Below are 69,082 nucleotides of genomic sequence, written 5' to 3'. Positions count from 1 at the left end.
GCTCTTAACATTCCTTTAAGGTGGAAGTAAAGAGAGAGTGCAAAATAATTACTGATTCTTTCTTCCAAGTTACTATAACTTATAATATTTTTTAATTTTCTGTGGTTTTCAAAATTAGACTAATAAACTTCAGAAATTTTAATTTGATTTTTAAATATTTTCTTAACAACCACACAGGGTATTCCTTACAGCAATTTTTTTTTTCCTTTTGATTAGTTCAAATCATGTCTAAGTCAAAAGTCTCCATCAGAGGGTGCTGTTTACTTAGATTACTGCTGAACATTAATTGCACAGGGATCTATTTAGACTACATAACTATATTTCTTAATTCATAGGGATATTTAACATAATTTTATTTTTCACACTGTAGTAGTTTTGATGTAGAAGAAAAATTTTCTATTTAGGAAGTAGAATTTGTAAGAAGCCTTTCCCCTGAGGACCGTGTGTCTTCTCTGTGCTTTGCCATGAAAGTTTAGATTGTGTAGAAAATTTATGATATATAGAGCATGCTCTCAGAGACAACGCATTTCTTCTAAAAGTGGGTCATTGCTATGATAGACAATATCCACAATAGTTAATCTTCAGATTACTGTACTTCTCTTCACATTGTACATATCAGGTTGGGGGATTTGCTAAGGCACATTTCTGAGTCTTAATGTCCAGAAATGTAATTGCTCATTGCCTTTACACACAGCATTTCCGTACTTTTGATCTGTTCACAATTTCAAACTGTGGCAGGGATTGAGTCAAGGCAGGAGAAGCTCGTGAACATGGCCACTTGTTTAGGACGGGGGGCAGAAGTGAACACACTGGTTGTATAAGCCATGGATTGGCAGGCCGTCTTGCTGCTTCTCCATTTTTACACAGGGTCTACCTAAGAGAAACACAATCAGGCTGAGAACTGACATAGTCAGTCAGTTCTTGATACTTGGTACCTTCCATTTGAAGATTTATTGTCTATACTCAGACTTTGTTTGACATAAGGAGCCAGGGATGGTACAAAGATGTCCTTGAAGAGAGCTTAATTTCTCTTTTTTAAAATCACAAGCAGCTGTGGATTTTCCTAGGGGTATTTCTAACCTCGATTCATACAATTATTAATTGTCTCTTAACTTTGGTTCTTTTTCCAAAATGCAGATTCATGAATTTCCCTTTTCTTACTTAATTTAGTGAGTCTACTGGTTTAAAAATCATATGCAACATATTGGGAAGAGTACAAATAAGAGATGGCTAGCAAAGAAGCAGCTTCAAACTCTAACCTAAAATTAAAATTTCAAAACACATAATCTTAATTTTGATGCATCAGAAATGTAGTGCTTAAGTGGTCTGCTCTATCTCTCTCTTTGGCAAGTTGCCATGCCAAAAAATAAAAATAAAAAAAATTTTTTTAATCTCATGATAGTGATAGTGTAAGCTTATGTTCTGTGTTTGTAGGCACTTTATTTTGAGGAGTTTGACTGCTTTTTGACTAATAAGGAACACTCTGTACATAGGCATACTCTCGATGGTGCCCCCACCAAGGCTGCTGAGCACCTGCTGTGACGCGGGCACCATGGGCATTCTATGCTCTGGTGACCCTCCCTGGCTGTGGAAATAAGCAAGCAGAGATTTTTGCAGTAAAAACTGCCTTTCCAGCTGGATGTGTTGGCCCCTTTATGATTTCTATTTATGGCAATGAGTATTATATATGATCTGAGACCCTTTCTTCTCTTGGCCTTACCCTGCAGAGAATGAAGGAGCAGGACAAGATATTCTCTGAGCAAATAAAGAAAATTGATTTTGAAGTGAGCTGCACTTTCACCAACCATGTAATGTTTCAGGACCGCTATGGCATCAAGTCAGCCACTTGGCAGGGCGGGGTGTGGGGGTCGGGGGTCCCATTGAGACGAGGAAATTCAGAGGAGCACAGAGAGGTCCCAGGTGAGAGGCAGGGGTCCCAGAGGACGGAGGTGACACAGCTGCCAAGGGGTGTCCTGGCACAGAGAGCAGACAGCACCATGTACTGAGCACCTACTGGGCACCAAGTCCTGGACCAGAGGCTGAGGCACATGGGGCCAGGACCCAGCTGGCTCCCGAGAATGATGACAGCAAACAATAATGCTACGTGGTGAAAAGTGTTCTCCATAACCCAGGAGGACCTGGAGTAGAGACCTACGGGAGGGTGACAGGATCAGGGACTCCTGGTCTTTTGCATGCGATCTGAGACCTAAAGGTTGACAGGGAGCTGGCAGAGTGAACAGTGAGGGGACGAAACGAGTGTGGAGGTGCAGAGACAGGGGGCAAGAAAGGAGCCACCTAGATGCAGCTTGAGTGAGGCAGAAGGTAAGTGCCTCAGCAAGGCTGAGCGGCTGACTGTGCCCTTGCCCTTAACAGACCCCCAGAGGAGGGAGGAACAGGGCCCCGGGAGAGGGAAGCCTAGGAAGGGCGCGTTTCATTTCAGGGCTTGTTAGGCAAAATTAAACAGCAGCAGCACTAAACCATCAGAACCCTCCATTTGCCCTTTCCTAGACAGCAGGATTTATTCCATGTGCTGGTGGCCTTTTCTGTGTATGACACAGTAAGTATTCCTGGCCAATAACATTCTAGGCCTCATTCCCATAGTCACCAGCTTGGGTGTCCCACAGGGTGTGGTTGCTTCTTGAAAATTCAGGATTCATGAGCACCCAGAACATCATAGTTAGGACACAAGGTCACTGCTCTCACAGAGGTCCAAGCAAGGAGAGGAAGGTCTCTAAAACTAAGACTGAGATCGAGAGGGTGGGGTCCAGGCTCCTGTTCTTAAGCGGACCTGACCACCACTCTTCAGAAGAACAGACACCTTCCTACAGGGGTTGCCCCCAAACTCCAAGAGCTTGGCAGGATGCTCGTGTCAGGAGTGATCTTCTCCAAGGAAGTGAAGTGCCTTGTGGACATTCACAACATGAGTTTGGATTTTGCAAGTGCCGTATGGTTAATCCAAAACTTGGCAGAGATAAAAGTTCCCATTCATCTGTACCCCATAAGAGTGCAGCAGACAGAGAGGTGGCTCCTGAAGTGGCTGCTCGTCACTCTGCCCCCAATTTTCAAGAGTAAGCAGCTGAGAGGACTCTCCAGGCTGCCCCATGGAGTCTGAACTTAGCTGACCTCCTGAGCCAGGCAGTCTGTGGGGCATCTCAGGACCCTGTGTGTGGGGTGCTCAGTGACAGCCATCCCTCATGGTGAATCCAGACAGTGGGTGCCACTCTGAGCCAGGCACATAGGCATTCCTGGTCTGGCATCTGGGGAGGGGCCCATGCCAGTTCTTGATTTGACCTTTTTGGCCAGATAAGCTTGGCCACTGCACTGCAGGGGTCCTCCAGGAGCTGTTGTGCCCTTTGTGTGAAGTTGCTTGGCAATTGCAGGGGAGATGAGGGCCTTGGTGGACCTCAGGCCAGCAATATAATTGACGGGATTCCTGGGGACCCACATAGGAATGAGGTGACACAGACAACTGTAAATAGGAGCCACTCAGAGGCCAGTGAGTAATTGCAAGGGACCAGCACAAATGGCCCAGACCATGGGAAATGTTTGGAGTGTGAGGGAGATGGGCCCACTGGGGGAATAATGAGGCACAGCAGGGACAGCTGATCTGCCCTCCAATTAGCACAGGACCACTCAGTGGAGACTAGACTGGTCAGGAGTGTAGATCTGCAAGGGGGGAAATTGCTGAAAAGACTCAGGCCCAGACCAGAGTTTCCACACAACCCAGGTGTACCAGACCTCACAAGACCCGGAAGTACTTTAAAAGATCAACAATTAAAACCTGAGCTGCACAAAAAGCCTTCCCCAGGGAATCAGCAGCAATTTAGCCCAACCACAGAGTTCAAGTGCTGGTCCCCACAGGAAGTTCCTCATTTTAGAAGTAAGGAAAGGACAGCAAATTAGTTCCAGTGCAGAGTTTAAGTGGTGGCAATAGTGAATAGTTCAACTCAGAACTGAAAGAAAAAACAAAAAACTCACAGATCAGAGACAGAGTTCTGATATTAACCAGGAAAGGTCTAACTAACACTACCAAAGAACACCTATAAAACCTAAAAGAAGCCCCCTGGACTCCCAAGCTGGGGTGAGGGGAGCCCAAGGGCCTCAGCCATACCCCTCTGATGTCTGCATCCAGCCCAGCTATGACCAAGCCACCGCCAGAAGCTCCTGGGCTCCTAAGCTAGGGTGGTGGGGGTGCAAGGGCCTCAGCCCTACCACTGACATCCACATCCAACCCAGCAACAACCAAGCTGCTGCAGAAAGTCCCCCAGGCTCTTGAGCTGGGGTTAGGGGGCCAAGGGCCTCAGCTACGCCTCCCTGATGACCGCATCCATCCCAGCCACATCTGAGCCTCCATTGAAGCCCCCCAGGCTCCTGAGCTGGGGTGACGGGGTCTGAGGGCCTCAACCATGTCCCCCTGACATCTACATCCAGTCCAGAAATGACTATGCTGTTGCCAGAAGCCCCCCGGGCCCCTGAGCCGGAGTTGGAGGTGGGCTGAGGACCTCAGCCACATCCCCCTGACATCCACATCCAACCTGGTGATGACCATGCCACCACTGGAAGCCCTCCAGGCTCCTGAGCCAGGGCAGGGAGGAAGCTGAGAGCCTCAGCCATGCCCCCCCACATCTGCATCCAACCTGGCAACAATTGACCCACCTCCAGAAACCCCTGGGTTCCCAAGCGGGGGGGGAGCCAAGAGCCTCAGCCATGGCCCCATCCTCTGTAACCAGGCCAGCAAAGGAGCTGGCTGTGGGCCAGCCCTGCTCCCTAACCTCCACCTTCGTTTCCCTACCCCCTCCCATCTGCTCTACCCACTGCTCCAATGTAAAAAAATTTTTAAATTTTTTTAAAAAGAAAATGAAAAGATAACATGCAGAATTGGAAAAAATATTTTCAAGTCATACCTAAAGAATAAAAATATAGAAAGAGCTCTTACAACTGAACAATCAAGAAAGTCAACTAGCCCAATTAAAAAATGGTCAGAAGAAGAGCTTGCCAGTTAGCTCAGTTAGTAGAGTGTGATGTTATAACACCAAGGTCAAGGGTTAGGATTCCCACACAGGCCAGCAGCCAAAAACAAACAAACAAAATTGGTCAGATAATTCAAATAAACATTTCTCTAAGTGAGGTACACAAAAGGCCAATAAGCACCTATAAAGATGTTCATCATCACCACTGAGGAAATATAGGTCAAGACCACAGTGAGATAATATTTCACACACATTAGAATGGCTGTAATCAAAGATACAGTCAATAAAAAGTGTTGGCAAGAATATAGAGATATCGGAACCCTCATATGTTGCTGGTGGGATCATAATATGGTACAGACTGTTAGAAAAACAGTTTGGCAGTTTTTCAAAATGTGAAATGTAAAGTTACTATGTGGCCCAGCAATTCTACTGCTGGGTACATACCCATGAGAACTGAAAACACATCCACACAAAAGTCTGTCTGTGAATGCTCAGATAAGCATCACTTGTACTAGTCAGAGTCCAAACCACACACATCGCCATTTCATGATGAATGGACAAGCAAGGTGTGGTATATACATATAATGGAATATTATGTCACAATAAAAAGAATGAAGTGCTGAGATATGTCACATTATTAATGAACCTGAAACATGCTAAGCGAAAGAGCCAGGCAGAAAAGACCACATGTTGTATGATTCCACATACACGTAGTGTCCAGACTAGGCTAATTCATAGAGATAGAAAGTAGCTCAGTGTCTGCCAGGGGTTGTGGGATGACACTGCTAATGGGTGCCGGGCTTTCTGTAGGGTGGTGATGAAAATTAGAAACGTGATAGTTACACAATTCCAGGAATAGTCTAAAAAACACTCAATTGTACATGTGAAAAGGGGAAACTTTATAGTATGTTACATTTCAATGAAGGTGTTAAAAAATTAAAACAACGACAACAAAATAATGATGACAACATCTGACCATACAAAACATTCCATCAAAACCTGCTAATTTTTTATATCAAACTAAAAAGCTTCTGCACAGCAAAAGAAACAATTAAAAGAGTTAAAAGACAACCAACAGAGTGGGAGAAAATATTTGCAAAATATACATCTGACAAAGGATTAATATCCAGAATATATAAGGAACTCAAACAACTTTACAAGAAGAAAACAAGCAACCCAATTAAAAAATGGGCAAAAGAGCTAAGTAGGCATTTCTCTAAGGAAGATATACAAATGGCCAACAGACATATGAAAAAATGCTCAACATCACTCAGCATCCGGGAAATGCAAATCAAAACCACATTGAGATACCATCTAAACCCAGTTAGGATGGCTAAAATCCAAAAGACTATGAACGATAAATGCTGGCGAGGCTGCGGAGAAAAAGGAACTCTCATACATTGTTGGTGGGACTGCAAAATGGTGCAGCCTCTATGGAAAATGGTATGGAGGTTCCTCAAACAATTGCAGCTAGATCTACCATACGAACCAGCTATCCCACTGTTGGGAATATACCCAGAGGAATGGAAATCATCAAGTCGAAGGTATACCTGTTTCCCAATGTTTATCGCAGCACTCTTTACAATAGCCAAGAGTTGGAACCAGCCCAAATGCCCATCATCGGATGAGTGGATACGGAAAATGTGGTACATCTACACAATGGAATACTACTCAGCTATAAAAACGAATGAAATACTGCCATTTGCAACAACATGGATGGACCTTAAGAGAATTATATTAAGTGAAACAAGTCAGGCACAGAAAGAGAAATACCACATGTTCTCACTTATTGGTGGGAGCTAAAAATTAATATATAAATTCACACACACACACACACACACACACACACACACACACAAACCGGGGGGGGGGGAAGAAGATATAACAACTACAATTATTTGAAGTTGATACGACAAGCAAACAGAAAGGACATTGTTGGGGGGGAGGGGGGGAGGGAGAAGGGAGGGAGGTTTTGGTGATGGGGAGCAATAATCAGCCACAATGTATATCGACAAAATAAAATTAAAAAAAAAAAAAAAAAACCTGCTAATTTGCTGCCATCGTTTGTGCCTTTACCATCTAGGCTATGCCTGGTGTATGCTTCTTTATTTATGGCAAACCCATTGAGTTTTGCTCCAAACAATGTTGTATTTGTCTCTCCCCCACATGCACACACAAAAATTGTGCTATATTGACTCAAAAATTGTAACTATTTACTATCTATTACTATCATAGTTTTTCTCTCTAATTAATAAACAAGAAAATTAACATTTCTAACAATTAATTATTAAGTTACAGACATAAAGCAGACACATTCTCAATTTAAAATATTTCTTCTATTCTTTTGTTGATAATAATCAACAAACACAAAAAGAGATATAAACATACTTAAGGAGGACTGAAATTACAATATATTGAAGAGATTGTCAGAAAATATCCAGCAGATTTAAGTGAGGTGCTGAGTAATTTGCTTCCTGGTGTCTGCTTTGTTCCAACTCCCCAGTTTTCCCTCTCTGCAGAGGCTAACCATCCCCAGCTCCAGTTCAACTCTATACTTCACTGGAAAAGTTTAAGGATGTATAAGTACAAAATTACCAGCTCATGCACAAGCCAAACTGTTGCTGATTTGTGAACGCAGAAGTGATAATTTCCCAGTTGTCTTTTATAAAATCCCAGTTATTGATTTAATTTTATTTTTTTAATTTTAATTTTTTATTATTAGCATATTCATTATTACAAATCGTGATTTTTCTTTATGCCCTTTACCCTACCAATCACTCTCCAAACCCCCGCTTTCTCTCCCCCCAATCTCTAGTATCCTTAGGTTTGTTCTCTCCTTCTGAAAGTTCAATGTATTGTTGTGGTCTTTTGTTTTTCTTTCTTGCTTCCTTGCTTGCTTGCTTGCATGCTTTCTTGCTTTCCTTAGCACCCAGTTATGAGTGAGAACATACAATATTTCTCTTTCCTTGTCTGGTTTATTTCACTTAACATAATTTTCTCCAGGCTCATCCATGGCAGAATTTCTTTTTTTTTTTTTTTTTATGGCTGAGTAGTATTCCATTGTGTATGTATACCACATTTTCCTTATCCAGCCATCCATCGACGGGCATTTAGGTTGGCTCCATATTTTGGCAATTGTAAATAAAGCTGCAATGAACATGGGAGTGCATGATGATTTTCATTCCTCTGGATATATACCCAGTAGTGGGACTGCTGGATCATATGGTAGTTCTATCTGTGGTTGTTTGAGGAACCTCCATACTGTTTTCCATAGTGGCTATGCTAATTTACAGTCCCACCAACAGTGTAGAAGTGTTCCCTTTTCCCTGCATCCTTGCTAGCATTTGTTATTCTAGATCTTTTTAATAATGGCCAGTCTAACTGGTGTGAGATGTTGTCTCAATGTGGTTTTGATTTGCATTTCCCTGATGATTAGTGACGCTGAGCATTTTTTCATGTACCTATTGGCCATTTGTATGCCTTCCTTTGAAAACTGTCTATTCATCCCCTTTGTCCATTTTATAATTGGATTATTTGTTCTTTTACTGCATAGTCATTTGAGTTCCCTATATATTCTGGATATTAATCCTTTGTTAGATGTATAGCTTACAAATATTTTCTCCCACTCCGAAAAAATAAATAAATGAAAGCATCCATTTATCTTCTAGTTTCTTCTAATATTCTTTCAAGTCATGCTTTCTGTTAATATCTGATTATAATCTTTAAAATGTCGGGACAGAAAAACTCCTTTATGTTTTAGTTGTTCTAGTTATTTCAAAAGAAACAAGTCCATAAGTACCTCGCTATGTCTTAATTTATATTTCTTCTTACCTTGAGGAAAAGGGGTTTATATAGCAACCGCTATCACTCCAATATCTTAAGTCAATCATCTATATGTGTAAATGTACACATATATGTGAAAGAATAAATATACTTATATGTGTATATTTATACACATAAATATGTGTATATCGTAAGCTGAACAAGTCAATTATATATGTATGTATATACTCATAAATGCATATTTATTCTTTCACATATATGTGTATATATGAAAGAAAAGCTAAGTGTGGAAATTCACAGGAGCTTCCTTTCTCCTGTGCAGAGCCCTCCCCCCACCAGCCAATCTAATACACACCAGTTCATCTCACACACACCAGAGATAATACACACTATCTTATACACACCCATCTATACAATTCTAGCCCAAAAATTCTCAAAAAGAACAAACTTTTTAAATTTAATAAATATTTAAGATTTTCTTCAACAACAAAAACAAAAATAAGTTTCAATTATTTATTTCATCAGTAGTTTATTTTATCTTATTACAGTATGCTAATATTAATTAATGTTTGCTGAGAGGAACACGTGGCATAAGTTCTGACAGCAGACAGTGCAAAACATGAAGCTTGGCCTAGAAACACGCAGTCATGGTGACTCCATCTCTGGTTTTCACGTCAGCTCCTCCAACATAATGGATCATGGAAGAGCAGAAAGTGGGCAGTTCAGAGCCCTCCTCACAAATGCACATGTGAGGTCTTCCTCTACGTAGTAATGTGTCTACATCATCTAAAATCTTATTTCAAATGCAAATTATCCTAGAAGGAAAGAAATGAGATAATTGCCTAAGAACAAAAGGTCTCAGCTAATGTGACAGAGATGAGGGTAACAGGAAGGCAGAGGAGAAGACACCAAAGACAAATTTTGCTCTGTATTTCAGTTTGGTCAAAGACTAAACTGTTATGGAACAGGAGACCTTGCTGGAACCAGTCAGTTTACCGGCTACTTTGTTCCAGGCATAATTCTTTGTTAATTTTACAAAAACAACTTAGCCATGGTCTTTGACCTTTAGGAGTTCACCAGTCAAAGCAAGAACCAGACATATATAGAATCATTCATAATAAAATGTGATAATAGGAGTAGCAAACACTTACTATGTGCTTAGTAGGTGCCAGGCATTAGTTGGAGTACATATATTTATTAACTCATTTAATCCTCCTAACTATATTATATGGTAGTATTTATATTGTCTTTTTTACATATGAGGAAACTGAGACATGAAGAGGTTATATAACTTCTCAAATGTCATGCAGATAGGAAAAGACAAGTCCAGGATTAGAGCCCAAGCAGTCTGACCTCAGTGAACGTTCCCTCAACCATTCTGCGGTACACCTCTACAACTGTGACATTAGCACCGATCAGTGAGCTATGAATTCTGCTTAGGGAGCTCTAGAAAACTCTTGCAGGAAAGATTACATGAGAGTCAGACCTTTAATAATGAACAAAATACATAATCAAACAAAGGAAATGAAAGGATGGGTGAATGCTGGGCAAAGGGGTTAGAGGAAGTATCTTCAGAGGGAAGTGAATGATGCCACATGGTCACGAGTAACAGGAAGACAGCAGGGATTGCCAGAAAGAACACTAGGCAGGAGAATTGACTTTCATAAATAAAGGACACTTTGTAAAGCCAAAGAGTCTTAAGTGTGCAAGCTGTGGGAAATGGCAATGCATTCAAGGTGTAAGAGCAGAGCAATGTCAGGTAAGACGAGTCTGCACTGAGAGCACCTGTCCAGCCAGACATCACAGTTGCATGGCTTTAGAAGCAGAGACAGCTCTGCTCTCCACACTTCCTATCCACTGCACTTTGCATGTGGGCCCAGCTCAGTCATCCTCAGAGGCTGCCCCTGCCCTGCAATTTACCTCCTAGATCCTTTCTCTCCCATTTGCTGAGCTCATGCAGCAAGCATGATGAAGCTGGGGCAAAATCATATGATGTCTGATTTCTTTGTTTTAATCCTTTCCACTATATTAATATTTTCACCTCAGTTCTGTTCTGTTTTGTTATATACTACCATGTTGATGGATACACCTCTAGAGTTCTTTAATTTTCTGAGGTTACACTGTATAAGCACAAGCCCCTGTGCATGCTAATCTACATATAAGACGGAAAGTGACACAGTAAAGAGGTAAGCTTCGGGAGAAACAGAGAACCTCCTTTAGAAAAAGATCCCTAGTCTGAGTGAACAACAAAACAACTCCATCCTGGAAGAACAAATTAAGAGGTATTTTATCTTATGGAGTGGGGAACTTCCTGGTTAGCGGGATGTGCCTGACGCTCATGCACATAAACCACGGGACCGTTGAACTCAGGATGAGTAAGACACTGAGAATCTCAATGTCATCTGTTCACAGACCCAAGTGGTCATTACACTAAGCTTTCTTCAGCCGCCAATCTCTCCAGCTAGCGGTTTGCCGTCTACACAACCACTTATTTTGTGTTTAATACCAATGCTAGTAAAGCGTTCTTTATAGTGACCCCAAGGAAACAAATACAAATGAGCACACAGAGGGTCTTCTCCTGCCTACGCTCCACAGCACGACCTCATGCAAGTTGCCCTCTCCTCTCTTCCAAATCACCCCTTCGTTGAATCTTTAATTATTCTTTCAAGGATACCATATTTTTGAACTTTTTAAAAGAGGATTAAAAAATGAGTTTGAGATGATGTACATGGAGTGCCTTTTAATGAGGTAAAAGTGTGTAGTCAGAGAACATTATACACCATGCTTTGTGCTCATCTCCCCTGTTTTGTTTTACTAAATGGCATGTTTTATAATAAATAACAATCATCTGACATACTATAATTAATCCAGATATAATCCATAATTATATTAATCCATAATATAATCCAGATTTAGTAACGTCTTGCATTCCTCTCAGTTTTAGGTCTTCTTAATAGTATTCTTTTATTTCTTAAGGCTGGGTGATACTTAGGTAACCCTAGAGCTTGCCTTATTTTTCATATGTGGTTGCAGTATATTCTAGAAAACAAGTGTGGATCTTTTCCGCATTTTTAACACCAAGATACTGGGAAAACCATGCTCTAAATGGAAATTATGTTAATGGATAGAGTAAGCCAGATATGCTCAATGTGCACAGTTGAAGTTGTTATTATTATCAGCAGATAAGACCCCTAAAGAGGAGCATTAAAACCCCTCATTCTATTTAACTTGAAAATAGCCCCAATTGCTTTTTTATTTAATAGACTATTTTTTACAGCAGTTTTAGGTTCTCAACAAAACTGAGCGAAAGGTACAAGGATTTCACATGTGCCCTCTGCCCCCTCCCTCCTTATCAATACCCCCACCAGCGTGGTACAGAGGTTGCAACTGATGGACCAGTGTTGACATATCATAATTAGCCAACGTCTGTAGTTTACGTTAGGGTTTACTCTTGGTATTGTACATTCTATGGATTAGGAGAGATGTATAATGACATGAATCACCCACTATAGTATTATTCAGAGTAGTTTCACTGACCTAAAAATCCTCTGTGCTCCAACTATTTATCATCTCTCTTGCCCAATTCCTGGAAACCACTGATCTTTTTACTGTCTCCATAATTTTCTCTTTTCCAGAATGTCTTAGATGTGGAATTACATGATATGTTGCACTTTCAAATTGGCCTATTTCACTTAGTCATATGCATTTAACTTCCGTCTGTGTTTTTTCATAGCTTCACAGCTCATTTTATTGTCAGTGCTAAATAATATTCCATTCTGCGGATGTACCATAGTTTATTTATCCATTAGTCTACTCAAGGACGTCTTAGTTGCTTCCAAGTTTTGGCTATTATGAAAAAAAGCAGCTATAAGCATCCATGTGCAGGTTTTGATATGGACATAGGTTATCAGCTTCTTTGGGTAAATACCAAGAAGTGTGATTGCTGGATCATACGGTGAGAATGTGTACTTTTGTAAGAAGCTGCCAGACTGTCTTGCAAAGTGGTTGCATCATTTTGCATTCACACCAGCAATGAATGAGACTTCCTGTTGCTCCACATCCTTGCCAGTGGTTGGTGCTGTTAACTTTCTGGATTTTGGCTATTCTGATATATGTATAGAGGTATTTCATTGTTAAGTTTTAATGTGCTTTTCCCTAATGATACATGACGTTAACGTCTTTTCATAATCTTACTTGCCATCTGCATGTCTTCTTTGGTGAGGTGTCTGCTCAAGTCTTTTGCCCATCTTTTAGTCTGATTGCTTTCTTATTTGAGTTTAAGAGTTCTTTGTATATTTTGGGTATCAGTTCATTATCAATATGTCATTTGCAAATAATTGGAGTCTGGCTACTACTTTAATTCTGTTGATGGTGTGTTTCATAGAGCAGAAATTTTTAGTTTAATGAAGTTCAGCTTATCAATTCTTTCTATCATGAATAATGAATTTGGTGTTTTATCTAAGGACACATTGCCAAGGTCACCAAATTTTCTCCGACATTTTTCTAGCTCTTTTATATTAATATTTAGGTCTGTAATACAGTTTTGAATTAATTTTTGTGAAGGGTGTAAACTTTATGTTTAGTTTTTTGGGGATCTTCTTTTTTTTTTTTTGCATGGGCACGTCCAGTTGTTCTAGCACCATTTGTAGAAAAGACTATCTTTGTGCCATTTCATTGCCTTTGCTTCTTTGTCAAAGATCAGTTAACTTTATTTATGTGGGTCTATTTCTGGGCTCTCTATTCTAGTCCATCAATCTATGTGTCTATTGTTTCACTAATATCACATTGCCTTGATGACTGTGGCTTTATATTAATTTTTTATCTTAAAACAACTAACATCTTTAATTAGAAAGCAACAAACATGCAAATAGCAAGTGTAGAAATGTATTTGAACCAACATTTTCACTATAATGAAATACCCTTCCACATTGATCCAAGTGCCCACATCTGAAGGTTAGGGAAAATATCGTACTTTGCATTTTACAGCACTCCTTATACACAGCAAAAACTTTAAAAAACATTTTGCTAGTTTTGTTTTACCCACTCTCCCAAATTCATGCACATAATCATTCCAAACCAAAATTAGGCTGTCCCTCCAAAAGAGAGAAACTCAAAAACATCACAACCTTAAAATTGCCCTAAACCTCTCTAAAGAAGAAAATATAATAAATGTCGTATACAAATTTCAGAACATCTAAGTGCTTGCCATAAAGGGCTGATATTCCTCATCCTGTATTTTCATTCCCCTGTCCAGAGCCTTCTGATCTGTCACCCTTCAACTGGTCATCTCAGATGTGATTCAGTGAAGCCAACATCCTCAGCGTGAAAGAGGCTGGAACTGTAATGGTGTTTCTAGGCTCTTCAAGCATGAGTTCGTTTCGAGTTATAACTTTGTCAGCAAGTTTTCAGTTAAAAATCCTTGACCTTTGTAGTGGTGACCAGATAATCTATGCCAGATGAAGCTAGAATTGGGTCAGATGGATGTGGCTGCAGGCAGTTTACCACATGATTATCAGCTTCCAGAAGCATTAAGTGTTCAGCAGTGTGCCAATCCCAGATGAAGATATGGCCACAGTCAGAACCACTCACTGCAAAAGTTAGCACCCCAAAATTGGCTTCTTTTATGATTGTCTCAGAGTTGTGATGGCCCTTATAAACCATCTTTACTAGTGGCCTTCTAATGTTCAAAGTATCCCATTCTTCCCTTTCTTTCCTTTCTTTTCTCTGCCTGAAGAAATCCTAAATGTGGGCAACAGCAGAGCATCTATCACCAGGTCCTACTCAAGACCTTGAACCTGGGACCAGGACAGGGTCATCACCACTGCATCTGTGTCCTAGAGAGTAGAGTCCCTGGTTGATGTTTCTTCATGAGCTGAAGGCCCGATGGCTTCTGTTTGGGAATGAGGCTCGTGAGGAGTTATTTTGATTGGTAGCCCTCTCAGTGCTAATATGTTCTGAAGTTTCTGGCTCCTTGTCTTTTTCAGACAAAGTGAATTCTTCTGGACCCCCACAAAGGCTATCAAGATTGAGGTCATTCCATTCTCCTGAGTTGGAATCCGATGGCTCAGCTGTGCACTTATCTGATTGTGCTATATCTATAGGGTTCTGAACTGCAGATGTACTTTCCTGATATTTTGTCACATCCTCTGATGATTCTTCAAGAGCTTTTGTTTCACTCTCTTCTTCTGGTGGCTGCACTGAGCTTGTGGGACCAAAGATTCCTCCTGACACTCACATTTGCAATAGCTCCCATTTCCTCTAGAACTCGAGGCTGTACTGCTCCATACATCTGTACAGCTTGGTTTTATTGTGCTTGTAGTTGTTCCTTCTGTGCTGTAGTGCAGACTTAAAGCTGGGTCACCTGCCCCTGCTTTAGGGCTCAGATTTTCATTATTGTCATCAGACTGATGATGTGTGGAGTGCCCAGATGCCTCAACAGACTTCCTTTGTTCAGTGTGTGGGGAAGATAGCAAAGGAACAGAATAAGGGCTTTCTGTGGCAGATGAAGATGATGGCTAATGAACCCGAGCTGATAACGTAGAGGATGTAGAAGGGGGAAGAAGTTGTTTGGCTGGAGTATCTACTTCCCTTGCAGTTTCACCTGCTTTCAAATCAGGACTTGACGGGACCATGGGAAGAGCTGAAACATCTGACTGACACGTCCCACCTCTGGGTCGAGATCTTCCTTGCCCCCTCTTGCTTTGTGCCACTTCACCTGCTTCTTCAAGCCATCTTGATAACACATCAGACATTCTCTGCATCAGTGACACATTGGGACTTTGCTCTCCATCTCGTTCTTGTTCACTCTCAGGCCTTGCTCTGGGTCCAGTATCTGACCAATCAGCACGAAGTCTCAAATGCTTAACTGGAGGCTGTCATAACTCTCCCCTCTTCTGCAGAAGGAGTTTGAAGTTCTTGTGCTGTATCATCTTTTGGGTCAAAAAGATATATATATAGAATCTGAAGAGTAACAAGAATCTTTTAACTATCTTCATGGTAACACAGAGAAGTCACTCTGCAGGACTTATTAAGATGGGAAGGGATAAAATGAGCAGCCATCCCAGCAGTCCCTCCACTTGCATAATTCCCTGTAGCTCTTTCGCCCAGCATTCGCCGATCATATATTCATACTGAGCTGTCAGAACAACCAACGGCAAATATGGCATTGGTAGACAAACAGCTACAGATGTGGCACTTAATTAAAATATCATCTTTACAATCTTCTTTTGGGCAGCTAGTTTTGATGCATGTGTCAAACCATGTAACAGCTCCATCTTCACCACAGGAGAGAAAAGTGTGAGGATCATTTGGTACAGTTATAATCTCATAGGTAGTTCCAGAATGGCACGCAATTTGGCATTGTCTCTTGGTTTCTGCGTCTTGGTCAACATTGGTATAAAATGTCACTCCATCTCCAGAGCAGGATGCAATCTGCTTATCATTTGTACATGGTAAGAACTTTGCACTAAACATATTTGCTTGGTGTCCTGAACAATTGTCAAAACCTTTCCACTGTAAGGATTGCTAATTACTAACTTAGTGTCACCGGAGCCAGATAAAATCTACTCTCCAGTGTCTTTCCAACAGATCGTATTAACACAGCCATCATGCACATTTAGGGTTATTTCAAGTTTTCATCTTTGGGTAAATTTTCTTCTTCCTAGGTAGCGGCTCCGCAGCTGACATGGGTCCTCCAGACCAAGGGACTTTTTCTCACGTCCCACTACAGGTGTGGGTGGGAGCCACTGGGTAGATGAGACCACCGCGTGGGTGAAGGGACATGGGCAGGGTGCGGGCGGATCAACACCTACTGTTCTGGGTCTCTTGCTTGTCCATATAAGGTTTAGAATCAGTTTGTCAGTACTCAGAAAATACATGTAACTTGGTGGTATTTTTACTGGGATTGCATTGAATCTATAGATCAAATTGGGGAGAACTAACATCTTGACGGTGTTGAGTCTTATTATCCACAAACGTGGACTATCTGTCCATTCATTGAGTTCTTTGATTTCCTTCATCAGAGTTCTATAATTTATCTCATAGAGATCTTCAACATATTTTATTATATTGTACTCATACCTAAGTCTCTATCTTTTGGGGGTGTGGGGCTCATGTAAATGGTATCATGTTTTTAATTTCAAATTACACTTGCTCATTGCTGGTACATAGGAAAGTGATTGGATTTAACCATGAATCCTGCAACCTTGCTATAAGCGCTTATTTCAAGAAGCTTTCTTTTTGTCTACTTTTTCAGAATTTCTACATAGATAATTGTCACCTGTGAACAAAGACAGTTATATATTTTTTCCTTTCTAATCAGTCAGTATCCCTTTTCTTTGCTTTTATTGTCTTATTGATGTTAATCAGTTTTTGAAATGTTTAAGCGGGACTAGTTCAAGTACAATAGGCATAAAACTGTAGTCTGAACTGCAGATTTCTGAGCAATGTCCATAACATAGGCCTGGTTGGGTGGATGTTAGCGTTGTTTGATTTAAGAACCCTGGGACTGCATCTTTTTTTTCAGGCCCATTGAGGGGATGGCTCATGAGTGTAAAACATCTTCAGATGAGATCAAAATGCTGATTGATATTTCTACTGGGAGGACTACTTGACTGTCAACTTCTAGAAGCCAAAGTTTACCTGGTTTAAGGTCCATGGTAGGAATCACGTATGAATCCATGTTTAAGTCTTCATAGTCCATGCATTCATAACTTCAGTATCGTTGCTGGCCTGTGGTTTTAACAGTTAGATAGGGGTTGTTGACTTCCTCTATTATGCATAGAATTTGTAATGACGGTAAGGCATTAGTATGGTGGCGGGTAAGATGGTTCATACTGTCTCTACTTCTAGAGCATCTATAGTGCTTGTGTGGGTTAACTTGGTTGTTAATATTAGAGAAATAATACAGAGGACTAAAGAGCTGATTAGGAATATGATTATTAGAGTATGATCGTGAAAGTGCAGGCGGTCTTTTATAATAGGTGATGTAGCATCTTGGAAACCTAGCTGAAATGGGTATGCCATAAAGATGTAAAGGACTTCAACCTATAAATAATGAACTTTGACAAAGTTGTGTAATATTTTCACTAATATCTTATTTCTTGAGAAAGTAATAGTGGTTATGGGATTGGCTTGAAACCAGTCTTAGGGGGTTCGATTCCTTCCTTTCTTGTTCTAAGCTTTCACATAAGTGGGGTCTTCAAATGTGTGCTATGGTGGTGGGCAGCTGTACAGTCAGTCTAGGTTTGTAGTTGGGAGTTCTACTGCTGAGACTTCTCATTTTGAGGCAAAGTCCTCTCAGATTATAAAAATTGTTAGTATTATTGCTGTTAATGAGATGAATGATGTCAGGCTGGGTCACAGACCCCTCATATGCAGACTGGGTCACAGACCCCTCATATGCAGACTGGGTCACAGACCCCTCATATGCGGGTCGTGAGCTAGGTAATTGGAAAAAGATCCTGGGAGCTGTTGGCAAGGTTGACATGCTTTATTCAGATGCGAGCTCAGCTCCCAGTGGATCAGAGTTGTCTTTTATACTAGAGTCAGATAGCCAAGGAACACCTGGGTGCACATGCGCAGTTAACATATTTACATCAGACGGGCTGAGTCATGCTCAGCCAGATATGGGGTGAGGGAGCCTGACCAGTCAGTCTCCGTTTTCGTCACAATAATCCCATACTGTATTTCATGTACTATGTGAATCAGGGTAATCAGAGTATCACTGTGGCATCCCTGATAGTCCAAGGAAATGTCGTGGGAAGAATATTAAATTCATGCCTATGAATATAATTGTGAAATGAATATTGGCTCAGGTTGGGTCAAGGGTATAACCTGAGACTAAAGGGAACCAATGGACAAAATCCCCTGTAATAGCAAAGACGACTTCTATTGATAACACACAGTGAAAATGTGCTACAACATAGTATGTGTTTTGTAGGACAATGTCTAGTGATGAGTTAGCTAATACAATCCCTGTAAGACCTCCTACCGTAAATAGGAACATAAACTCTAGGGCCCATAGCATGGCTGGGGCCCATAGCATGGCTGGGGACCATGTGATATTACCACCTTGTAGTGTGGCAGCCACTCAGCTAAATACTTTTACGCCTGTGGGGATGGCAATAATTATAGTAGCTGATGTAAAATATGCTCATGTGTATACATCCATTCTTACTGTAAATATGTAATGTGCCCATACAATAAAACCTAGAAACCAATTGACGTGGCTCAAACTATTCCTGTATAACCAAATGGCTCCATGTTGCTTAAGTAATAAGTCACAATAGATGAGATTATTCCAGTGCTCACCAGGATTAGGCTATAGACTTCTGGGTGACCAAAGAATCAAAACAGGTGTTGGTATAGAATGGGATCTTCTCCTCCTGCTGGATCACAAAATGTGGCATTAATGTCACAATCTGTTAATAGTATAGTAATACCAGCTGCTAGTAAGGAAGGGAGAGAAGTAGGAGTAGAGCTGTAATTAATACTGATCATACAAACGGGGGGGGTGGTATTGAGATATAGCAGGAGGCTTCATATTAATTGTAGTAATGACGCTAATAATTCCTAAGATAGAAGAGACACCTGTTAGGTGTAGGGAGATAATTGTGATATCCACAGAGGCCCTGGTGTGAGCTAAGTTTCTGGCCAGAGGTGGGTCCACAGTTCATCCTGTTCCGGCACTGACTTCTACTATCGAGGAAGCAAACAGGAGCAGAAATGATGGGGGAAGGAGTCAGAAGCTTATGTTATTTATTCGAGGGAATGCCACGTCTGGGGATCAAATTATCAGTGGAACTAGTCAGTTACCAAATGCTCCGATCATAGTAGGCATTACCATAAGAAAGATGATCACAACTGCATGGGCAATTACAAAGACATTATAAGTTTGATCATCACCTAAGAGAGCATCAAGTTGGCTGAGTTCTGCTCGGTTTAGAAGGCTCAAGGCAGTTCCCACTATCCCAACTCAAGCACCAGCCAATGGGTGTAATATGCCAATATCTTTACGGTTTGTTGAGGATAGTCAATGATTAATAAACATAAATACGAGGTGAAAAAAAGGTAAGATGGCCGAGCAAGCATTAGACTGTAAATCTAAATATAGGGGTTGAGCCCTCTTTTTGCAAAGCCTCGAGGAGATTAATCATACTGGATTACAAATTCAAAGCAGCAGCTTCCATTCTGTCAGGGCTTCTTTTTCCCCAACCTTTTCCCCCAATGGTGGGAGAGGTAGATTGAAGCCAGTTGACTAGGGTGTTTAGCTGTTAATTAATTTTTCATGGAGTTGGAGCCCACTAGTCTAGTGAAGACTTAGCTTAATTAAAGAGGCTGATGTGCATTCAGTTGATATGAGATAGAGTCTCGCAGTCCTTAAAGTCAGAAATTAAGTGAGAGGCACTTAAATCCTTAGGGCTTTGAAGGCCCTTGGTCTATTTAACCTAAATTTCTCGTTTAGGGCCAATGATATTGGTGTGAGAGGGAGTAGGAGTGTTGACAGCACTGTGAGTATTGGTAGACATAAAGTTTGTTTTACGTTTTCAAGCTGTCATTTTGCTTTTGTGTTATTAGTTGTTGGAAATATCATGAGTGATGTGGAATAAATTAGACGTACCTGAAAATATAAGTTGGATTATGCTGCTATGGTTATAAATGCTGGCATAATAGTGTTATTATTTTTTGTTAGTTCTTGAATAATAATTTATTTAGGTTAGGTGTAAATCCTGTAAGTGGGGGTAGCCCTCCTAGTGATAGCAAGGTTAGGAGGATTGCGGGGTCAATTAGTGGCATTTTATTTCATAAGAATACTAGTGATGATATGGCGAAGTCTGTGTTTAGATTAAATATTATGAATACAGTGACTGTTATTATGATATAGCCTACTAAGTTGAGGATTATGGTTGAAGGGTTAGAGATAAAAATGGCTATTGTTCAACCTATGTGTGTGATTGATGAGTAGGCTATAATTTTTTGTAGCTGTGTTTGATTAACTCCTCCTCACCCCCCTGCTAAGCTAGATAGAATAGCAGTCATTAGGATAATACAGGGGTCAAATAATGGTGATATTTGAGATATGATCGAGACGGGGGCTAATTTTTGTCATGTTAATAGAATTATGCCTGATATTAATGGGACTCCTGTGTTACTTCTGGGAGAGGGAGAGTCCTAGTTTTATGACAAGTGCTATTGCAAATAGTAGTATTGCTGTAAAGTTATTTATGTTTGTAATTTTCCATTGTCCTGAATTTATTATATTAATTATAATAGCTATTATTAAGAGTATGGATCCGTTGCTTGTGTGAGGATATGCTTGGTAGCTTCTGCTGATGGTGGGTTTGCCTTTTTGATTGAAATAGTTATGACTAAAAGCTAGCATATTTATTTCTAGTCCTATTCAAATTATCAGTCGAGGTGAGCCAAATATTGCAAGTACAGTCCCTGTGAATAGGGTGGATAGAATTATGAGGGAGATTATGGGGTTAATTAGTATGGGAAGGCTATGAACCAACATTTTGGGGTATAGGCTCAATAGCTTATTTAGCTAACCTTACTGTAGGATATAGTGTAACAGGTAGCATGGAGATTTTTTAATTCTTTGGAGTATGTTTGATTCTTATGTTTCTAGAAATAAGAGGGCTTACACCTCTAATTATTTACTCTCTCAAAGTAACTCTTATCAGACATATTTCTTAAGTTTGTCGTGGGATGCCTGGTAGTAGAATGGGTGTTGAAATGTATCGTATGCACAGAGCTAGTGTTAGTGAGAGGAAATTTTTTCATAGAAGATGCGTGAGTTAGTCATATTGGAATCAGCGCTAGGATGCTCAGATCCATAGAAACAGAGCTGTTAGAAGAAGTGCCTTAATAAAAAAAAAACCATTTGGAAACATTTCTGGTGCAGAGGTGTTGTGGAGCGCTCCTAGAAAAAGAATAGTAGTTAAAGCATCTATTATAATGATTTTGGTGTATTCAGCTATGAAGAAAAGGGCAAATGGGCCTACAGCATATTCAACAGTAAACCCTGATACAAGTTCTGATTCTCTATCTGTTAAATTGAATGAGGCTCAGTTGGTTTCTGCTAATGTTGAGATAAATCACATCATAGCTAAGGGTCATGATGGGAAAATTAGTCATATATATTCTTGAGTAACAGTTAAAATTGACAGGGTATAGGATCCATTCATTAATAATACTGACACTAAAATAATAGCCAGGGTCGTGACTTCATATGAAATTGTTTGGGCTGCTGCCTGTAGAGCACCAATTAATGCATATTTTGAGTTTGAGGCTCATTCTGATCAGAGAAGTGAGTATACAGCTAGACTTGAGTTAGCTAAGATGAGCACTATTCCTATATTTGTGTTAATTAATGGGTGGGGTATTGATAGAGGTACTCATATGGTAAGTGCTAGGGCAAGGGCAAGAGTGGATGCAATATCATATAAGAGAACGGATGATGTCAGTGGTCATAGTGGCTCTTTAATGAAAAGTTTTATTGCATCAGCAAAGGGTTGGAGGAGGCATAGACATCAACAGTATTAGGCCCTTTGTGGAGTTGCATGTGGCCTAGTATTTTCTATTCTATGAGGGTGAGGAATGCTATTGAAAGGATAATGTGGATGATGTGTAGAAGGAGGTTAAGTACATGCACGATAAGAAGAGGAGTTGAACCTCTGATTTCATAAAGTTTTAAGTTTTATGCAATTACTGAGCTCTGCCATCCTGACAAGCCCTGCTCCTGGTCAGGGCACATGTAATAAGATACTGGGTTAATATTACATCGCCCATTAAATTAAAGGTGCTTTTTAGAAGTGGGCTTTGTTTCTCTTGTCTTTTCATACAGGGAGAAATATAAAGATAGATAGAAACCGACCTGGGTTTCTCTGGTCTGAACTCAGATCACGTAGGACTTTAATCTTTGAACAAACAAACCTTCAATAGCAGTTACACCATTGGGATGTCCTGATCCAACATCAAGATTGTAAACTCTATTGTCAGTATGGATTCTAAAATAGAATTGCACTGTTTTCCCTAGGGTAACTTGTTCGGTTGATAAGTGGTTTGGGTCAATTGATGATAGCATCACTTGGACTGGTTTAGTCTAAGTTTTAATCATTCAGAAATTGTGTTGTGCTCTGTGGTCACCCCAACCGAAATTTTTAGCTCATTAAGGTTGTTTATTATTCCCTGAAGTTGGGTTCAAATTATTTTGCTTGAGCTAATTAATTAAAGCTCCATAGGATCTTCTTATTTTGATATCCCCACCTCTTCATGGGGGGAGGGGGTGTCAATTTCACTGATTAAAAATAAGAGACAGTTAAACTCTCTGTGGCCTTTCATGCAAGCCCCTGCTTAAGGAACAAATGATTATGCTGCCTTTGCACTGTCAGGATACCATGGCCGTTGAACAGTGTCACTGGGCAGGCAGTGCCTCTAATACTTGTAATGCTAAAGGTGATGTTTTTTGTAAATGGGCGGAGTTTGAATTTGCCGAGTTCCCTTTGCTTTTTTAAATCTTTCCTTATAGGCGTTCTTGTGTCAGATTAACAATTAGGGGTATAAGCAGTTCTTTGATTAGGTCTATTTTATTTTATTGTTAGTTATCACTGGGCATCCAGTCTGATATAGGCTTATGCAAGGAGAATTGACTTCTTATCACTTATATTAACAGTATTTCTTCTATTTATAAATAGATTAATCCAGTTAAATGTTAGGAGTCTGTATTGATGGTGTTTGTGGTTGTTGAGCTTAAATGCTTTCTTAATTGGTGGCTGCTTTTAAGCCAGTGGTGGACAATTAATAATTTACTCTCTGCAAAAGGTTGTTTCCTGTGTCTAAAGAGCTGTACCTCTTGATATTAACACTTAAATTTATATTTAGAGTAGAATGCTCTTTAGGCAGATTTAAAGTTGAACTGAAATTCTATACTGGATAAGCAGCTACCACCAGGTTCGATTAGCCCTACTCATGAGTCTTCTCACTATTTTGCCACATACAAGAGTTTGTTCTTGTAACTGCCTATAAGTAGCTAGTCTGATTTTGGCTTTTTTGGCAAAGTTCTCTTCGTTAAAATTGTTCTAGTTAATTCATTATGCAAAAGGTACAAGGGGGAAGCTTTGCTGTATAGTACTTGAATTTGCTCTTTCGTCTTTCTCTTATGGCATTTTCTCTATAGTACCTGAAAATATTTTCTATCTCCCATATTTTTTATTAAGGGCTAAGTGGTTTTATTTAAGTTTTTTTTTTAAGTTTGTTGTTAAGTTTGGGCTAGATTTGTTCAAAGTGGTCAGTTGATATGAAACCTTCTGGGTGTAGACCCGATGCATGAGTTAAGCTGTACTTTGAAATTATCCAAGCACACTTTCCAGTACACTTACCTTGTTTCGACTTGCCTCCTCTATACATCGATAATTACTTTGGTAAAATTTTTGGTTTGCTGTGATAGTTGAGGAGGCTGATGGGTGGTGTGTGTGTGTGCCTTATGACCTTTTTAAATTAAGCTCTCTATTCTTCATTTACTGCTAAATCCTCCTTTAATTCAGTTTTCATAAGGGCTGTTTTGAGTGGGGTATTCTAAGCTAGAAGACATAGCTCATTTCTTCCCATCACGTGAGCTACACCTTGACCTAGTGTTTTTATGTAAGTACTTGTGCTTACTTTTATCCCTTTTTTTAGGGTTTGCTGAAGATCGTGATATATAGGCTGAGTTGGCAAGAGATGGTGAGGTATATCAGGGTTTATCAATTACAGAACAGTCTCCTCTAGAGGGATATAAAGCACCACCAAATCCTTTGAGTTTTAAGCTGTTGCTGGTAGTACTCTGGTGAACAACTTTGTTTATTTACTTATTTAGGTTTATGGCTGAGCATAATGGGGTATCTAATTCTAATATGAGTCTTAGCTGTTGTGTATTCAGAGTATATAAAAGTCACTTTTGTAGTTTATTTTATCCTTGGCTATGGCTTTTTACAGCTTATACAAGGGTTAGCTTAATTTTACTGTTTATATTCTTAAACTCGCTTTATGCCAGATTTTATTGATTTGGGTTAATCAGATGACTGTGGTAGCTGGCAAGAAATTTACCAGCCCTGGGTTAATATGGCTTAGTCTAACTTTCATTCATTGCTTAATTCTTGTCATTGCTGTCCTGTGGAAGTGCAGTTGAGGAAGGCATTAAGAGCTACTGGTTAGTGAGCTTGATGCCTGCTCCTTTTGATTATTATAACCTAGGGGCATTCTTACTGGGGGTGCAGATACTTGCATGTGAAATCCTATTAACGATCAATGAAATGGCTAGGACCAAACCTATGTGTTCATGGAGCCTTAAGGACCCATCTAGGCATTTTCAGCAGCTTGGTTTAGTTGTTCAAGATACATTAACTTTGGTTTATTTCTTCAGCTCTGCCCTGCAGAGCCACGTTTGCTACACTTAAGTGCTATGTAAGTATTGGAGCAAAATTTAGTAAACTTAGTAAGAAATGGAAAGTAATTTCAGCCCAGTAAGCCTAAATTTTGGCAAAATTTGGGGCAAAAAAGTTGCTTTACTTAGGAGTTGGGCTGAAACTTGGTTCTAGATGAATTTATTAATTAAATTGAAGAGTGGTATTATGATATTCTAGCTGACCATAAGTATAAGGTCTTGGTTTGGGGGGTTTGGCAGGAGACCATTTATATTTATCATATGATGATGCTAGAAAGGGGGTGGGGGTGTGGATTTAATCACTACATATACAATAGTATATACATATGTGTACATATATGTATGCATGGATATGGACATATACAGTGTGTCTTATTGCTAATGTCCAACAAACATGAATCAATTAGTACCTTATGGTTGGTATGAGAGTAAAGAATATTGATTTATAAGTCTAGCTACGATAGACTTGACTGCGTCAAGGCCCTCTCTGGCCATGTTGAGTGACAGCATCCCCCCAAATTAAAAAATACCAAATGGCATGACACCACAGTTATGTGTGATCATAGCCAGCAGTCCATGGAGATGTCTTATTTAAGGGGAAGAGGTGGGCAGTCTTCATTATATGGCCCTGAAGTAAGAACCAGATGCCAGGTATAGTTTCATGCTAGAAACCCTCAAGTTTCATGGGCCTGGGGTGAAGAGGGGAACACTTCCTAGGTGGGTTGCTGATTTCTCAAAGCTTACTAACAAAGGTACCACTATTGGAGGAGATATGCATGTTGTCTAGAAATGATTTGATTTAATGCTCTATGTATGATCAATAATGATATGTCCTATGTCCATTAACGATTAATGTAGGTCAAGGATATCCACATTATACGTGTGTTGTACTCTACAGTGAACCATTGTATGTACTATGTACCGGGTATAATATAATGTGCCTGCTTCTATGCATAGGGCAAACAATTTCTTTTTTTTTTTTTTTTTAATTTTATTATGTCGATATACATTGTAGCTGATTATTGCTCCCCATCACCAAAACCTCCCTCCCTTCTCCCTCCCCCCCTCCCCCCCAACAATGTCCTTTCTGTTTGCTTGTTGTATCAACTTCAAATAATTGTGGTTGTTATATCTTCTCCCCCCCCCCCGGTTTGTGTGTGTGTGTGTGTGTATGTGTGTGTGTGAATTTATATATTAAATTTTAGCTCCCTCCAATAAGTGAGAACATGTGGTATTTCTCTTTCTGTGCCTGACTTGTTTCACTTAATATAATTCTCTCAAGGTCCATCCATGTTGTTGCAAATGGCAGTATTTCATTCGTTTTTATAGCTGAGTAGTATTCCATTGTGTAGATGTACCACATTTTCCGTATCCACTCATCTGATGATGGGCATTTGGGCTGGTTCCAACTCTTGGCTATTGTAAAGAGTGCTGCGATGAACATTGGGGAACAGGTATACCTTCGACTTGATGATTTCCATTCCTCTGGGTATATTCCCAACAGTGGGATGGCTGGGTCGTATGGTAGATCTATTTGCAATTGTTTAAGGAACCTCCATACCATTTTCCATAGAGGCTGCACCATTTTGCAGTCCCACCAACAATGTATGAGAGTTCCTTTTTCTCCGCAGCCTCGCCAGCATTTATCGTTCATAGTCTTTTGGATTTTAGCCATCCTAACTGGGGTTAGATGGTATCTCAATGTGGTTTTGATTTGCATTTCCTGGATGCTGAGTGATGGTGAGCATTTTTTCATATGTCTGTTGGCCATTTGGATATCTTCCTTAGAGAAATGCCTACTTAGCTCTTTTGCCCATTTTTTAATTGGGTTGCTTGTTTTCTTCTTGTAAAGTTGTTTGAGTTCCTTATATATGCTGGATATTAATCCTTTGTCAGATGTATATTTTGCAAATATTTTCTCCCACTCTGTTGGTTGTCTTTTAACTCTTTTAATTGTTTCTTTTGCTGTGCAGAAGCTTTTTAGTTTGATATAATCCCATTTGTTTATTTTTCCTTTGGTTGCCCGTGCTTTTGGGGTCGTATTCATGAAGTCTGTGCCCAGTCCTATTTCCTGAAGTGTTTCTCCTATGTTTTCTTTAAGAAGTTTTATTGTCTCAGGGTGTATATTTAAATCCTTAATCCATTTTGAGTTGATTTTAGTATACGGTGAGAGGTATGGATCTAGTTTCATTCTCCTGCATATGGATATCCAGTTATCCCAGCACCACTTGCTGAAGAGGCAGTCCCTTCCCCAGTGAATAGGCTTGGTGCCTTTGTCAAAGATCAGATGGCAGAAAGTGTGTGGGTTGATTTCTGGATTCTCTATTCTATTCCATTGATCAGTGTGTTTTTATGCCAGTACCATACTGTTTTGGTTATTATAGCTTTGTAGTATAGCTTAAAGTCAGGTAGTGTTATGCCTCCAGCTTTATTTTTTTTGCTGAGCATTGCTTTGGCTATTCGTGGTCTTTTATTGTTCCATATAAATGTCTGAATAGTTTTTTCCATTTCTGAGAAAAATGTCTTTGGAATTTTGATGGGGATTGCATTGAATTTGTATATCACTTTGGGTAGTATGGACATTTTCACTATGTTGATTCTTCCAATCCAAGAGCATGGAATATCTTTCCATCTTCTTGTATCCTCTCTAATTTCTCTCAGCAGTGGTTTGTAGTTCTCATTATAGAGATTTTTCACCTCCTTGGTTAACTCTATTCCTAAGTATTTTATTTTTTTGGTGGCTATTGTAAATGGGCAGGCTTTCTTGATTTCTCCTTCTGCATGTTCACTATTGGAGAAAAGAAATGCTACTGATTTTTGTGTGTTGATTTTGTATCCTGCTACTGTGCTGAAATCATTTATCAATTCCAACAGTTTTTTTGTAGAGGTTTTAGGCTGTTCGATATATAGGATCATGTCATCTGCAAACAGGGACAGTTTGACTTCATCTTTTACAATCTAGATGCCCTTTATTTCCTTCTCTTCTCTGATTGCTCTGGCTAGTACTTCCAACACTATGTTGAATAGGAGTGGTGAGAGTGGGCATCCTTGTCTAGTGCCTGTTCTTAAAGGAAAAGCTTTCAGCTTTTCCCCATTCAGGATGATATTGGCAGTGGGTTTGGCATATATGGCTTTAATTATGTTGAGATACTTTCCCTCTATACCTAACTTATAGAGGGTCTTTGTCATGAATGAGTGCTGAACTTTATCAAATGCTTTTTCAGCATCTATAGAGATGATCATATGGTCCTTGTGTTTGAGTTTATTAATATGGTGTATCACATTTATTGATTTGCGTATGTTGAACCAACCTTGCATCCCTGGGATGAATCCCACTTGATCGTGATGAATAATTTTTCGTATGTGTTGCTGTATTCTGTTTGCTAGTATTTTAGTGAGGATTTTTGCATCTATATTCATCAAGGATATCGGCCTGTAGTTTTCTTTTTTGGTTATATCTTTACCTGGTTTTGGTATCAGGATGATGTTTGCTTCATAGAATGAGTTTGGGAGATTTGCGTCCGTTTCAATCTTTTGGAATAGTTTGTAAAGAATCGGTGTCAATTCCTCTTTGAATGTTTGGTAAAATTCTGCTGTGAATCCATCTGGTCCTGGGCTTTTCTTTGTTGGGAGCCTTCTGATAACAGCTTCAATCTCCTTTATTGTTATTGGTCTGTTCAAATTTTCTACGTCTTCACGGTTCAGTTTTGGGAGCTTGTGTGTGTCCAGAAATTTATCCATTTCCTCCAGATTTTCAAATTTGTTGGCGTATAGTTGTTTATAGTAGTCTCGAATGATTCCTTGTATTTCAGATGAATCAGTTGTAATATCGCCTTTTTCATTTCTAATTTTGGTTATTTGAGTCTTCTCTCTTCTTTTTTTTGTTAGCCATGCTAATGGTTTGTCAATTTTATTTATCTTTTCAAAAAACCAACTTTTTGATTCGTTGATCTTTTGAATTGTTTTTTGGTTTTCAATTTCATTCAGTTCTGCTGTGATCTTAATGATTTCTTTCCGTCTGCTAACTTTAGGATTGGATTGTTCTTGTTTTTCTAGTTCTTTAAGGTGAAGTGTTAGGTTGTTCACTTGCCATCTTTCCATTCTTCTGAAGTGAGCATTTAATGCAATAAATTTCCCCCTCAATACTGCTTTTGCAGTATCCCACAGGTTTTGGTATGATGTATCATTGTTTTCATTAGTTTCAATAAACTTTTTGATTTCCTGCTTGATTTCTTCTTGGACCCATATGTCATTAAGTAGAATGCTGTTTAATTTCCATGTGTTTGTATAGTTTCCAGAGTTTTGTTTGTTATTAATTTCTAGTTTTAATCCATTGTGGTCTGAGAAGATACATGGGATAATTCCAATTTTTTTGAATTTATTGAGACTTGATTTGTGACCTAATATGTGATCTATCCTGGAGAACGATCCATGTGCAGATGAGAAGAATGAATATTCTGAGGTTGTTGGGTGGAATGTTCTGTAGATATCTGCCAATTCCAATTGGTCTAGAGTCTTGTTTAGATCTTGTGTTTCTCTACTGATTCTTTGCCTAGATGATCTGTCTAATATTGACAGTGGAGTGTTCAGGTCATAGGGCAAACAATTTCATGCACAATAATACATATATGTAAAAGTTTATCGCCATTGAGTACATTAATTGATTTTCAAATATTGAATCAACCTTGTGTTCCTGAGATAAGTACCACTTGGTTGTGGCGTATTATTTTTTACACACTTTTAGATTCAATTTACTAATATTTTGTTGAGGATCCTTACATCTATCCTCATGAGAGATTTTGGTCTATAGTTTTATTTTCTTGTAATGCCTTTGTCTAGTTTTGGTATTAGTTTAATGCTGGCCTATTAAAATGAATGGAAGAAAGTGTAGAGAATTGGTATAATTTCTTCCTTAAATGTTTGGTGCAATTCATCAGTGAACCCGTTTCATCCTGATGCTTTATGTTTTGGAAATTTATTAATTATTAACTATTGATTTGGTTTCATATATATATATGCCTATTTAGATTAGTTTCTTCATGTGTGAGTTTTCACACATATGTCTTTCAAGGAGCTCATTCATTTCATCTAGGTTATCTCTTCATTTCTGATGTTAGTAATTTTTCTTCCCTCTTTTTTTGTTAGCCAAGCTAGAGGCTTGTCAATTTTATTGATCTTTTCAAGATCCCATTTTTGGTTTAGTTGATTTTTCTCTACTGGTTTTTTCTTTTTAATTTTATTAATTTCTGCTCTAATTTTTATTTCCTTTTTCATCTTATTTTGGATTTAAATTGCTCTTTATTTTCTAATTTCCTAAGGTGAAGTTTAGGTAATTGATTTTAGATCTTTCTACTTTTTTTAGCGTATGTATTCAATGCTATAAATGTCCCTCTCAGCACTGTTTTTGTTGCTTCTCACAAATTTGTTAGTTATGTTTTTCTTTTCATTTAGTTCAAAATATTTTTTAAATTTCTCTTGAGATTTCTCCTTCGACCCATGTATTACTTAGAGGTGTGTTGTTTAATCTCCAATACTTTGGGATTTTCTAGCTATCTTTCTTGTATTGCTTTCTAATTTAATTTCATTGTGGTCTGAGAGCAGACGTTTTATCGTTTGTATTCTTTTAAACTTGTTAGGATGTGTTTTATGTTCATGATGTGGTTCGTCTTCACGAATATTTAATTGAGCTTAAGAAAAATGTGTATTCTGCTGTTGGATCATATAGTTTATGGAAGTCAGTCATCTCCAATTGATTGATTGGTAGTTTCTTTGAGTTCATCTATGTACTTACTGATTTTTTGCTTGCTGGATCTATCCATTTTTGATAGAGGGGAGTTGGAGCCTCCAAGAATAATTCTTTCTTGCGGTTCTATCAGTTTTTGCTTCACGTAGTTTGACACTCAGTTGTTGGGTACATGCATTTTAAGAATTGTTGTGTCTTCTTGGAGAATTGACCCCTTTATTATTATGTAATAGTCTCTTTGTCACTGATAACTTTTCCTGCTCTGAAGTTTGCTCTATCTGAAGTTAATATAGCTACTTCCACTTTCTTTTGATTAGTGTTGGCATGGTATATCTTTCTCCATCCATTTACATTTAATATATATGTCTGTTTAAAGTTGGTGTCTCACAGACAACATACAGCGCTTTTGTTTCTTGATCCACTCGGACAATCTCTGTCTTTTAATTGGTACATTTAGACCATTGATATTCAAAGTGATCATTGATGTTTGGATTACCATCTACACCATTTGTTACTGTTTTCTATTTCTTGTCCAAATTCTTTGTTTCTGTTTTTGTCTTGCATTCTTTTTCTGCCTTTTGTGGTTTTAATTGAGCTTTAAATTATTCCTCTTTTTCCCCCTCCTTTCATAGCATATCAGTTATACTTCTTTTTTTATTTTGTTTTTAGTGGTTCTCCTAAAGTTTGCAATATACATTTACAACTAATTTAAGTCCACTTTCCAGTAACACTATACCACTTCAGAGGTAGTACAAGCATCTTATAATAACAAAATAATCCTAATTCCTCCCTCCCATCCCTTGTATTAATGCTGTTATTTATTTTACTTACACATAAACATAGATATGTATGTATACATATGCATGTAAAATTGAATACATTATTGCTATTATTTTTTGAACTAGCTATTATCTGATAGAATATGTTATACAGTTTTTGTTTTACCTTCACTTACTCCTTTTCTAATGTTCTTTCTTTCATTATGTAGACCCTAGATTCTGACCTACATAATTTTAATTCTATCTGATGCACCTTTTTAAAACCTTTCTTGCAAGGCAGGTCTGCTACCATTAATTCCTCCAATTTTTGTTTGTCTGAAAAAATCTTTATTTTTCCTTCACTTTTGGAGGATAATTTCACAGGGTACAGAATTCTAGGTTGCTCTTTCTCTGTCTCAACACTTTAAATATTTCACTTTACTCTCTTCTTGTTTGCACGGCTTTTAATAAGAAGTCTACTGTAATTTTTATCTGCACTCCTCCACAGATATGTTTTTTTCCTCTGACTTCTATCACATTTTTTCTTTATCTTTGATTTTCTGTAGTTTGTTTATGATATGATCATGAGTAATTATTTTGTTTATTTGTTTTTTGGAATTTATTCTGCATGGAATTTTCTGAGCTTCCTGGATCTGTGGTTTGGTGTAAGACATTATTTGTGGAAAATTCTGTCATTATTATTTTAAATATTTCTTCTATTCCTTTCTCTCTCTTTTCTCCTTCTGGTATTTCCATTATGCATATGCTATACCTTCTGAAGTTGCCCAACAGATCTAGGGTATTCTGTTCTTTTTATTTTAGCATTTTTTTTTCTTCTTTGCTTTTCAGTTTTGGGGATTTCTACTGAGATATCCTTAAGCTCAGAGGCTCTTTTCTCAGCCATGTGCAAACTACTAATGGGGCCATCAAAGTCATTCTTCGTTTCTTTTACAGTGTTTTTGATATGTAGCATTTTCTTTTGGTTCTTTCTTAGAATTTCCATTTCTCTGCTAACATTGCCCATCTGTTTTTACATGCTGTTTACTTTATCCTCTAGAGTCCTTAACATAGTAATCATAGTGGTTTTAAATTCCCAGTCTGATAATTTCAGCATCCCTGCCATAGCTGAGTGTGGTTCTGATGCTTGCTCTTTCTCTTCAAACTGTGATTTTTGCCTTTTGGTATGTCTTATAATTTTTTCTTGATAGCTGGATGTGATATACTAAGTAAAAGAAACTGTGGCCTTTAATAATGTGATGGCAAGGTGTAGGGGAAGGGGAACCATTCTGTATGTCTATGATTAGTTCTGTCCTTTAGTGGACTCTGCCTCTGAGTTTTGAACTTCACAAGTGCTTCTCAGCTGTACACCACCGCCACCAGCACCCCCAGATGAGAAAGGCTGGCTGGAGTGGGTTGGAGATGAGGTTTTTCTTCTCCCACGTAGAACTGGCTGGAGTTGGGATTTCCCTTCCTCTAGGTCAGTTAGGCACTGGTTAATTTCTCTGTATTTTTCAATGGTTCTTTTTTCCCTCCCCCTGTTGAAAGCATGAGGAGATTTTTTCTCTGGTATTCACTGTGAGAACGTGGTTGAGCTCCAGGAAGTAAAACTCCCAAAGTGTGGGGACCCTCCTATAACGAGGTCCACCTGAGTTTTTGATTCTCAGGCTGAGACTGAGACACGCTGAGCCTCCCATAATTCATCAATTACAGCTTCGATTTTTTCTGCCCTGGCGCTGGTTCCTGAGGACGTTTCTGCTCACCGGCTTCTTTTCCAGTACTTTGTGATTCTCTGTATTCACCCGTCTGTCTCTCCAATCTTGGGGGCAGTGGTTTGCCCTATGACCTTACTTCTCCACTAGATCAAAGAAGAATCGTTAATCTTGCATTATTTAGCTTTTTATTTGTTGTTAGAATGGAGTGGTGACTTGGAGCTCCGGTTCATACATGCCAAACCGGAAACCAGAAGTCTCCAATTGCTTATTTAGAGCCAGTTATCTATCGCTATGAGAAAGAACAAAACTAGAAGATAATTTTGAAGGTTGTTTTGATATATAACGAGAATTAACTAGAATAAATTATTTTTGTAAATGTATTTCCTGATGCTGGGCTTGAGGTGTTTTATTGACTGTTCTTGTGATGCAGACATCATCATGGACTCAATGAAGTGTGTTAAGAATCTGAAAGCCAGACAGACTAATATCTGTCATTTTTTTTGTTACCTTATAACTCAAGGGTATCTGAAACATTTGAAGGGGGCTCCAGAGATTTAATACAAACTAGATGGAGACTTAATATCTTTTTTTTTGGAACACAAAAATGTCATATTTAATAAGCTAAAAAACCCAGAAATTTAAAATTACATATTTGTAAAAAAAACTTTCGAAAATAAGATAAAATGAAGGCATTTTGAGACAAATAAAAATGCAAAGAATTTTGTCACCAATACATTCAATTATACGTGTAGGATCCAAAAGTTTCTTAAGTTTTTTCCACAATTTTTAATTTGTGTATATATTTTTAAATATTTCTTTATTTTTATTATTTTTATTTTATTTTTTATTATACATACATGTGGGGTACAATACTTGTGTTCAACATGTGGTAGTTAGATCACTACAGTTAGCTTATTCATCATTGCAATACGCAATCATCCTTTGTGTCCGTTGACATTACCTCCCATCCCCTCCCCTTTTCCACCTCTTGCTTTTTAAAAGTTCAGCATATTACTGTGATTGTTGTTTCTTTCTTTCTCTCTGCCTCTCTTTATTATTCATTTGTTTATTTATGGATTCAGCTCCCAGTTATGAGTGAGAACATGCGGTATTTCTCCTTCTGTACTTGAGTTCTTTCACATATGATAATTTTCTCCAGGCTCATCCACATTGTTGCAAATGGTAGAACCTTTCAGCATATATCTAAATCAACTCAAAATGGATTAGACACCTAAATATAAGGCCTGAAACTGTAAAACTGCTAGAAGAAAATGTAGGAGAAATGCTCCAGGATTTAGAACTGGGCAAGGACTTTATGAATAGCACCCCAAAAGCACAGTCAACAAAAGAAAAAAATAAATGGGATTCTATCAAACTAAAAAGCTTCTGCACAGCAAAGGAAACAATAGAGTGAAAAGACATCCTACAGAACGGGAGAAAATACTTGCAAAATATACATCTGACAAGGGATTAATATCCAGAATATACGAAGAGCTCAGACAACTTTACAGTAAAAACCAAATAATCCAACTTAAAAATGGGCAAAGGAACTGAATAGACATTTCTCAAAGGAAGACATACAAGTGGCCAACAGGTGCATGAAAAAATGCTCAACATCACTAATCATCAGGGAAATGCAAATCAAAGCCACTTTGAGTTATCACCTTACCCCAATCAGACTGGCTATTGTAAAAAAGGCAGAGAATAACAAATGCTGGTGAGGATGTGGAGAGAGAGGAACCTTCCTGCACCGTTGGTGGGGATGTAAATTAGTACAACCATTATGGAGAACAGTATGGAGGTTCCTTAAACAACTACAGATAGAACTTCCATATGATCCAGCAGTCCCACTCCTGGTGATATATCCAGAGGATTGAAAAACATCAGGTTGAAGGGATACCTGCACTCCTATGTTTATTGCAGCTCTATTTACTATAGCTAGGCGATGGAACCAGCCTAAATATCCTTCGATGGATGACTGGATAAGGAAACTGTGGTATATACACACAATGGAATACTACTCAGCCATAAAAAAGAATGAAATTCTACCATTTGAGACTTAATATTCTGATAAAATAGAAGTAAAATGCTTGGTGATCAAAAGGCTTTGAATATTTTCTTTTGGCTTTCTCATATTTTAATAAGAGGTTTGTATGTAGGTCAGTCATAATCACCCACAATTCTTTATTACATAATGCAACCTATATGATGTTCAAACGTTTTTGGAATACAGATTTATAGTTTTTTGAAAATAACTTAGTTGCTGTCTTACTGATATATGAAATCAATATAATTTACGTATTTGCTACATAGAGGTTTTAATGTTAGATCAGCCCACTAAGACAAATTATTATGTAGCCTTGGTGTGTCTTAAGTTGTCAGAAATGTTAGTAAGTTTAATCATGAAATATGAAAAAAAAAGATGGTTTTCAAAGTGCAAAACCATCAGTTGCCCCTACACTCTCTTTCATCAATGAAATTAGATATTTAGCATTAGATGCTTATTATTTGTTATGACGGTAAATTGGGAAGGATTTAAGAAGAATACCATATTGTAATAATTAATAGAGTGTTATACTTAATTTTAATTTTTTCTAAAATCTTTATTTCCTGAATTATGCAAGAGACACTACATTAACTTCTCCCATGAATATGTTTGAAATCGCAATGAAATAATACCTCCTAAGATGATCTAGCCAGATTAGTCTCTGCCTTCTTTTTGCTGTTCAGAAATCCTTTACATCCGTAAACTCAAGTGGAGAAGAACTATGGTATGCGTTTGACATCATGTGTTTTCACCTTTTGCAGGATGACTTGAAATCTATACCACCAGCCATAATATCTAGGGTAAATACTAAATCTTCCTTTCCAAACTGTTGTTGGACCTTTTCCCATATATATAGATCCTGAATCATATGAAAACTTACCTTTCTCTCCTGACGTACATTCAATTTATCAATCTTTGAGACACTGGGTTTCAAACAGCCATGCTTGATTATCTCCCATTTGGTTTCTACAAGATAATGACCATCTTCTACTTCCCCCCGCACAACACATGCACAAATTGTATGTGAGTAGTTAATTTTATATGAATGCTTTTGTGTTACTTTACATATATGAACTTAAAAGAGTAAAACTTTACCCCCCATTTAAAGGGGTGGGATCTATGCCTATGAGTGAGGTCATTGCAGGTCAGTCATGTGTCGGGGGTGGGGGAATCTGCAAGCTTACTGAATATTGGAACTCAAAACCGGGAGTTAAACAAGGAGACAGGCATTATTTCTGAATGAACCAAATATGATGCAAATGTTCCTTTGTTACACCATCCTCTGAGGTATGCCCTTGAGGACCCTCTTCAGATAGTAAAATTTCCCTGCAGCTCTAGGATCTATTAACTCAAATGTATCATCTTGAGAGCCTTGTGTCCCTGTCCTGAGCTATAAGCTGGTGCCATAAACTATTTAGGAGAGAGTAGATAAAGACAGTCTATGGCTGCAGAAGTGCCAGGAAGACTTCTCTAGTTCTAAAGAATCAATGAGTGAGTGACTTTTTTCTCATACAGGAATAATTGCTCACTCTATCAAGTCTTTTCTTTTAGAAATAAATTCTATTTCTTTATAAATTGCCCAGTTTTAGGTATTCTGTTACAAGCAACAAAAATGAACTAATTCAAGTCCTTAGCATATTAATCTTAGTTTAAAAGAAGGAAAGTCCTAGTTTGATAATTCCAACATTCCTGCCATATCTGATGCTTGCTCAGTCTCTTCAAACTGCATTTTTTCTTGCCTTTTAGTACACCTTATAATGATGCACTAAATAAAGGAAATAGGCCTTTAGTAATGTAAGGGTAAAGGGGGAGGAGAGGGGAAGTGTATATAGCACTATGGTGAGGTCTCAGTGTCCTTAGTGAATCTGTGCCCCTGGACTGTGAACTTCACAAGTGCTTCTTAACCTCTTCCTGCCCCTCCCCAGGTGGGATGGCTGGAGGGGGCTGCACTTGGGCATTTCTCTCCCCCAGGTCAACTAGACTCTGATAAAACTTCAAAAAGATTAGACTGTATAAAATAGGTCCTCCTAGGGCAAGTCTTGGGAAGAACAGACTGCTCTGGTGTATTTCAGAATGGGTGCTTTTCTGTCACCATTGCTGAAAGCACAAGAGGATTTTTTACAATCTTCTCTTTGAGAACTTGGTAGAGTTCCAGGAAGTAAAACTCCAAAAGCTTAGGGTTTCCCAAGACTCAGTCCCCCTGGAGTTTTTAACTCTCGGCTTGTCCACACTGAAGATAGAGTATCAAGTCTTTTTGGAAGCAGTGAAAATGTAGTGGAAAGAACAGTAAACTTGGAGTCAGAAGACTTGGGTATGACCTGCTTTTTAGTTTTAGCAAAGTTTTTAACTCTGAATTTCAATGTCCTTTTCTGGAAATTGGAGTTAATTACCATATTTTATGGGAATTAACTAAGAAAGCATAAAATTGTGTTATAAAAGACAGCAACATAAAAATAGCAGTATTTAATGTTAGCATTATTTATTAATGAGTTTTAGGAAGTAATAATTAGTAACTACTCAGAAAGGTATTTCTGTTTTTCTATGTGTAGAACCCAACTCTTTCCAGTAAATAATACATGTAGAAACTTATCGGTGTACTTAAATTCATTGTGCCTCCGTGTATCGCAGGTGCCCCAAATCTGAGAAGCACTTGCAATGTGTTTGCCTGTTCCAAAAAACTCACACAGTATTTCAATGGGTAGGGACATCATTTTATTAGATTTACAGGTGTTGCTGATGGTTTCCAGACAGATAGATAGCCACACCTCCATGGGGTACATACAACAGTTATATAGAACAGATCAAAGCAGGGGTGTTAATGGTTTGCAAGCTTATGCACAAATCCTCACCCAGCTCACAACTCAGAGCACCCGGGAGATCTGGCTGACTAGATAAGTTGACCTACTTGCTACTCTCCTGGCACCAGAGTGCTTTAACACCAGCATCCTAATTCATTTACTTAGGGTCCCTGCTTCCTCCATTCTTCCATGTCTTAAAGGGAACATACATTTCCTTGGCCAGGGGTAGTTTCCCAGGGGGGAGGGGAACCCTGGTATGCGCAGGGAGGGGGAACAGGTCTATGTCCAGCATGTACCCTACATTCCACCCCTACACACGACTGTTCCACCCTCACAGTCTTTGTGCCACATTAGTCTTCTGTATGTCCCTAGGTGGAATAGCAAATTGTGCATAGTCAATAGCAGACCCAACGTGGCAGATAGTAGGAAATCTGAGCAGACCCAGCAGACCGATCTATTATGTACTCAGGCCAAGATTGCAGCCCACTGAAGATAGGCGTTCCCTGTGGTCATACTAGGGATGATAAAGATCTTTAACAGGTACTAAAAGAGGTAAGTCATGTTCATCAGGTGACACACAAGTGACAGTTTTATCTTGAGACAATATAGTTACACTAAGGGGGGCTTCCCCAGCTTAGCATACCAAACTCTATCAGGTCCAGGGGCTATTTAATCTATAATGGGGGGGGGACCTGAAAACTCCAGAGAGAAATAATAATAGTCCCTTTCTGTATAATCTGGTCTGTGGTGTTGTGACATCTCAAGGTATTTTGCCCATTGTCCTATCACTGCTGGAAAGATCTCTAACCCCCTTTCTATTCCTTCACCCCAGGGAGAACCAGCATGGTTCAGTTTGAATTTCCCAGGGCCAATGGATTGTACTGACTCCAAGGCCTATGTCTTGAGAGGCTGGCAACAAGTTATTTTTACCTCCCCACTGAAGTCTTAGTGAAGTCTCTAAAGTCTTAATTTGCAGTCTTATAGCTACTGTCCAAGGCTGCATCAGTGTGTCCAGCGGGGAGGGGGCATCCAGATCTGGGTCTCTCATTCAGTGTCCACAGTGCTTCTGCTAACCTCATTGTCCACCCCTGCAGGGTGCACTGTTCCATCTTCGAGGCCTCCTTCTGCATTCCATTGTATCTTTCTGTGAGGCCTGCTCCAGTGGGACTATAGGTAAGGTGAAACTTCCAAATGATGTTATGGGCATCAGCCCATTGTTATATCTGTTGTCCGTGAAATGGGTGCCTTGATCACTCTCAGTGACTTCAGTGCTTCCATAGGCAGCCATGAGCTGTGCCCGTCCTCTGATTGTTGTTCTCTGGGTGGCCCGTTCGTTGGGGTAATCTTGCATAATACCTGTACAGGTGTCTACACAGGTCAATGAATAACGAGACCTTTCTGATAAGGGGAGTAGCCCTATATAGTCTATTTGCCAATGATTCAGGGGTGCATCTCCCCTACACACCTGTCCCATCTCTGGGGGAAGCTTGTGTGGGTGTCATTCCATGCAGACAGGACAGTTCTGACAGGCAGTCACAATGTCAGCATACCGGACTGGTAGCTCCCAGGCTTTGGCCACTTCTCACAGTGTCTTTTGCCCAGCATGTTTCATTTTCTTGTGTACCCAGGCAGCCACATCCTTGGCGGGGCTTCTTCTAGCCATCGCACATGGGCAAGGGCGTTGGCCTCATCATTGCCCGGGCTGCCCAATGGGTTGTGTCCAGACCCATGGTTCATAGTCACTGACTTATGTTGGCTGATTGCATATATATCTTGCCACATGTCCTGACTCCACAGGGGCTTATTCATGATCAACCAGTCCTGTTTTTTCCACTGGGGCAGGCGCAGTGTGAGCACCTTAAAAACTGCTCAACTGTCAGTACAGATGGTTACCGGGCCTTTCTCTTTAGCTCTCAACATCCATGTTGCTCACAGTTAAGCCCACTGGTTGCTTTGCACAGTGCTATCATCCACCCAGACGGTATCAGTTGATGGTTGGTATGCAATGGCTTTCCATCAAGGGGGAATACCTTCGACAGGAGCTGTCGGTATACCAAGCCTCTTCTGGCACAGGCAGCACATGTTCCTTAATGGGCAAGGGAGTCAGTACTGTGGTTTCAGTGGGCACAGCATCTGAGTCCATAAATGTGATGGTCCCAATAACTGCTGTAGTTCGTGGCTCCAAGGACTTGTGGATAAATTATTGTATTGTTGTAAGTTGGCACGCCACTTGGTCACTATAGTCATCTGAGCACTGGAACTGCAGGGTCACATAGAGATGTCATAACTCTATCCAGCAATTGGCAATGCAGTCCTCACTGTCACAGCTGCCTGTCCAGTGGCTGATTCTGTAGCTAGCAGTGCTTGACGAACAGCATTTACTTGTTCAATGGGGCTATATTGGGCCTCTGCTTTTTACCACGTCAGGGACCAAAACCCTACGGGGAGGCGAGCTTTCTCCTGTCATTGCCATAACCCCCAAGCATAGCCCTCCTGGGAAATATTTACATCCAATTCACAGGGTAGTACTGGATTTAGGATGACCAATGCTTGCACGCCCCCTACTGTTGCTTTTGCAAAACCGAAAGCAGCTTGGCACTCAAAAGTCCAATCCTATCGTGCTAATTCTGATAGATAACCCAGGTCCCTGGATCTCATTTTGGTTTATGGTCCATCCCTTTCTCTGCAGGTGAGTGATAAGGGATGGTATAGCTTCCTCCAAATCTGTAAGAGAATCAGAGGTTAGCATAATGTCATCAATATAATGGACTAGTCTCACTGACAGAGCCATCCGTTTTTCCAAGTCTTCCATGACCATCCTGTGGCAGACGATAGGACTATGCAGGTGGCCCATGGGCAGAACCATGAATGTCCAGTGGCATCCTTCCCTCATGAAGGTGAATTGGTCTTGACTATCTGCATGGATATCAGTACTAAAGAAACCATTAACCAAGTCTAATACAGCATAATATGTTCCCAACTGAGTTCCTAATTTATCCATAATATCAATAATATTAGGTACAACCATATGTAAAGGGAGAATTACCTTGTTTAGTTCCCTGGAGTCCACCGTCATTCTCCAGGCGCTGTCTGGTTTATGGATGGGCCACACAGGGGAGTTATATGGACTATGGGCTAGGCATATGATTTTCACCTTGGCCAATTCCAGTATAGTTTCCCCAATTTCCTGGTGAGCCCCTAGCAACTGATACTGCTTAGTTGCCATTATTCACCGGGGTGATGGAAGTTGCCCCCAAGGGTGCTGTGCTTTATCTCTCTGTACCTCTTTCACAACTGCATTTCATAGGTGAAATTCCCCCACACTGTCATGCAAACATAAATCTTGCAGTATATCAGTCTCATGTATGTATTCCCTGATTGAGGAGATATAAACAGCATGTTCCCTGCTGGGAGCCAACCAATCCTTAAAGTTAAAAATCACCTTTCTTACTTTAATGGATTGCCCACCATACCTATCTGTAGCCATAATCGGCCCCTCAAATTTTGATGGACTCCCATAAATCAATGTACATTCAGATCCTTGATCTACCAAGGCAATTACCCTTTGTATGTTCTGCAGAGACCAATATATAGTGAGCTCAACATGGGGCCTCCGATCCATAGAGACAGCTCGCATTTCCTCCATCCCTCAACCCCACCCCTAGGCTCGGGACTAAGGGACCATGAAATCTGTCTTGTCTTCCTCTGGAGGAGCACTCGGCTCCACTTGGTGTGAACTAAAGAGGCCCCTCATAAAGGATGATCCCATGAATTCCTTCAGCTTTGGCTCTGCCTGCACTCCCCCTAAAGGAGTGCATCCCCTTATCAGCCTAGTCTCCAGCTGCTTTTCTGGCAGGGGATGGAACCTTTTCTCTGTGGGGCAACTATTGCCACAGTTTAAGAAAAGATGCATTCAGCTGCTTATTTATTTTGGGGGGATTGACCCCTGCCGTAGTTAGGTCCACCTGCAGCTGTGTTCTGGTAACTTCCACCAGTTCTTTCTGATCTCCCTTTCCCCCTTCTTTTCCCTTTCAATGTAGCTTCCTTGTGAATCACTTTCTTTTTTGGGGGGGGGGGTGGCTGGCCAGTTTGGGGATCCAAACCCATGACCTCGGTGTTGTAAGGCTATGCTCTAACTAACTGAGCTACCTGGCCAGCCCAAATCCCTTTCTTTTGTCATTTAATTTCAGTTTCCCCTAGATCAGCTATGGCTTGTGCTGCCATTTGAACTGATTGCCCTATTGGGGTGGCAAAACAGATACCAATGCTCCATAGCGGCTCATGGGAGTTGACTGTATAACCGTGTCTTTCATTGCTCCAGTAAATTGCACCGAGTCTGGATCACGGAACGGGTCTCAGTAAATAGCATGTCTCATACCCGGTTCCCTAAGGAATTCTTGCGACTCCTCCATAGTAGACCCCCAATGGGGTACCCCCGGGATGCTCCATTCATTAGGCCAGGTGGCATGGCAGCCTGCCACGATCCAAGCCAACAGGGAGGCAGTCTCATCATATTGCCCTGCTCCAGAAATGTGCTGTCAGAGAGAGGGATGATTGGTGATGGATGCCATTTTTGCCAGCTCATCCCCTGACAATATTATGCCATCAGCCCCCTTACTCCACAAATGGAGCCGCCACCTGGGAATGCTTTCTCTCCCTTTCTGCCAAAACTTAGTAGCCAGTTCTACCAGCTCTGCGGACATGTAAGGGTGGGCACTTGTATGTGTATATTTTAGCAGAGGAGGTAAATTTGGGGCGTTTTGCCCTTTTGGTAGCTCTTTCCTACTCTTAAGCTTTTGTATTATTACTTGTCTAGCCTGAAGATTTCCCGCTTCATCATCGATTACCTGCACCTGCAAGTTCTCATCTCCCTCATTTGAGGTATCGGTCTCAGCAGTGGGATCCCATTTTCTAGGATTCCACTCTGGATTTGTAACTACCACATGGATCTTAGCCCACAGCAGCCACTCTCCTTTTATTTTCCCAAAACGGTATGCCAAATCATGCAGCTGGTCAGTGGCTCAGTCCAACTGACACTATCATATCCTTTCCATCAGCCCGAGTTAAACGAGTCTCTCTTTCTGGTCTTAATTCTTCCCTGAGCCTTTGTCCTTGATTTTGTGACTCGATTTCCTTCTCAGTCACTAGCCTGAGCCCTCAGAGGAAAGGCCATGCCATTGAGGCAGCAATGGCCTTGTATTCTTTTTTCCTTTGAATACCTCCTCTTTTTTGACTGCTTCCAACACCTCCAACAGTCATGCCTCTGTTTTTGGAGTGTCCCCACACTCACGTGGCAGTCCCCAGCTATTTGCCAAGCTGACAATATTAGACAACATTGAACCGGTGACCCACCCAGGTATTTCCCCCTGCAACATTCCTCCCATCCTGTTCGTCTCTCCCACAGCTGCTTTAAAGGTGAATTTCTCTGGAATAGCCTGCCTCCTACACCAGTTATATCATGGGAGCCCCAAATGTGAGAGGGCACTCACGTAGTGTTTGCCTGTTCCAAAAAACTCACACAGTATTTCAATGGGTAGAGACATTAGTTTATTAGACTGACAGGAGTCGCTGACAGCAGCCAGCCAGCTAGATATCCACACCATCATGGAGTCCTTACAACAGTTATATAGTGAACAGATCAAAGTAGGGGTGTAAATCATTTGCATGCTTATGTGCAAACCCTCACCCAGCTCACAACTCAGAGCACATGGGAGATCTGGCTGACTAGATAAGTTGATCTACTCCCTACTCTTCTGGCACCAGAGTGCTTTAACTCCAGCATACTAATTTACATAGGGTCCCTGCTTCCTCCAGCCTTCCACTTGTCTGGAAGAGGACATGCCTTTCCTTGAGAAACTACCTTTGCCAGGGGTAGTCTCCCAGGAGGTGGGGGAACTCCAGTATGCACAGGAGGGGGAATAGGTCTATGTCAGCATTTACCCTACACTCAGTTTCCTAATGTAAAATGCAATTAACACTGCCTGTCTCATAGAGTTGTGGTAAGGACTAAAAGAATTAATTTATGAGGGTACTTCAAAAAATTCATGGAAAAAATCCTATTATCTTTCAGTTCTATTTTCCACAAACTTTTTGACGTATCCTCACATGTAAAACATCCAGTATAATGCCTGGACCTGTTTGTTTTCAACATAACTCAGATTATTTTTTTCCTTTTAACCACAGACTGCACACAAAAGCATCCCAGTGAGCTGCTACCATCCTAAAGGACTCTTCCTCAGTGGCATTCTGACTTCTTCATGCTATGTGCTTCTAAGGTGCATTAAAATGGGTATTAAACTGTTGTTAGTGTAAATACTATAGCTATATTCATAATTTATATCATTTTAGAGGTGGATAAATCTACCACATTTAAGTCAAAGCCACCTGATGACCAAGAGAACAATTTGTAAAGCTTTATTGTGGCTACTCAGATATACTTAAAAAGATGGACTATGTAATAAAATCAAAGAATCTCAAAATCATAAGAGATATAGAGAGCACATATAGGATAATCTTGCATGCTAATTAGGAATATCTCTCATCACATCCCTGAATGAATGCCTTCTGATCTATACTTAAACCCTCACAGCGATGGTGAACACACTTTTTCACAAGGCAACTTATCTCACTAAGCTTTTTTTTCTTTCAACACTGAAATAAAATCAAGATTTTTTTTTTTTTTAGTTCCATACCCTTTTGCTTGTTATTCACCGTGGAAAGCACACAACAAAGCTAAATAACAGCTTTTGAAATATTTGAAGTTAAGTGTCATGTTTCTGCCTGTCCAAATAAAGTACCCCATGGGAGCTTTTACAATAGATGGGATAGAAGCATTGGCTCTGGAATCAGACTTGGGTTTTAATCTTAACTTTATCATACAGCTGGAAACTGACTGAGCTATTAAGCCTCTCTGTGCTTTATTTTCTTCTCCTAATTAACTGGATTGTTTTAAGACTTAAATAAGATAAAAAACAAAAACTAAAAAATCATAGCAACTTGCAAATGCTCAATCAATTTTTTTTTTTAATTTTATTTTGTCGATATACATTGTGGCTGATTATTGCTCCCCATCACCAAAACCTCCCTCCCTTCTCCCTCCCCCCCTCCCCCCCAACAATGTCCTTTCTGTTTGGTTGTTGTATCGACTTCAAATAATTGTAGTTGTTATATCTTCTTCCCCCCCCCCGGTTTGTGTGTGTGTGTATGTGTGTGTGTGTGTGTGTGTGTGTGTGTGTGTGTGTGAATTTATATATTAATTTTTAGCTCCCACCAATAAGTGAGAACATGTGGTATTTCTCTTTCTGTGCCTGACTTGTTTCACTTAATATAATTCTCTCAAGGTCCATCCATGTTGTTGCAAATGGCAGTATTTCATTTGTTTTTATAGCTGAGTAGTATTCCATTGTGTAGATGTACCACATTTTCTGTATCCACTCATCTGATGATGGGCATTTGGGCTGGTTCCAACTCTTGGCTATTGTAAAGAGTGCTGCGATGAACATTGGGGAACAGGTATACCTTCGACTTGATGATTTCCATTCCTCTGGGTATATTCCCAACAGTAGGATAGCTGGGTCGTATGGTAGATCTATCTGCAATTGTTTGAGGAACCTCCATACCATTTTCCATAGAGGCTGCACCATTTTGCAGTCCCACCACCAATGTATGAGAGTTCCTTTTTCTCCGCAGCCTCGCCAGCATTTATCGTTCACAGTCTTTTGGATTTTAGCCATCCTAACTGGAGTTAGATGGTATCTCAATGTGGTTTTGATTTGCATTTCCCGGATGCAGAGTGATGTTGAATGCTCAATCAATTTTAACTGTTATTTACATTAAGTAATTTTCATATGAAATGGTTTACAGCCACTTTACCAATTTATAATCTTCCTTTGAATGTACTTAATTAAAGTTGCTTTTAAGGTGCATTTGCTAGAGGGCCTTATAAGATAATAATTGATTATTTATTAAATCCTGTCTTAGTGATGCTCATTGTAGATATCTACATGATCCCAGACATGTTTATACAGTTGTAGTAGAGGTGTTGCAATATTACCACATGCAGTGACTTAAACATGTAAGAGACAGGCAAAAATAGGAAGGGGGGTTAATGAGGAATTGGTTAACCAACACAAAGAATGATTACATATTGTAATGATGAATAAGCTAAACATCACATATTGTACGCAGCTACTGAAAATAAACTTTGTACCCCACATGTTTGTATAATAAATTATCTTAAAAATAAAATTAAAATTAAAAAATAAAAAAAAAAAGAAGAGCAAGTGAGGCATTTCAGAACAACTGCCCTGAACCACACCTGGTGTTAGTGGATTTCACGAGCAGCAGAAGCCTGGAGCTTTGCTGGCTCAGCCTGGATTTGAGTGCTGGGGCAGAAAATAAAGCTGGCTCTAGAAGCCACCCTCTGAGTGGGAAAAAAAAGTTAACATGAAGCCTTGAGGCCAGTATTGGAGTCCGTTCTCCAGGCAAACAGACTGGGAAGGGATGCAGGTATTTCCTACTTCAAAACATCATACCATTTTAAATTTTATTTTGGACATTAAATGTGGTTAACTTCAATTGCTCTGTCAGCATTACCAATGATTGAATCACAAGAAATGCCCAAAGAGATCTGAAGGAAGTGATCCAGGGGGAATGAATGTATTCAGGTCTTGGTATTGTATGCCCTTGGCACCTTCTTATCTAATCACCAAATCTTAGTTCCTAAGGCTGGGACACTCTTATGCTCTGTGGAAACCAGAGAATGTGATAATGTGATGGGTTACCTCTTACAATACCGCAGAAAATTTCACCATTGTCTCTGTGGACAACGTGTGTGTTCAGACTTTTTTTTTTTTTTTTTTTTAAAGATGACCGGTAAGGGGATCTTGACTCTTGACTTGGTGTTGTCAGCACCATGCTCTCCCGAGTGAGCCATGGGCTGGCCCTGAGTGTTCAGATTTTTTTTTCTCACCTCTCTTTGACACATTTTGCCCCTTATTCACTGAAATACTGGGATCCAAATGTTGGGAGCTGCTAGATTTTTAGTTCTTGAAGATGACTCTTTTCTGGAAAAGACTGAGAAATGAGGATCAGACTTACTGTCTTTGAGATAGTCCCTCAAAGGGCAAAGTCATTGTGCCTGGTAACAGGCAAGGATCACTGACCAAAGGAGGAGGAGCTTTCAGAGTGAGGCTTCGAACCTTCAAGGACAGAGTCCAGGTAAGTCTGAAGTTAACAGAGCGTCTTCTAATATGACTTGAATGAGTAATGAGAGACTCGATGCTGCTGAGAAAACATAATTTTGATTTTCAGGACATCACTGATTCTTTCTTTGGAGTTTTCATTTTGCCCCACATCTAGCAGCATAACTCCTTGCTCTGGTTTTGGGTAATTTTCTCTTTCTTTCTTTGTTCTCATCATGGAATAATAGTTTAAAGTATAGCAAACATACAGGATACATCATAAGTATTTTGTCCAATGTATTTTCACCAAATGGAGAAATGCAATGAACAATGCAATAATTAACAAATTGAGAAAATGAACATTAAGAACATCCCCCACCAAAAAGCCCATACCCCCTCTGACCCTGCTCTTCTAAAAGTAACTACTATTTTGAATTCTAAGCACACTGATTCGTTTTTCCTGCTTTTGATTTTTATGCAGATGGCATCACATGTGCATGGCCTTTTGTGTCTGGTTTCTGTTGCTCCTGGCTTCTACTCACATGCGTTGCTCCATGCAGAGTTCCACACAGTGAAAATCATGGCTGTATCCATTGAATAAATGTAGCAAAATCTCTTTATCATTTTGTTTTTCTAGACCATGTCTTGGCTTTTTTGATTAGTCTGATATATTTTTGCTCTCCTATTTTGTTAAATCTCCTTTTTTCTTCTATTAGATTGTCATTTTCACATTCTTTCACTATTCTTAGTGGGTACCCTGGAGATGCTGAATCCTTGCCTTTTACCATTTTAGAACCCATTAAACCTTTGAACACAATAACTGTACTTTCCTTTCTGAGTATTTAGTGTTATTTTTGTCATGCTTTTTAATACTACAGTTTTTCAGCCAATCAGTACGTTATTCGTATTTATTTTTCCAGTCAACACTCATTCATATTTAACCAAAGCTTGTACTTTACATGTTTTCAAAACTTCTTTCTGAACTTTATCTTTCTGTTTAGCATATTTTGCTTTTGGCCAAAAAAACCTTATTTTGGTATTTCCAATTTACTAGAGATAAATGATCTCAGTCTTTCTATAGAGATGGTTTATTTCATCTTTATTTTTGAAGAGTCTGGCATTTATTTCCTTTTAGCAGTTTAAATACATAGTTGTATTATCTTTGGGCTTTTCTCATTTTTCTTGGGGATTGAGGTTTCAGTGATATTGCTGCTTTTTTTAAGTTAATATTCTCTTTACCCTCTCCGGACTCTGGCTATTTTGAAGATTTTCTCTTTGTCTTCTGTTTTCATTAATTTTATTATGTTGTGCCTACTTATGGTTTTCTTTGATTTATCCCTGGTCGAAGCTCACTTAGGCTCTTGAAACTACAGGTCCACATTTTTTATTAGTTTTGGAAAACTTTTGACTATTACATTTTCAGATATGTCCTTTGTCCCATTTTTCTCTATATATCTTCTTTCTTTGAAACTCCAATAATTCATATGTTATATAGCTCTTTCATATCCCATAAATCTTTCCATTTTTCTTGTTGTGATTCAGTCTCCATATTTTCTGCACCTGAAATTACTGTTTAGTGGAGTCATGTTAAACCAGCTATTTAATAATTTTAGTTGATTTTTAGTTATTGAATTTATATGTAATAATTTTATACATTCCAATTCTCTGGTGATTTTTTTTATTTACTTTCTTGAATGTGTCAGTTATTTTAAAATGAGGTCTAATAATTCTAATATGTGGTTCACCTGTTGGTCTGTTTTGATTGTTTATTGTTTTTATTTTACCCTATTTCTTGGTATGTCTGATTTTGTGTTTATTGAATGCTAATTTCTTATACATAATAAATTGGAGACATTCTGTATATCTTTCTCCAGAAAAGTTGCATGGTTTTCTTTAACTGGCAATAAAAAAGCTTGTCAACGCAATCCAATCAAGGACAAAGCTGACTAGAGGTGGTTTGCAAATCTGTGAAAATGTTAGGGCATAATCTTTCAAGTTTCCCATCCCAGGACATGGGTGTTTCCTAAAGTCTCTCCTCCGCAGAGAATATTACACATCAATTTTTGTTTTTACACCACCATGAAATTACAGAATGCTCCATTCACTTCTCAGCTGCTGTTTACATTGCTTCTTAGCTTCTTGCTCAGTCCAGCAAAAAAATAAAGTGTCTTCAGTAGAAGAAAACCCTGTCTGAATATTAAGCTCACTTCTTTGTGTATCTCTTCTTTCCAACTTCTTGGCCCCTCAAGTCCTGGCTGCCATACTATATATATTTCTAAAGCCTTCAAATACATGTGTTTTGTATAGGACTTACAGTTGTTTTCTCTGTAAGTAATAGTCTGCTACAAGCTATTCCATGAGAGCTGGAAGAAAAAATCCTCCTGTGTTATTTTCTTTTGTGATGTTTACATGTCAACATTAGTGCCACAAATGTTGGCTTCCTGCCCATGATTGTCTACTTGTCTCTGCATTACCTGGTGAAAGTGGCCCTGCACACTGAAATATTCTAATTTGCATTAAAATTAACTGTGGTGTGAATGGACTGGGGATAGCCTGAATGATCATGAAAACTGAAGAAGTTATCAACCAGGTTTTGCTAAAGCCAAGGCTGGAAATGACGAGGAAGGAGCATTTTAGCAAAAAACAATTTAAACCTACATTCTTAGATCTGCCCACTGCCTTTCATGTCTATGTCCATTTTATTTATTACCACAGCAAGATAACAAGAATTTGGTGTCTGCCCTACTCTATTTTGTATTGGCTCAGTGCCCAACCACCTTTTGTTTGGTTGGAAAGGAAAAAAAAAAAGATTCCAAGAACCACAGTAACTGACAGATTTCTAATCACTAAATATTAAAAATTTCTCATCAAAGAAAAATGAGAGCTGACAGGATTATATTAAAGTCTGCAAAATAATCATATCAAGACTCATTCACAAATAATTCTAGAATATCCACATTAGAACAAGGCAAGTCAGAAAGCTTATTTTAGGACAGACAGAATGAAGTGACAATATAGTGACATTAATTATAATTCACATAATGATTTCTAGTTTGTTATTTTAAAATATATTTTTATAATATATTTAAAATATTAATATATTTAAAATATATTAAATAATTAAATTAAATTAAATTAAAAATATGTTAAAGTGTATTAAAATATATTTTGGAAAATATATGTTGTGTAGTTGTGTTGTTTGTTTGTTTGTTTGTTTGTTTCCATGTTGGAGATAAGACTTAAAGAAATCCTGTAACTTATTCACATACACACAGCTAGTAAGTAGTAAAGCCAAAATTATAACCCAACTCTCTAATTTCTAGTTTTAAAATGTTGCCATTTGCAGAAGGTGATAAAAACATGAAGCCTGTTACTCTAAAAGATGGTGTGGCTTTAAAATATGAATAAGCTCAAACTGCATAAATCTTGTAAAGATGTAATAATAAAGTTTAATTTCTAAAAAGTAGTTTTGCTGTGTTCTTAAGCACCTCATGTTTTCTGGAGGACAATCACCTACTTCTAAAAAATATTCCTGTAAAGGATAGAATAGGCTATACATCTGAAATAGTCAATATATTTTTAAATTTTTTTATACACATTTTTACTTAAATACAAAAAAATGTTCTTTTAGTGTACATTTATATTAGTTTAGAATATTTATAGATAATCATGTAACTTTGACAACAATCAAAATGCAAAAAATTTCCATCACTCCCTTGCACTGTTTTTTTTATCAATTCTCCCCTTCCCCCAAACCCTGACAGCTCACTGATTTGTGTTCTGTTTCTATAATTTTACTTTTTCCTGAATGTCTCAGACATAAAATAATGTGGTATATAACCTTTAGGGCCCAGCATCTATCACTTAGGAGAATACATTTGAGATTCATCCATGTTGTTGTGTGAATCAATAGTTCATTCTCTTATGGCTGAGAAGCATTTCTTGTATGGATGTACCCAGTTTGTTTATTCATTCGCCAGTTGAAGGACATTTAGGTTTTTCCTGTTTCGTTTTATTATGAACAAATTCACTATAAATATTTGCATATCGGTGTTCACGTAAGAAAAAGTTTTCATTTACCCTGGATAAACACATAGAAGTGGTGGTCCACTTGCTCTGTATTCTCATGATGCTTAGTTTTGTCAAGTTTGTTTTTTCCTCCATTTTAATAGGTGCACACTGGTATTTCATTGTGATTTAAATTTGCATTTCCCTTGATTAACAATGTTGAGTATCTTTTTACATGTTTATTTGCCATTTGTAAATCTTTATTATTAATTTTTAAATTTTAACATTTATTTGTACGTGTTTGTGGGGTAAAGTGTGCTGTTTCAATACATGCATATACTGCACAACGGTTTGCTTATGGTGGATAGCACAATTTTGTACCCGTTAGTCCACCACTTCTTCCCCTGCCCCCACTGCCATCCCAGATTCTGGTTAAAATTATTCTACTCTCTATTTCTATGAGTAACACTTTTTTTTTTTTAGATTCCACGTGTGAGTGAGATCATGTGGTATTTGTTTTTCTGTGCTTTGCTTACTTCACTTAACATGATGGTTTCCAGTTTCATCCATGTTGATGCAATTGATAGGATTTCATTTTTTATACCTAAATAGTATTTCATTGTGTGTATATACTACAGTTTTTCTGTCCATTCATCTGTTGATGGGCATTTTGGATGATTCCATCTCTTTGTTATTGTGAATAGTGTTGCAATAAGCATGAAAGTACAGATATCTTTTTACCATATTGATTTGATTTCCTTTGTGTGTATACCCAGTAGTGTGATAGCTGGGTTGTAAGATAGATCTATTTTCAGTTCAAGATATTTTCTATTTTCTGTCAGGAAACTCTGCACTGTTTTCCACAGTGGTTGTGGCAATTTATGGTCCCACCAACAATGTAAGAGAGTTCCTTTTTCTCCACATCTTCACCAGCATTTGTTATTTTCCATCTTGTTGATAATAGCCAGTCTAACTGGGGTGAGATGATATCTCATTGTGGTTTTCATTTGCATTTCCATGATGATTAGTCATATTGAACATTTTTTTATGTGCCTGTTGGCCATTTGTATGTCATCTTTTGAGAAATGTCTGTTCATGTCCTTTGCCCATTTTTTGTTTGTTTTTGTTTTTATTTTTATTATTTATTATTAGCAAATTCATTATTACAAATCGTGATTTATGCCCTTTACTCAACCTATCACTCTCCAAACCCCCTTCTCCCTCATCTCTAGTGTCCTTAGGTTTGTTCTCTCCTTCTGAAAGTTCGACATATTGTTATGGTTCTTTCTTTCTTTTTATTTATTTTTCTTTCTTTCTTCTTTCCTTCTTTCTTCGCACCCAGTTATGAGTGAGAACATGTGGCATTTCTCTTTCTTTGTCTGGCTTATTTCACTTAATGTAATTTTCTTCAGGTTCATCCATGTTGCCACAAGTGGCAGAATTTCATTCTTTTTCATAGCTGAGTAGTATTCCATTGTGTATATAAACCACATTTTCCTTATCCAGTCATCCATTGATGGACTCTTAGGTTGTTTCCATATTTTGGCTATTGTAAATAGAGCTGCAATGAACATGGGGGTGCAGGTATCCCTTCAACATGATGATTTCCATTCCTCTGGATATATACCCAGTAGTGGGATTGCTGGATCATATCTGTAGTCATTGATATATCTGTACTTGTTTGAGGAAACTCCATACTGTTTTCCATAATGGCTGTACTAATTTATAGTCCCACCAACAGTGTAGAAGAGTTCCCCTTTCCCTGCATCCTTGCCAACATGTGTTATTCTCAGTCTTTTTAATAACGGCCAGTCTAACTGGGGTGAGATGATATTTTAATGTGGTTTTGATTTGCATTTCTATGACTAGTGATGTTGAGCATTTTTTCATGTTGGCCATTTGTATGTCTTCCTTTGAAAAATGTCTATCCATCTCCTTTACCCATCTTTTAAATGGATTATTTGTTTTTTTACTGTATAGTTAGTTGTTTGAGTTCTTTACATATTCTGGATATTACTCCCTTATCACATGTATAGTTTGCAAATATTTTCTCCCATTCTGTAGGTTGTCTTTTCACTCCATTAATTGTTTCTTTTGCTGTGCAGAAGAGTTTTAGTTTGATATAATCCCATTTGTTTATTTTTCCGTTAGTTGCCTGTGCTTTGGGGGTCATGTTCATAAAGTCTTTGCCCAGTCCTACTTCCTGAAGTGTTTCCCCTATGTTTTCTTTTAGTTTTATAGTTTCAGGTCTTATATTTAAGTGTTTAATCCATTTTGAGTTGATTTTGGTATATGATGAGAGGTACAGTTCTAGTTTCATTCTTCTACATATGGATGTCCCATTTCCCCAGCACCGTATATTGAAGAGGCAGTCTTTTCCCCAATGTGTGTTCTTGTTGCCTTTGTCAAAGATCGGTTGCCTGTAAACAGTGTTGATTTTTGAGTTCTCTATTCTGTTCCACGGATCTCTGTGTCTGTTTTTGTGCCAGTACCATGCTATACTATAGCTTTGTAGTATAGTTTGAAGTCAGGTAGTATTATGCCTCTGGCTTTACTTTATTTTTTTGCTCAGGATTGCTTTGGCTATTTGGAGTCTTTTGTTGTTTCATGTGAGTGTTAGGATTGTTTTTTCTATTTTTGAGAAGATTGTCTTTGGTATTTTGATTGGGATTGTATTGAATCTGTAGATTTCTTTGGATAGTATGACCTTTTCGTAACATTAATTCTTTTAATCCAAGAGCATGAATGTCTTTCCATCTTTCTGTATCCCCTTTAATTTCTTGCCACCGTGATTTGTATTTCTCCTTGTAGAGACATTATACCTCCTTGGTTAATTTTATTCCTAGGTATTTTATTTATTTATTTATTTGTTGTAAATGGGCTTGCTTTCTTGATTCCTTTTTCTGTTAGTTCATTGTTGGAGTATAAAAGTGCTACTGCTTTTTGCATGGTGATTTTGTATCCTACAACTTTACCGAAATCATTTATCACGTCTATGGGTTGTTTTGTAGACTTTTTAGGCTTTTGTATGAATACAGTCATGTTATCTGCAAACAGGGGTAATTTGACTTCATCTTTTCCAATCTATATGCCCTTTATTTCTTTCTCTTGCCTGATTGCTCTGGATAGTACTTCCAATACTATGTTAAATAGCAAATGTAGATGGATTAAAGTCCCCATTCAAAAGAGCCAGACTGATTGATTGGATTAAAAATCTAGACCCAACTATATGCTATCCTCAAGAGACTTACCTCACTTGTAAAAACACACATGGACTAAAAGTAAAAAGATAGCAAAAGATGTACTATGCAAATAGAAACCAAAAATGAGCAGGAGCACCTATTCTTATATCAGATAGAATAGACAGTAAACCAAAAACCATAAAAAGAGACAAGGCCACTAAACAATGATAAAAAGTTCTATCTAGCAAGAAGACATAACAATCATAAATATATATGCACCCATCATTGGAGCACCCAGATATATAAAGCAAACACTATTAGACCTAAAGAAAGAGAAAAACCCAAATACAATAATAGTTGGGTTCCTGAACACCTCTCTCTGAACACTGGACAGATCACGTAGGCAACAAATCAACAGAGAAACAGGATTTAAGCCACACTTCAGACCAATTGGACTTGGTAGATATCTACAGAACATTTCATCCAGCAACCACAGACTATACATTCTTCTCATCAGCACATGGAACATTCTCCAGGACAGACCACATGTTAGGTCACAAATCAAGTCTCAACAAATTTTTCAAAAATTGAAATCATTTTGAGTATTTTTTTATAGGAAAATTTTACTAATTTGGTGTAGAAATAAATAAGCAGCATTTTTTTTTTTTACCAGTCAATAGAAAATACATATTCTTTTCAAATACTAGGTACAAGTATTTTATTTCATTTTTTTGCCAGCTGGCTGATACAGGGATCTGAACCCTAGGCAAACATGAGTATTTTAAATAAAAGGTTTTAGGCCTAAAATATATTATTAAATTCATGATAACAGAAATCTAGCAGGTTCTGTTTTCTGGGTTTTGCATATGACAATATAAACCATCAACTAAAGTGAAACCAGTAAGTACTATCTACCCACACACAAGTTTTATAAAGACAGTTTTAATTAACTTCTGGATTAAATGAAAAATCCAAACTGAGATTCTGTTCATGGATTGAGGAAAACACTATTGAAAAAGCATAGTGATTAAGGTCAAAATCTTAAATTAAAGTAAATAATTCTACAAATATTATTAGATTAATGCTGTAGAAAAAATAGTAATTCTGGCTATATATAAGTACTATTTTCTGCAGTGGATTATTATAAATTTAGAAATGTGTGAAATACATTAGTTTTCTAGTGTTAAAATAATTACACTCTACAAATTATTTTATTTTATTTTTTATTATACATATATGTGGGGTACAACGTTGATTTTCAATAATTGTGTAGAACGTGTGGTGGTTAAAAAACGAGCTGGAGTAGCTATTCTTATATCTGACAAAATAGACTTTAAACTCAAAACCATAAAAAGAGACAATGAGGGACACTACTTAATGATAAAAGGACTGATCCATCAAGAAGACATAACAATCATAAATATGTACGCACCCAATGGTGGAGCAGCCAGATTTATAAAACAAACTCTATTAGACCTAAAGAAGGAAATAGACACTAATACCATAATAGCAGGGGACCTGAACACCCCACTGTCAATATTAGACAGATCATCTAGGCAAAGAATCAGTAGAGAAACACAAGATCTAAACAAGACTCTAGACCAATTGGAATTGGCAGATATCTACAGAACATTCCACTCAACAACCTCAGAATATTCATTCTTCTCAGCAGCACATGGATCATTCTCCAGGATAGATCACATATTAGGTCACAAACCAAGTCTCAATAAATTCAAAAAAATTGCAATTATCCCATGTATCTTCTCAGACCACAATGGATTAAAACTAGAAATTAATAACAAATGAAACTCTGGAAACTATACAAACACATGGAAATTAAACAGCATTCTACTTAATGACATATGGGTCCAAGAAGAAATCAAGCAGGAAATCAAAAAATTTCTTGAAACTAATGAAAACAATGATACATCATACCAAAACCTGTGGGATACTGCAAAAGCAGTATTGAGGGTGAAATTTATTGCATTAAACGCTCACTTCAGAAGAATGGAAAGATGGCAAGTGAACAACCTAACACTTCACCTTAAAGAACTAGAAAAACAAGAACAATCCAAACCTAAAGTTAGCAGATGGAAAGAAATCATTAAGATCAGAGCAGAACTGAATGAAATAGAAAACCAAAAAACAATTCAAAAGATCAACGAATCAAAAAGTTGGTTTTTTGAAAAGATAAATAAAATTGACAAACCATTAGCATGGCTAACAAAAAAAAGAAGAGAGAAGACTCAAATAACAAAAATTAGAGATGAAAAAGGTGATATTACAACTGATTCATCTGAAATACAAGGAATCATTCGAGACTACTATAAACAACTATACGCCAACAAATTTGAAAATCTGGAGGAAATGGATAAATTTCTGGACACACACAAGCTCCCAAAACTGAACCGTGAAGACGTAGAAAATTTGAACAGACCAATAACAATAAAGGAGATTGAAGCTGTTATCAGAAGGCTCCCAACAAAGAAAAGCCCAGGACCAGATGGATTCACAGCAGAATTTTACCAAACATTCAAAGAGGAATTGACACCGATTCTCTACAAACTATTCCAAAAGATTGAAACGGACGCAAATCTCCCAAACTCATTCTATGAAGCAAACATCATCCTGATACCAAAACCAGGTAAAGATATAACCAAAAAAGAAAACTACAGGCCGATATCCTTGATGAATATAGATGCAAAAATCCTCACTAAAATACTAGCAAACAGAATACAGCAACACATATGAAAAATTATTCATCACGATCAAGTGGGATTCATCCCAGGGATGCAAGGTTGGTTCAACATACGCAAATCAATAAATGTGATACACCATATTAATAAACTCAAACACAAGGACCATATGATCATCTCTATAGATGCTGAAAAAGCATTTGATAAAGTTCAGCACTCATTCATGACAAAGACCCTCTATAAGTTAGGTATAGAGGGAAAGTATCTCAACATAATTAAAGCCATATATGCCAAACCCACTGCCAATATCATCCTGAATGGGGAAAAGCTGAAAGCTTTTCCTTTAAGAACAGGAACTAGACAAGGATGCCCACTCTCACCACTCCTATTCAACATAGTGTTGGAAGTACTAGCCAGAGCAATCAGAGAAGAGTAGGAAATAAATGGCATCCAGATTGGAAAAGATGAAGTCAAACTGTCCCTGTTTGCAGATGACATGATCCTATATATCGAACAGCCTAAAACCTCTACAAAAAAACTCTTGGAATTGATAAATGATTTCAGCACAGTAGCAGGATACAAAATCAACACACAAAAATCAGTAGCATTTCTTTTCTCCAATAGTGAACATGCAGAACGAGAAATCAAGAAAGCCTGCCCATTTACAATAGCCACCAAAAAAATAAAATACTTAGGAATTGAGTTAACCAAGGAGGTGAAAAATCTCTATAATGAGAACTACAAACCACTGCTGAGAGAAATTAGAGAGGATACAAGAAGATGGAAAGAAATCCCATGCTCTTGGATTGGAAGAATCAACATAGTGAAAATGTCCATACTACCCAAAGTGATATACAATTTCAATGCAATCCCCATCAAAATTCCAAAGACATTTTTCTCAGAAATGGAAAAAACTATTCAGACATTTATATGGAACAATAAAAGACCACGCATAGCCAAAGCAATGCTGAGCAAAAAAAAATAAAGCTGGAGGCATAACACTGCCTGACTTTAAGCTATACTACAAAGCGATAATAACCAAAACAGTATGGTACTGGCATAAAAACAGACACACTGACCAATGGAATAGAATAGAGAATCCAGAAATCAACCCACACACTTACTGCCATCTGATCTTTGACAAAGGCACCAAGCCTATTCACTGGGGAAGGGACTACCTCTTCAGCAAATGATGCTGGGATAACTGGATATCCATATGCAGGAGAATGAAACTAGATCCATACCTCTTACCGTATACTAAAATCAACTCAAAATGGATAAAGGATTTAAATATACACCCTGAAACAATAAAACTTCTTAAAGAAAACATAGGAGAAACACTTCAGGAAATACGACTGGGCACAGACTTCATGAATACGACCCCAAAAGCACGGGCAACCAAAGGAAAAATAAACAAATGGGATTATATCAAACTAAAAAGCTTCTGCACAGCAAAAGAAACAATTAACAGAGTTAAAAGACAACCAACAGAGTGGGAGAAAATATTTGCAAAATATACATCTGACAAAGGATTAATATCCAGAATATATAAGGAACTCAAACAACTTTACAAGAAGAAAACAAGCAACCCAATTAAAAAATGGGCAAAAGAGCTAAGTAGGCATTTCTCTAAGGAAGATATACAAATGGCCAACAGACATATGAAAAAATGCTCAACATCACTCAGCATCCGGGAAATGCAAATCAAAACCACATTGAGATACCATCTCACCCCAGTTAGGATGGCTAAAATCCAAAAGACTCTGAACGATAAATGCTGGGGAGGTTGCGGAGAAAAAGGAACTCTCATACACAATGGAATACTACTCAGCTATAAAAACGAATGAAATACTGCCATTTGCAACAACATGGATAGACCTTGAGAGAATTATATTAAGTGAAACAAGTCAGGCAGAGAAAGCGAAATACCACATGTTCTCACTTATTGGTGGGAGCTAAAAATTAATATATAAATTCACACACACACACACACACACACACACACACACACACACACACACACACACACAAAACCGGGGGTGGGGGGAAGAAGATATAACAACCACAATTACTTGAAGTTGATACGACAAGCAAACAGAAAGGACATTGTTGGGGGGGAGGAGGGGAGGGAGAAGGGAGGGAGGTTTTTGTGATGGGGAGCAATAATCAGCCACAATGTATATCGACAAAATAAAATTTAAAAAAAATAATAAAAAATAAACTGGACAATTCACATTCAAAAAAAAAAAAGAATGTGTGGTGTTTAGATCAGTATAGTTAGCTTATTCATCATTACAATATGCAATCATTCTTTGTGTCCATTGACCAATTCCTCATTAGCCTCCCCTCCCTTCCCCTCCCCTTTTCCACTTCTAGTTTTCTAAAAGTTCAACATATTACTGCGATTGTTGTTTCTTTTTTTCTCTCTCTCTTTATTGTTCATTTGTTTATTTATGGATTCAGTTCCCAGTTACGAGTGACAACATGCGGTATCTTTTCAGACCACAATGTATTACAACTAAAAATCAATGACAAGTGAAACTCTGGAAACTGTACAAACACATAGAAATTAAAAAAACATGCTCCTGAACAACATCTGGGTCCAAGAAAAAATTAAACAAGAAGTCAAAAAATTTCTCAAAACTAATGAAAATAAAGGCACATCATACAAAAACCTGTGGGATGCTGCAAGAGCAGTGCTAACAGGAAAGTTTATTTCAATAAATGCTACATCAAAAGAATAGAAAGATTTAAAATAAACAACCTAATGCTACACCTCAAAGAACTAGAAAAACAAAAACAATCCAAGACCAAAATTAGTAGAGGGAAAGAAATAATTACTATCAGAGCAGAACTAAATGAAATATAAACCCCCAAAATGATACAAAAGGTCAATGAAACAAAAAGTTGGTTTTTTGAGAATACAAACAAAATAAACAAACCATTAGCTAGGGTAACTAAAAAAAGAAGAGAGAAGACCCAAAATAACAAAAATTAGACATGAAAAAACAGACATTACAATTGGTACCACAGAAATACAAAGAATCATTAGAGAGTATTGTAAATAACTATACACCAACAAATTTGAAAACCTGGAGAAAATGGATAAATTTCTGCATGCATTCAAACTACCAAGAGTGAACAAAGAAAACATAGAAAACCTGAACCTGAACCTGAACCTGAAGATACATTCTGAGAAATGTGTCCTTAAGTAATTTCATTGCTGTGTAAACATCATAGGGTGCACTTACACAAACCTAGATGGTATATCCTACTACACACCTAAGCTATATGGTATAGCCTATTGTTCCTAGGCTACAAACTGGAACAGCATGTTACTGTACTGAATACTGTAGGTAATTGCAACATAATGGTAAGTATTTATGTATCTTAACAGACAAGAAATAGTAAAAAGAATAAAAGATAAAAAATGTTGCATCTGTATAGGACACTTTTCCATGCATGGAGCTTGCAGAACTAGCAGTTGCTCTGAGTCAGTGAGTGAGTGGTGAGTGAATGTGAAGGCCTAGGACATTCATGTGCACTATTGTAGACTTTATAAACACTGTACACTTAGGCTACACTAAATTTATAAAATAATAAAGTAATTATGCTATGATGTTATGATGGATACAACATCATTAGGCAATAGGAATTTTTCAGCTTCATTATAATCTTATAGGATCACCATTGTATATACACTTTTTTATTGAGCAAAACATTGTTATGCAGCATATGACTGCATATGGGTTGGTATACACACACATATATATCATTGCACTGTCAGCTAAGAAAACCTAGTGTTGCTACACTTTAGTAGCAACAAGCACACCTGGTGCCCAGACCTTACTTTTTAATACTGTTCTCCAATAAAAAGGACCAAGGGTTCTTAGGGAGGTGACTGATTCTAGGACTGGGGCAGAAACTATGCAAGATGAGCCTGAACTATTGTAATGGCAGAAAATAAGGAAATGCTCTCACACACACACAAACACTCAAAACAAAGTGATGGAGGTATGTTTAAGGGTTACAGAAACCTGCTGAAAGTGCTCCCAATGGCCAAAGCTGGAACAACGTGAGCAATAAATTAAATAAAGCAGTATTATAACTCAAAGTATAAAATAAATATCCATGAGTTCATACTGATACAAATAAATGATCAAATAAATAAATAAATGAGAGAGAAGATATCAGTCTTTAAGTAGATACTCTGCTCTCAAGAAGGTGGAGCATAACTGCCCATTCTTCAAGTAAGGGTTGCTTATAGTGACTTCCTTCTAAAGAGTACAATACAGAAGGGGAAGGGGATAACTTTATAGTGGAGAAACCTGACAAATACTACTTCAGCCAGGTGAACATTAATAGTGATAAGTCATGTTGATAGTATGTACTCTTGATATAATATGAGAAAAGTGGCAGTTTACCTATGTGGTCTTCTTCCCCAAAGCCCATAGCACCCATCTAGTAATGAGAAAAAAACCTCAGACAAATCTCAATAGAGGGACAACCTGAAAAATATCTGACCAGTACTTCTCAAAACTGTCAAGGTCATAATAAACAAGGTAAGTCTTAGAAACTGTTACAGGCAGGATGAGCCTAAGGAGACCTAATAACTAAATGCAATGTGATATTTTGGATGGAATCCTGGAACAGAAAAAGAACATTAGGTAAAAACTAAATCACATATAGTATGAACTTTAATTTATAATAATGTATCAATATGGATTCATTAATAGTAACAAATATACCATACCAATTAAGATGGTAATAGTAGAGGAAACTAGGTGTGGAGTATATGAAAACTCTCAGTACAACCTTCACAATTTTTCTGTAAATCTAAACCAGTTTTTAAAAATTTAAAATAAAGTTGATTCTAAAAAATAAAAGGATTGGTAAGGATATGCAACAAAAAATTTTTAAAGCAAAAGTCATTGTTTTAATAATAGTCAAGGTGGAATTTGAGCCAAAAATAAAGCAAGGTTACTTTATAAATCTAAAGACAACAATTGACAATGGAAGTATAACAACTATGAATATCAATGCACCAAATAACATAGCAGTAACCATCAAACAGAAATTATAAAATAAGTAAGGAGAAGTAAATAGAAAAATGCTAATAAAAGGAGGCTTTAATTTACTTATCTCCTTCCACCACAGACCAAATAATAAAAATTAACTAAAAATAGGGTGGACTTAAACAACATAATTAACAAAGTAGACCTTCCTGATGTATATTAAACATTGCATCCTAAAAGTAGAGAATACACCATTCTTTCAAGTGCCCAATAATATTTATTAAAATACCTATTTAAAACTTCAGGAAACCTCAATAAACTCTCCAAAACAGAAATAATACAGAAAACATTCTCTTATCACATTGCAACAAACAAATTTATTAAAAAAATCAAAGAGCCCTTTCTACTTGAAAGTTAAAAATAAAACTCTTGGGTCAAAAAGAAAACACAAATGAAAACCAAAGAGTTAATGGCAAATACTACTAATAATGTAAAGAATATATGTATCAGAACCTATGGGATGCAGCTAAAGTAGTACTCAGGAAGAAATCTTAAATACACATTTTAATATAAAATAAAGTAAGCATGTTAAACAAAAAGAAACACAACAACAACAAAACAGAAAAGAAAGGAAAGCTGAAGGAAGAAATTTAAAAAACCAAATTATAGTAAATTAGAAAACAGGAAAGAAAAACAGAACTAATAGATAAACCCAAAAAGAACCAAAAGAAGCAAACAAGTCATTAGCCTAATTAAAAAAAATGGAGAGTGAGAAAGTGCAAATGCACAAGAGAATAAATAATTAAGAGAAATAAAGAGATGATATTTAATATAATTTAAAATACCATAAATGAGTTACTTTGCTCGATGCTATTCAAATAAATTTGAAAACTTGTATTGAATGATAATTTTCTAAGAAAATAGACTGATTCCAGTGTAGAATTTATCCCTGTATACTGTTTTGGTTTTCAGTGAATATTAATTTCATTTCCAGGAATTCTAAATGTTTCTTTTACACATGTAGCAGGAAGTCAGAGTGGTGAGAAGAAAGAGAAGCAGGGTTTCAGCCTGTGGTGACAGGCAGCCAGGAAAGGCAGTGATGCCCAGAGACCAGATTCCTAGAGGAACAATGTGGTGGAGGATATTTAACCTTGGAATAGCAGAAAGTTGGGGAAGACAAGCACAGAACTCTTAGTCTGAGCTAATACTTCAAAGGAAGGACAAAGTGATCTTACATTGGGAGTACTCCCTGACTACTCCAGAAGCTGAGGCAAACATAGTCCAAAAGAAAGCTCCCACATATTAAGATCAAGTATTAGGTTCCAAAAGGTTATCAAAAACACAAGGGAGCATGCCACCATGAGTAAAATCAGAAGCAGCAAGAAAAAATAGTTTTAGGTCCCAAAGGACTAAAAGCTATTATAAGTGACCAATACAAATTACATTTTATATAGATATGAATAAACATCTTAAATGTTTAAAAAGAAAAAAAGAGTTGTATTACAAATATAAGCATATAAAAAGAAGTGATCTGAATTGAACAAATAAATTAGGCAAAAATATTTTAGAAACAAGAAAAAATAGGATTGTTGAAATTAATGTCTTAAAGGATGACTTAAACAGAAGATTTGGAATAACTGAAGAAAGTGTTGTAGAATTGTCAGAGAGAATTTGTCAAAAAGATATATCCAGAACATGACAAAGATAGATAAGGATAAGAAAAATATAAGATGAGAAGGTGTCATAAAGAAATAATTGGAGTTTTAGAAGGAAAATATAGTGATAAGAGAAAAGGAATTGTTTAAAGTGGTTAACAGTACAGATGAAACATCAAAGCCCACAGGTCAGTATATCTCAAGAAAAAAAATGAACATAAATCCACAACTAGATACATCAGAGTGAAACTTCAGAACACCGCAGATGAAAAGATAATCCAGAAAACAACCAGAAAGAAAGGAAAGATCACCTACAAAGGAACAAGAGTTAGCAAGACAACAAAAACCTCAATAACAATGGAAGCCAGAAAACAGTGGAATCAGATCTTTGGTATACGGAAAGAAATTATTAGTCAACCAAGAAATGTGAACCTAGCAAAACTTGAATAAAGGTACTTTTAAATTTAAAAAAATTAATGAGGAAATTTGCTTCTAAAGACCTGCTTTAGGGCCGGCCCTGTGGCTCACTCGGGAGAGTGTGGTGCTGGTAGTGCCGAGGCCACAGGTTCAGATCCTATATAGGGATGGCCAGTGTGCTCACTTACTGAGCGTGGTGCAGATCACACCGTGCCGAGGGTTAAGATCTCCTTACCGGTCAAAAAAAAAAGATCTGCCTTAAAGAAACTTTTGAAAATGTGCTACAAAAAATAAGAAACATAATCCCATAAAAATTATTTGATGGATCCTCATACTGGCCAGCTGCCCAAAAATGAAGAAAACTATTTGAGGTGGAATAACATGGTAATATGTAAGGAAACAAAAAACAACATTGCCATTAAGATAATCTTCCTTCCTTCCCTTCCTTCTTTCCTTCTTTTTTCTTCCCTTCTTTCTTTCTTTCTTGTAATGTAAGGGGATATTAGGAAATTTCAGGCAATTGAAAATATAATATCTAATAAGGGAGACTGAAGAAATTAATATTTTGAATGACAGGTAGAAGCTTATAAAACTGATTAAATAAAATGTCCAGAAAGGTATCCTTACTCTTTGTAGACCTGTGAGCACCAGAAAAAATGACTCTCTACCATGAAAGTTCTGAGTAAATGACTTCCTTTCTTGGAAAAAAATTCAAGCCTGATTAAAGGTCTGTGAATGCAAGTTTAAATTAGCCTTTAAAATAACATCTGCAAGACAGTCTATATAGAAACAGGCTTTTGATATCCCAGAGAATTCCTCTTTCTACTTTTCTTCATAACCAGTGTCCTAGTGTCCTAGAATACTAGATCTTGGGATCATTTCACAAGTATACCTACTTTCTAGGTAAGATTGTATCATTCTTTTGGCCTTCAGTGTCATATTTTGTAGCTGGACTGGCAACATCTTAGGTATGGCATTCACAGAAAGAGAGGAACTCAGGAAGGGAACCCCAAAATATTGTTTATAAACTTCTAGGCTCACTCCTGACCTGCACATGTAAGGATCAGATCACAAACAGATTACCAAATACTTTGAGGCCTGAATTAAGAGGCAGGACACCACCCAGGTTCTAGACAGGCCACTGGATGGTACATACATGGGATGGATCCAGATGGCATTTACAGAGGTCTGGAAAACAGACCGGCATTGAAACCACAACCACAGAAGACTGATCAGAACTTGCTGCCTTAATCCAATGAGGTCAATTCTTGATAAAGCAAAAATACCAGCATTTTCCAGCAGTTTTAAATGAGATTGAGTCTCATAACATAATATTCAAGATATTCAGGATATAATCCAAAATTAGTCAATATATAAAAACAGGAACATCTCAGGTTACCTGGGAAGAGAAAATAAATGCCAATGTGAATATGACACAGATGTTGGAATTATTTGACAAAGACTTTAAAGAAACGATTATAAAATGCACCAACAAAATAAGGGCAAACACTGTTGAATGAAAAGATAGAAAATCTCAGGAAATAAATAGAAAATATAAAGAACCAAATAAAAATTTTAGAAACTCGAAAATATGAGCACAAAAAGTAAAAAAAGTTTTTTTCACTCAATAAGCTCAACAGCAGCATGAAGATGACAAGGGGAAAATTCTATGAGCTTGAAGGTAGATCAATAGAAACTATGTATTTATAATGACATAGAAGAAAAAGACTTTCAACAGTGAAAAAAGCCTCAAGGACATGTGGGACAATACAAGATGACCTAATAATGATGTCATCAGAGTCAAAGAAGGATAGGAAAGAGAGTGTGGTGCAGAAAAAAAAAATTGTTTAAATAATGGCTTAAACCTTCTCAAATTTCATAAAAGATATAGGCCTATAGATTCAAAAATCTCAACAAATCACCAACAGGATAAAACAAACAAAAAATTCTTACCCAAGCATATCACAATCAAATAACTGAAAATTAAAGATAAAGAAGAATCTTTAAGGCAGGCAGAGAAAAGTGACTCATTTCTGATAGAGAAACAACTGCAGAGTTCTCATCAGAAACAATGGAGGCCAGAAGGAAGTAAAATCATATTTTTAAAGTGCTGAAAGTAAAGAACTGTCAGCTCAGAGTTCTATATCCAGCAAACATACTCTTGAGGAATTAAGGTGAAATGAAGACATTCCCAGATTTAAACAAAACAAATCAAATCTAAGAGAATCCATTGCCCATTGCCAGCAGACCTATTCCAAAAGAATTACTAAAGGAAGTTCTTCAAACAGAAGGAAAATCAGATGAGAAGGAAACTCAGAATAACAGAAATGAAGCAAGATCAACATAAATTTTAAATATCTGGGTAAATATAATAGACTATTCCTCTTCTAATGAATTCCTTAAAATATATTTGATGGTTGAAAGCAAAAATTATAACATTATTAATGAGTTTTTTACATATGTGGATGTGATATAATGATCTCCGAGTCCATCTGCTTCTCATCCTGAAAACAACTGCTTCTTCTCCCTTGACTCAGCATGCCTTTTTTCTACCGTGTGACTTCTACTTGTAATTTCTGTTTCCCATTGCCATCTCAGCCCCTCTGGCTTCTCTCCATCTTTGTGCCTATTGCTAACTGCCTGATTCTCTCTGTATTTTCTAAATCAGCACATTTGCACATTCACAGGCCATAATTTGCTTCTTTGTTTTGGCAGTGATTCCACCCAAGTATACTTCTTAAGCTGCTAGAAAGCTTATGATTTGCCTGTCTTTGGGTAAGTGGCCATGTGTGGCTGAACAGCAGTTTTATTTTGTATAAAGCGAAATACCCAGAGCTTACCCTCAGCAAGGGTGGGACAGATTTCCTCATAAGGGGATGGCAGGCATTATGATTGCCAGGTAGATAGAGTACAACTGCATTAAATATTTTGTTATTCTTTTTTTTTTTTTTTTTTTTTGTCTTTTTGTGACCGGTAAGGGGATCGCAACCCTTGGCATGGTGTCGCCCGCACTTCGCTCAGCCATTGAGTGCACCGGCCATTCCTATATAGGATCCGAACCTGCGGCGGGAGCGCCACTGCGCTCCCAAGCGCTGCACTCTCCCGAGTGCCCTACGGGGCCGGCCCAAATATTTTGTTATTCTGAGAACCACTCCACACACCTTCTCCCCTCTAAGCCTTTCTATGGCTGTGAAAGTTAATTCTAGGTGTCAACTTGATTAGATTAAGGAATGCCAAGAAACCTGGTAAAGTTATCTTTTTAAGTGAGTCCATGAGGGTGTTTCCAGAAGAGATTAGCATAGGAGCCTGAGTGGACTGGGTGGGAAAGACCCGCCCTCAATATGGGTGGGAACCACCAATCCACTAGGGGCCCCAAGAGAACCAAAAATATGGAGGAAAAAGGTGAATCACTCTATCTGCTGGAGCTGGGATACACTCTGCTCTCCTGTCTATGGACATCAGAGCTCAAGACTCTTCAGCTTTTGGGTTCCAGGACTTACACCAAGGACACCATCGGCTTCCCTGGTTTTGAGGCCTTTGGACTTGAACTGAGCCACACTACTGGCAACTAGTTTGCAGTCAACCTATCAAGAGACTTCTCTTCACAATTGCCTGAGCTAATTCCCCTAATAAATCCCCTCTTATATATTTATATTTATAACATATCCTATTGATTCTGTCTCTCTGGAGAACACCCTGACTAATACATTTGGCCTATTCCTCCTTCCTAGAATGTCTTTCCCTCTTCTCATAGGGAACTTGTATATGTCCTTAAAAACCCAGTACAAACATTAGGTCACTTCCTCACTGCCCTCAATCCTCATTGCCCTTATATCCAACTTCTACCCAAGTATTTCATATGTTGTTTTGACACTGGTTTTCTATGCATTTGTGTCTATTAGGTCATATGAGAACCCTTTCGGCCACGCCCCATCATGGCACTGGCTACCCTTCTCTTCTGCCTTCTCCTTCCCACCGGCGCCACAATACCTTCCCACCGGCGTGAATCACACGCCAATCAGCACAGGCTCTCCCTGCTCCTGGACCCTTAGCAATGCAATCCATCCAATCCCCGAACACCCCGTGTCCTCAGCAAACCTATCAGGTCTCTTCTAACCCTGTAAAAACAGATGTGCCCACTGAATAAAAAAAACCTTCTCTGGCGAGCTGCCTTGCATTTTTGTCTCATCCTTTAACTGGTGCTGAATTTTATTCCTTTCATTGGTGCCAAAACTCGGGACGGGATTGTCCACTGTGGACCCTGTCTCCATCTCAACCAAGGCGGCTCGCCCTCGTCCACCTTTTCAGGCGCTGGCTCTTCGCACTCACCACCGCTTCCACCCTTGGGTAAGTCTCCCTTATAAGGCTGCCACCCTCCTCTGGGCTACAGCGGAGCAGTTATCAACCAACTAGACTCCGACGCCCTTAAGAGATGTAAAGTTACACCCCATTAAGACGTTTACGGTCATGGCGGACCCTCCAGCTATCCACTCTCTTCTCTCCAGGAGCCTTTGAGTGTGAGGGTACAGGGTGGAGGCTCCTTTCTGCTTCTCTCTCTCTCTCTCTGGATGCTAAAACAGGTTCCAAAAATCCTAGTACTAGGTTCCTCGTGGCCTCTGGCACTGTGCCTCCTGGGAGCTTGAAGTGTGGGTGATGACCCTCACTCTCCTCCTAATCCGGTTCCTATAGA

The 69,082-nt window shown here is 38.2% G+C and overlaps 1 pseudogene; it reads right to left on the bottom strand.

Moving 5' to 3' along the window:
- Positions 1-13,978: 13,978 nt before the first annotated feature.
- On the bottom strand, positions 13,979-41,463 carry LOC134387323 (DDB1- and CUL4-associated factor 6-like; annotated as a pseudogene).
- Between the last annotated feature and the right edge of the window lie 27,619 nt (positions 41,464-69,082).

The sequence above is a fragment of the Cynocephalus volans genome, chromosome 10 (genome assembly GCF_027409185.1).
Source record: "Cynocephalus volans isolate mCynVol1 chromosome 10, mCynVol1.pri, whole genome shotgun sequence".
Classification (NCBI taxonomy): Eukaryota; Metazoa; Chordata; class Mammalia; order Dermoptera; family Cynocephalidae; genus Cynocephalus; species Cynocephalus volans.
This window is presented reverse-complemented; position numbering and strand designations above follow the sequence as displayed.